Source organism: Cannabis sativa, chromosome 9 (assembly GCF_029168945.1).
Source record: "Cannabis sativa cultivar Pink pepper isolate KNU-18-1 chromosome 9, ASM2916894v1, whole genome shotgun sequence".
In the NCBI taxonomy this organism is placed as follows: domain Eukaryota; kingdom Viridiplantae; phylum Streptophyta; class Magnoliopsida; order Rosales; family Cannabaceae; genus Cannabis; species Cannabis sativa.
In genome coordinates, this window is record NC_083609.1 from 11497471 (window position 1) to 11569559 (window position 72089).

The 72089-nt window shown below is 34.4% G+C and overlaps 3 protein-coding genes and 1 long non-coding RNA gene across 4 annotated transcripts; 2 read left to right on the forward strand and 2 right to left on the reverse strand.

Annotated features, from left to right (window-relative positions):
- The first annotated feature begins 7288 nt into the window (after positions 1–7288).
- On the forward strand, positions 7289–8241 carry LOC133030940 (uncharacterized). Its single transcript, XR_009684478.1, has 2 exons — positions 7289–7534; positions 8011–8241. It is a non-coding gene; the product is annotated as an uncharacterized LOC133030940 (long non-coding RNA).
- A 9081-nt stretch (positions 8242–17322) lies between these two features.
- Positions 17323–20830, forward strand: LOC115722511 (meiotic recombination protein DMC1 homolog). The gene is made up of 15 exons (XM_030651735.2): positions 17323–17469; positions 17568–17650; positions 18041–18132; positions 18234–18305; positions 18413–18451; positions 18577–18634; positions 18750–18795; positions 18932–18977; positions 19284–19345; positions 19452–19518; positions 19611–19703; positions 19789–19857; positions 19943–20021; positions 20205–20371; positions 20486–20830. The coding sequence occupies exons 1-15, from the start codon at positions 17453–17455 to the stop codon at positions 20528–20530; spliced, it is 1035 nt and encodes a 344-aa protein (XP_030507595.1). The 5' UTR covers positions 17323–17452; the 3' UTR covers positions 20531–20830.
- A 98-nt stretch (positions 20831–20928) lies between these two features.
- LOC115722512 (stem-specific protein TSJT1) lies at positions 20929–23341 on the reverse strand. The gene is made up of 4 exons (XM_030651736.2): positions 22811–23341; positions 21657–21897; positions 21413–21533; positions 20929–21330 (listed from the first exon to the last, which is right to left on the reverse strand). Exons 1-4 carry the CDS (start codon positions 23008–23010, stop codon positions 21140–21142), a joined length of 753 nt encoding a protein of 250 aa, XP_030507596.1. The 5' UTR covers positions 23011–23341; the 3' UTR covers positions 20929–21139.
- Positions 23342–69189: 45848 nt separating this feature from the next.
- LOC115723185 (transmembrane emp24 domain-containing protein p24beta3) lies at positions 69190–71553 on the reverse strand. The gene is made up of 4 exons (XM_030652621.2): positions 71170–71553; positions 70147–70333; positions 69942–70049; positions 69190–69476 (listed from the first exon to the last, which is right to left on the reverse strand). The coding sequence occupies exons 1-4, from the start codon at positions 71398–71400 to the stop codon at positions 69343–69345; spliced, it is 660 nt and encodes a 219-aa protein (XP_030508481.2). The 5' UTR covers positions 71401–71553; the 3' UTR covers positions 69190–69342.
- Positions 71554–72089: the final 536 nt, after the last annotated feature.

The window sequence follows — 72089 nt, forward strand, 5'->3', positions numbered from 1 at the left end:
AAAGTAAAGCTCAGGTTGGATGCATGGAGTATGCATCGGAAGGGACCGATATTGAACTTTGACTTAGATTTATTAAACTTACCGTAATATCTATTCAAGTCAATATCGCCTAGTTGATCCTAGATCAAATGATCTTAATCCTTTTATGATTAGGCTCGATCTCGAGAGGCTATTCGTGTTCTTTGATTTGTTAGTTAAGCCTACTTTTAGGTCAGGGTGATACGTACATTTTGGGAACACGGTAGTGCAATTGAGTGGGAGCGCTATCATAAACATGGAATCTATAGCTTCTATCTGGCAAATAGTAAGTAAAGGATGATCTCCTTCGAGCTTGACCAAACGAACATAAATAGTGGAGTACTCATTTCACATAAGCTGAAATATCATTTATACGGGGTCAAGTGTTTTAAGGATAAAATACATTGTAGGGTGTAACGGTAATCTAATCCCTTTACAGTGTAGATCATTCATATAGAGGATCATTGATCACATTAGGATTATAACAATGGATAACTAATGATGCATCTATATGGTGGAACATATCTATATACTGAGAGTGCAATTCTGAGTTCTATGCGTGGATTCAACGAAGAATTAATAAGTTAGTGAATTTTAGTGCTAAATTCTTGATCTACTTATTGGAAGCTCGGTTATATAGACCCATGGTCCCCTCACTAGTTGAGATAATATTGCTTGTAAGACTCATGTAATTGGTTTTGATTAATCAATTATAATTCTCAAATTATACTATGTCTATTTGTGAATTTTTCACTAAGTAAGGGCGAAATTGTAAAGAAAGAGTTTTAGGGGCATATTTGTTAATTATGATACTTTGTATGGTTCAATTAATAAATATGATAAATGACAATATTATTTAATAATTATTTATAGTTATTAAATAGTTAGAATTGGCATTTAAATGGTTGAATTAAAAAATTGGCGTTTTTGAGAAAATCAGATGCAGAAAAGATAAAACTGCAAAATTGCAAAAAGTGAGGCCCAAATCCACTAAGCATGGCCGGCCACTTTTGTAGGCAATTTAAATTGATATTTTCATTATTTTAATGCCAAATAATTCAAACCTAACCCTAGTGGAATGCTATAAATAGATAGTGAAGGCTTCAGGAAATTTACACTTTTCTTCTGACACTTCTGATTCAGAAAAAACTGAGCCTTCTCTCTCCATATCTGGCCGACCACTCCCTCTCTCTTTCTTCCCTCTCTAATTTCAAAATCCTTAGTGTATGAGTAGTGCCCACACACAGCAAGTGATACCTCAATCATAGTGAGGAAGATCGTGAAGAAAGACATTCAGCAAAAGGAGTTTCAGCATCAAAGATTCAGAGAAAGAGATCCAGGTTCAGATATTGATAATGCTCTGCTACAGAAAGGAATCAAGGGCTAGATATCTGAACGGAAGGAGTCATATTATTCCGCTGCACCCAATGTAAGGTTTCCTAAACTTTATATGTGTTTATTTCATCGTTTTAGAAAGTTCATATTTAGGGTGTTAATTAACATACTTGTGAGTAGATCTAAGATCCTGGTAAAATAAATTCCAATAACTGGCCTCAGAGCCATGGTAATTGATTTACTTGCAAGAAATTTGGACTTTAAAACGATTGTTTGTTTTGTTTTTGGATGGTATCATGTTGTATTGAGTGTTATTTGATGATTGATTGATGTTTGTGAATTTTCGTAAAAAATAATTGAATATCTGTTTCTGGAATTATTTTTATTGGATAGTATGGAAAAAATTAAGCAATTTACTTTTTTTATAAAACTCAATTTCGATTTAATTTGAATTAGTTATGATTTTTTGAAGTTTCGAAAAATATCGGGATGGTGTCACTGTCCCACGCGCGCGAAAACTGTCCGTACAACTCGCAATTTTTTCGTTTTTCTTCGATTTTTCATGCTTTTTCATGGATTTAATTTCCGTTTTTTTGTGTAGTTCTGTATTTATACTATTACTATTCCTAATTCAATTCTAATTATCATTTTGAATTAATTTAATATTTTTTAAATTTAATTCAAGATATTAGTGTAATTTGAATTTAAAAATAGTTAGTATCTATCTTTTTTTGCTTAATAATCTATCTTATTTTTAAATTTGATTATATCTTATCTTATTTTTAAATTTAAGGTCAGATTTTAAATTTTTAAATTAATTTTTTTTTTAAATAATTTGACCTTATTTAAATTTAAAATAAGATAACTATAATCATGTAATTTTAAAAAAAAAGATGTAAGATATTTTGCTAACTTTTAAATTTTGTTATTTTATTTATTTAAATTACATTTAAAATCTGAAAAAGATATTCATTTATCTTTTCTAATTTTTTATTTAATTTTTATTTATAAAATAACATTTAAATTTTAAAAGTAGTTAGCAAATTTTGAAATGATATTTAGGTTGGTTGAAACCTAATTTTTCAAAATTGTAGGTTTAATTTTAAATTTAAATTATTTTTTAAATTTTTTCGAATTTTTCAAATATTTTTTTAAAATTTTCGAAAATTATTTTTTTATTTAATTAATTATTTTCGAAATTAATTATTTAACTTAAAATTAAATAAATCCTACATCCAACTATCCAGCTAACCTTGTTGTAGGCGTTTGTGTTTTAACTTATGTGTAAGTTTTCAAAACCTATTATTGCTTGATTGCAAATAGCCATGGTTAACTTGTTGACAGATCCAATGATCTGATTTTAACTCATGGCTCCCTTGGTCAAGTAAATAATTTGTAACAGGTAATTTTCACAATCTTCTTTCATCTGTGTATGACCTAGCAACATGATAGGACCCATCCAAAGTGTGCATGTGTGAGCCTATGTGTTTAATTTCATTATAGATGCATATAGGTTGTTGTTGCTAAATAAAATATCATAGTTCTTGATAGATTTTATTTAGGCCCATTTAGTTTTTGGGCTTATTCAATTAATAACAGTTGTTCATTTTAAGGTTAAATTCCTCTCTTTTGGGCCTTGTGTGAGAGTTGGGAGCCATAGTAGTAGGTACGACATACTTAACCCAGCACCCCCTCACATGAACCACCCCAATTGTGAAGGCCCATTTGCCTGATTTGAATAACTGTACTAGGCTAATTAAACTAGTTTAACCTAATAAAATTGATTAGCAACATAATTAATTTCATTTATTTTGAAATTAATTTAAGAAAATCATAGTTTAAAGAATTTTATTCTAAGCTAAACTATGTGTATTTTCTTGTATTTAATTAAATATAGAATTATAACCATCTAGATTCTTTCTAGAGCTTAATTTAAATTTTTCATTAAATATTCCTATTTAAGTTGATATTTAGTAATCTACAACTAACCAACTTAAATCTGAATATCTTTTGGATTTAAAATTTCAAAATTAAGTTGAGGAATTTTAGGCATTGGTTATTAAGATTCTTTAGATATTTTTTAAGTTAATATCTTTTCGAATATTAACTTAAAATGGAATATTTTAGATATTTTTTTAAGTTAATATCTTTTCGAATATTAACTTAAAATGGAATATTTTTAAATTAAGTGGTTACAACTTAATTTTTTCATATTTAATTAAATTTAAATTTGAAAAATATTTAGGTTCTAGATTTTTTCTAATACAACCTAAATTGGATATTTTTTCAAATTTTGTGGAAAAGATACTTAGTCAAATAAGATATTTTCTCAAATAGTTATTTCTAATATTAAATAGCAAAATATTATACATTGTGAAATTAATTATTTAAATAATTAATTTTGGTACAATTTATTTCAAGTATATTTTTCCTAGTATTAAACAAGAGATTAATAATTAAGCCTTCTCTACACTTAATTATCTATTTCTTGAATTTAATACATTTAATTAATTTGAAAATTAAATATCTAAGTTGATTTTCATCATGATACTTAAATATTTCTTTTTCATGACACTTAATTAAATAGAAAATTATTTTTAGTTGAAATTTATTTTTTCAACTAAATTTAAATAATTTTCAAAATATATTTTTTCTTTATTTTATTAATCAAATTTCGAAATTGCATTTCTTAAATGCTGGAATTTCGAATTTTATTTGAAAAATAGATTAAAGTTGTAAATTATTTATTTTAATTTTGGACCAACTTAAATCAATAATTTTTTCATTTAATGATTAATTAAAATAAATGAAGTAAAATATATTTTTCTTTATTTTATTAATCAATTTTCGAAATTACATTTCATAATGCAAGATGATTTTGAATCTATCTTGAAAAATAGATTAAGTTGTAAATTAATTATTTATTTTAATTAATTCTTGGATCAACTTAAATCAATGATTTTTTCATTTATTGATTAATTTAAAATAAATTGAATTAAAGTATATTATTAGAAATTGAATTAATTAGTCAAAGGAAAATCTAGATAAATGATATTTTTACTTGAAGTATTTTTTCTAGTGTATTTAATTAAATAGAAAATTAATATTTAAGTTGATTTTCATCATCATACTTAAATATTTGAAATTTTTCTTATATATTTAATTAAATAGAAAAATTATATTTTTTGTTGTAAATTAATTTTATTAATTAATTTTGGGCCAACATTAAATTAGAATAATTTTTCTAGGATTAATTTTTTATTTTAACATGCATTTTCGAAAATTGTGTCCTAGAATATTTTAATTTTTCGAAATGCAATATATATTTATAGAAAATTAAATTTAAGTTGTAAATTAATTTAAATTAATTTTGTAACAACTTAAATTGAATATTTTTCTAAATATTTATTGGAAATTATTACTAAGATGGAAATAATTCATGTTATTTTCATATCCATCTAAGTAAAATTTATAAATATTAAATTAAAATTTATATTTAGAATTTTTCATTCTAAATTGGAAATTTTAAATAAATATATATTTAAAATAAATAGATTAAATAAAGAGAATAAAAAAAAATACAATTCACTTTAAATAATGAGCTTGATTATTATTAAGATATTCGATCTCCAATGTTGGTCTTACAAAAGTTAAATGTTTTCAATATAACCTCGAGACGCTAGACTTCGTCCCCCTATGGATGGTTATTCGTTGAACGCATTTAACACCGTAAAATCTCATTTGATAAGTGTTTTGTAAGTTTTTGTCTCTATTAGACTCTCCCCTATGGTGACTACTTAGAGATAAACTTATGAAACATGAAACAATGGTGGAAGCTCATAAAATGAGAATAACCTTGACTCTCGCCTACCGGGACAACGTTGGATTCTTATTTTGATCGAATAAAAGGTTGCTAAAATGGTTTCTATTTTAGATGAGCGGACAACTCTATTCAATGAATGATACTTTGACTCTCGCCTACCGGACACTGTATCAGTTTGTTGAAAACCTTGGAAATTATTTAGGATTGTATGTTTTAGTATTTTCACTGGTCATTCCTACTTGCTATATGTTTAATAATTTCTGAATTGTGTATGAATTTATATTAAACCATGTTAATTTCTGTTATTAAATTGTAGTTTAATTTCGAATCTTCATTGTTGGTCTAACATGTTTGTTTATCAAATGAGATAAATCCCTAATGGATTTTCACCATTAGACATACATAATAGTGTAAGATCTCGAAAGATAAATATTGTATATGCGACATCTAGCTGTTCATCAATTGATGACACCTTAGACTAGTATTTTTACGATATGAAACAAGAAGATTGTATAAATAAGATTACTTTGACATTCGCTAATCGAAGCATCATTGGATTCTTATTTATAAACGAAATTACCCTAATTCCTCTTAGCTTATTCATTGCGAATTAGCTCAATAACATATCATTGGATGAATGGTCTATAAATCATTTCATGTCATTCTATATTTTCTCTTAAGAAATTAAATGACGCATATGATTATAATCCTGAAATTCTATTCCCAATTGATATAAATCCTCAATCTTAGAAATCTCCTACTTGTATGGGCAAATCTGACTTAGAGTTTGTATTAGTAGTGCTGGTCCAAGATAGAATTACTCATTCCAGGAAGCAATACAGTTACACTTTCCAAGTGTTCAATATTCATCTTCTATTAATGGATTCAAACTGTATGGAATATAAGTTTGGTATTCTGTGACCAGGATTGTAATACCCGGAATTAAAAATGGATTAGCAAAACCCTAACTAGATAATTATGAGTTAATTGAGAAATTATATTATTATATAGTTCAACATATGTGAAATTATATGAATTTAACATGTTAAGACCCCGTTGGTGAGCCAGGGGCATTTTTGTAATTATGACCCGAGAAGGGTAAATTGTTGAGATTAATTTAATTACGTGCTTAATAGAACTATATTATTATATAGTATGCATGTGTTGTCTTTTCAGGTGTGTTCTGACAGGTTAGCACGGTATAGTCACACTGAATTTCGGCGAACCTGTTCGGCCCGAAATGTAAATTGAATTGATTATTTGGCATTTTATTTGACATGTGATAATCTGGAATTTATTTGGCAATATTTGAGTGTGATTTGGCATTTATGCCCTTGAAAATGAATATGTTGGTTTTATAGCCTTAGGGGCAAAATGGTCATTTGACCATAAATGATTTACATTGGATTAATTGGATTTTTTTTGGGAAAATGAATTTATTTCTGGTTTCTCTTTTCTCTCACCCTCTCCCTCTCCCTCTCTTACTATATTGAATTTTTGCAACTTGGAAATTGAGGAAAAGCTTGGGGATTTTGGGCTTGAAACTTGGAATTTCTTGAATTGGCTTGGAATTGGAAGTGAGGTAGATTCTTTACTGAGTTTTAATTGATTTGCTTGCTGAAAATTCTTTTGAGATGAGCATGAATTAATTTGATAAGCTTGTTATGCATGTATGAGGATTTATAGCTAATTTTGATGAATTTGAGTATGTCTATGCTTGAAACTTTGATGTGGTGATTACTTGAGCTATAGATGGGATTTTAGGGTTCCTCTTTACCTTAAATTCAAAATATGTGTGATTAGTTGTTGCTGAAATTGTTTGGGTAGGCTGAAGTTAAGCTCAAGCTTGAAAGCTTGAATGTTGTGGATTTGAGCATGATTTTTAGGTCAAGTTTGGAGCTTGAAAGTTGTATATGGTTAAATCTGATTTTGGTTGTGGATTTATGCATGAATTTTGTGTTTTTATCCTCTGTTTTGGTTGAGGTTCGAAGTTATGGAAAATTAGCATGTTTAAGACCTTAAAAATGGAGTTTTGGGGTGTTCTAAACCCAGTCGTCATGACGGGATTTTCGGCCGTCATGACCGGATCCGGCGGTGAGAAATTCTGTTTTTCTCAATTTTGTTTTGGCCATAACTTTTGACTCGGGACTCCGTTTGGGACGTTCTTTATACCGTTGGAAAGCTCTTTTCGAGCTCTATGTGATTATCTGTATTTGAAATGCCATGAATTTATTTTATGAATGTGAAATCAGGGGTTAACCCTATTTGTGAAAATCCCGGATTGTGTGTGACTAGGATTACCGGCACCTGGTCAGGAGCACCCGGGGATTTGGAATCTCTACTATTGCGGGACAACAGGTAAGACAGTGATTAGCACGTAGAGTATGCGCAGTGGCGCTTATGTTGAGAATGATATGCATGAATGTTAAGTAACCGGGATTAGGGTTATTACCCTAATAGGAACGGTTTAATAGCCTAGGGTTATTACCCTAGTGATATATGTGTATAAATGCCATGCCATGTTAATTGAAATGAGATTTAAGGATTATGTGCTCAAGGCATAATCAGGTTGCACTCGGTACTCATAACCGAGATGAACCGCTTCTAAGGCCTTAATGTATTTAGACGTGTGAGAGTAACACGTGGGTCTACGTCACGTAGATTTAATTAGATGTGTGAGCGCAACACATAGGTCTACGCCACGTAGACATAAATGGGCATGATGAAATAATGATCAGGTCTGTGCTATACAGACATACGTGAATGAGCATAATATATTTGTTATGATTTATACTGTCTTGCTGGGCTTGGCTCACGGGTGCTCTACTGTGCAGGAAAGGGTAAGGCATTAGCTGATCAGCCATGAGTTTCAGGAGCAGGGCGAAGAATGTACATGTTCATGCCACTTCAGACCAAGCGGGTTATGGGTCTAACAGTGTTGACTTTTGTATTCTGTTTTGCCGCTTAGGTCGGCTAGTAAGAAAGAACTTGTAATAATTTTGTAAATATTTTTGGGATCCCAACTATGTTTGAAAAAGTTTAAATATATTACAAGTTTATTTTCAGTCTGTTTAATATAAAAGTTTAAATTCTGCGTTGTTTTTAATTAGTAATCCCGGTTAGGGGATTAGGGTTTCATAAGTATTTTGGGTAGCGTGCCTAATTATTTAGGGCGTTACAAGGATCCACTTGCACTATTCTAAGAACTCTTTGATGTAACTATACCTAAATCATCAAAAGACTCAACCACATTTTTCATTAATCTATGGCATTTGTATCTTGTTCATAGTGGATTTGACAAGATCAATCTCTGCAAAGAGTTAATATGCCTATATCCACTGAAAGTAGTTCATCTCATTCGCGGATGGATGTACATTTAGGGGTGGATATGAGTTTTTCGTTGTATTCTTAAAACGATCACTCTAGATTATACCTTATGCAAAGAAATTTGAAATGTTTGAAAAATTTCATTAATTTCTAGCAATGGTTAAAACCATTAAAGTAAGTGGTTAAAGATCTTGCGAACTGATAGGGGTGGAGAAATAGTTAGTAGATATGCAGTTCATAGATCATTAATTTGATTTTTGAATTATATCCAAACTTACCTCCCTAGAAATTTCGAGTTGCATGTTGATGATTAGTTACTAGTCGTTGCCTAATTCCTTCTATGGTAATACAATTTCAGAATGATGTAATGGTTGTATACTTAATGTAAATCATTACTAGATTCATGGATGACCTAATCAAAATCTTAAGAAAAGCTAGAACTATTAACCATGGTTTGTTAGCTATTCTAAGTGATTAGGGGTGGACCATCCCATAGTCAATAGATAAGAAAGTATTTGTTCAAACAAATACTACTTTTCTAAGATAATGACTAAGTCTGAAAATAAAGTAGCAAATAAAGGAGATATTTAATTCTTGATCCAAAAGTGTTCTATCATCTTATTTGACATATGATGATCCCACTGCCTCTGTTGTCTTGTCACAACCAAAGAGGTTAATACCATTTTCTTAGACATAATTCACGGTACCTTGTCGTAGTGGGAGAGTTTCTAGAAACTCGCCTTCTTATGACTTGGGAGACACTAGTGATTAAAATCCATTGTGAGTTTAAACAAGTAATGGATTGTCAAGATAAGAAACTAAGAAGAAAGCCAAAAGAACTATGGTTTAATCCATTCACATGGAATAACCTAAAGTTTTCTATTACAAGGACATAAAAGGAAATTTTCGTTTATAAGTCCATTCAATAGACTTAACAAAACTTCCTGTTCCTAGTATTATAGGTTTGAGTTTATCTAAACCTATGGCTTGTGGTATACCTGGTAATTACTTACTCTAATGCAAGCAACTTACTTTAGTGAGATGCTGAAGCATTTTCTTTCTAATGGCAATCTATAGAAGCTTCACAACTTCTTAGGTATAGATTTTATTTATCTAAGGAAAAGTTTCAACTATTCCAGAAAAGATAAAGCCATGAAAGAATTTCTTAAATCAACAGTGAGAGGTCTTAGATATGCTTTTGTATGCCTTAGACCAGACACCTGCTGTTGAGTGGGAGTAATGAGTAGGTATCATATTAATCCAGGAGAAGAACATTGGAACACAATCAAGTAAATCCTAAGATTAAGAAGATGAACTATATGTTAGTCTATAAGGGTGTGTTTAAAACTCTTAGACTACACCATATCAGATTTCGAAATTTGCCTTTGTGCTAGTAAATCTTTCTGATAAGATGGTGGTTACTCTGGGGTGGAATAGTGATTTTGGAGAAGTGTAAAAACCTATCTGAAGTCTCTAGGTCTACCAGAGAGAGACTGAATGTTAAAGCTGCAGGAAAGGTACTTATTCAGTCTAAGGAAAGTTTTATACATTTTTGGCATCATTCCAAATTGCCTTAAACTACTAGTGTTAATTTCCTGATTAACCAAAAGTACTTGCCAAAGATATAGAATCCAGTATCCCAAGAGAGTAGACATATAGAGAGGAATTTCACATTATCAATGATTTTGTGATTAAAGGAAGAGTAATGGTGGAGAAAAGGTTGTGTTTAATTCAACCTTTCAGATCCTATTACGAGGAGTTTACTACTACTACACTTGATTTGTATATCAAGGTGTTGAGATTATTTGAAACGCACTTTTTGTTTTATGTTAGTGCAAGTGGGAGTTTGTTGGCTTTTAAGCCCTAAATAAAACTCATTTCAATATAATCAGATTTACTTATTAGTATAGATCAGAAATAACATTTAATGTTGCATGGTTAACATGATTTATTTCATGATTATATGTACATAATGTATAAATTCATCTGAAACCCTTTTCACATACTTGATCCTGTTTATTATGCTGTCAACACATTGGAAAGTAAACATGACTATGTGAATAAAGTTTCCTAGATTTATCAGACATAGGGTTTTACTGATATGATAATCTACAACAGAGTTTACTTGCATTTGGAGAAGTGCTATGTTCTTTCCAGAGCATTGGTTAAAGTAAAGCTCAGGTTGGATGCATGGAGTATGCATCGGAAGGGACCGATATTAAACTTTGACTTAGATTTATTAAACTTACCGTAATATCTATTCAAGTCAATATCGCCTAGTTGATCCTAGATCAAATGATCTTAATCTTTTTATGATTAGGCTCGATCTCGAGAGGCTATTCGTGTTCTTTGATTTGCTAGTTAAGCCTACTTTTAGGTCAGGGTGATACGTACATTTTGGGAACACGGTAGTGCAATTGAGTGGGAGCGCTATCATAAACATGGAATCTATAGCTTCTATCTGGCAAATAGTAAGTAAAGGATGATCTCCTTCGAGCTTGACCAAACGAACATAAATAGTGGAGTACTCATTTCACATAAGCTGAAATATCATTTATACGGGGTCAAGTGTTTTAAGGATAAAATACATTGTAGGGTGTAACGGTAATCTAATCCCTTTACAGTGTAGATCATTCATATAGAGGATCATTGATCACATTAGGATTATAACAACGGATAACTAATGATGCATCTATATGGTGGAACATATAGAGCATTCTATATACTGAGAGTGCAATTCTGAGTTCTATGCGTGGATTCAACGAAGAATTAATAAGTTAGTGAATTTTAGTGCTAAATTCTTGATCTACTTATTGGAAGCTCGGTTATATAGACCCATGGTCCCCTCACTAGTTGAGATAATATTGCTTGTAAGACTCATGTAATTGGTTTTGATTAATCAATTATAATTCTCAAATTAGACTATGTCTATTTGTGAATTTTTCACTAAGTAAGGGCGAAATTGTAAAAAAAGAGTTTTAGGGGTATATTTGTTAATTATGATACTTTGTATGGTTCAATTAATAAATATGATAAATTACAATATTATTTAATAATTATTTATAGTTATTAAATAGTTAGAATTGGCATTTAAATGGTTGAATTAGAAAATTGGCGTTTTTGAGAAAATCAGATGCAGAAAAGATAAAACTGCAAAATTGCAAAAAGTGAGGCCCAAATCCACTAAGCATGGCCGACCACTTTTGTAGGCAATTTAAATTGATATTTTCATTATTTTAATGCCAAATAATTCAAACCTAACCCTAGTGGAATGCTATAAATAGATAGTGAAGGCTTCAGGAAATTTACACTTTTCTTCTGACACTTCTGATTCAGAAAAAACTGAGTCTTCTCTCTCCATATCTGGCCGACCACTCCCTCTCTCTTTCTTCCCTCTCAAATTTCGAAATCCTTAGTGTATGAGTAGTGCCCACACACAGCAAGTGATACCTCAATCATAGTGAGGAAGATCGTGAAGAAAGACATTCAACAAAAGGAGTTTCAGCATCAAAGATTCAGAGAAAGAGATCCAGGTTCAGATATTGATAATGCTCTGCTACAGAAAGGAATCAATGGCTAGATATCTGAACGGAAGGAGTCATATTATTCCGCTGCACCCAATGTAAGGTTTCCTAAACTTTATATGTGTTTATTTCATCGTTTTAGAAAGTTCATATTTAGGGTGTTAATCAACATACTTGTGAGTAGATCAAAGATCTTGGTAAAATAAATTCCAACACCTTGTCCTTCCCATAACCCTTCGTTATTACCCACTCCACCATTCCCCACTGTTGTTACTAACCCTGCTTGGTACATGGACTCAAGCGCTTCACACCACTTCACACCCGATTTTAATCTTTTGAAGTCTGCAGCACTATATCATGGTAATGACCAAATTACTATGGGCAATAGTAAGTTTGCTTCTATCTCTCATGTGGGCTCTACATATTTGCCATCTTCTTCAATTAAACTCTGTCGTGTTTATCATTCACCTAGTCTTTCTAAAAATCTTCTTAGTGTTTCTCAGCTTTGTTTGGATAATAATGCATTTGTGGAATTTCATCCTACTCCAGGTGAGTCATCAAATTCTTCTCAAAGGACTTCTTGATCAAGGCATTTATAAAGTTTCTACTTAACCCGAGCCATCAACCCTTGCATGTCCTTATCTCCTCTACTCCTCCAAGACCTTTTTTGATCTGTGGCATTCTCAGTTGGGTCACCCTTCACTGGATGTTACTTCTCATGTTTCATGTACTTGTAATTATTCTTTTCCAAGAAGAGATTGTCTAACATTTTGTACTTCTTGTTAATTAGGCAAATCTCATAAGTTAAGTTTTCCCAATTTTGTATCTCGGGCTTCTAAGCCTTTTAAATTAATACATTCTAAAATTTGGGGGCGTGCCTGGTTTCTTCTATTACTGGTGTCAAATATTTTCTTTTGTTCATTGATGACTTCACTCGTTTTTCTTGGTTTTATTTACTTAATACTAAAGGCAAAGCATTCAATACTTTTCTTATTTTCAAAAATCTAGTTTCCACACAATTTAACAGCACTATTCAATTTGTTCGCACTGATTGGGGTGGCGAATACCGCTCTCTTTCTCATTTTTTCACCAACCACAGCATCCGCCACGACATTTTTTGCCCACATACTCCCCAGCAAAATGGTCGTGTTGAGCACAAAAATTGACATATCATAGAAACTGACTTAACTTTGTTAGCCCATGCTCATTTACTGCTCTCATATTGGCCATACGCTTTCTCCACAGCCATTTATCTGATCAATCGCCTATCAACTCGTGTTCTTCGTTATTCAAGTCCCTACCAACTTCTTTATCACAAAGTCCCAAATTACTCTTTACTTTGAGTCTTTGGATGTCAGTGCTTTCCATGCATTCGTCCTTATAACAACCACAAAGTTGAGTTTTGCTCCTCCCCTTGCAATTTTCTTGGCTATAGTAGTAAGCACAAAGGTTACTTATGCCTCCATCCTACCTCGGGCCGAATTTTTGTCACTCGTCATGTAATTTTCAATGAGTTTTTTTTAGTTTGTTGCTACCCCCGTTTGGTCTACTCCTCCACACAAGCCTCACTCTGTTTTAACCTCCCTTCCCTTCTCTGTTCTTTCTCCTGCCCGAGCCATTACTGTGTCACCATCTACCTTTCCCATTGTTCCTCCTTCCCCAATCACTGCTCCTGTTGCCACTCCTCCTTCCCCCTCACCCTCGCCTATACACCATCTACAAATGCATCACATACATCCTCGTCTACAACTTCCCCACCCACTATTCCTTTGGTGGTAGATCATCATGGTTCACATGAGCTTCCCATTGCCCCTACTAATTTGCATCCTATGATTACAAAAGCTAAATTGGGCATTCACAAGCCCCGTTTGTTTTTAGTGTTGCTGCATGTACTCCAATTGAACCATCTAGTTTTCGTGAAGCTAGTACTAATCATCTTTGGAATGCTGCCATGGATACCAAAATTGTTGCCTTAAAATCTTAACGGGCTTGAATTCTTGTTCTTCCACCTCTTGGATATCACATTATTGGCTGCAAATGGGTGTACCGCATTAAACCTAATGCGAGTGGTTCGGTCGAACGATACAAAGCAAGTTTGGTGGCCAAGGGGTTTTATCAAACCTACCGCTTGGATTACCATGAAACTTGCAGCCCTATTGTCAAGCCAAACTCCATACGCCTTGTTCTTTCTCTGGCAGTGTCCTTCAATTGGGTTATCAAACAGCTTGATGTTTAGAATGCATTTATCCACAGTGATCTTAATGAAATAGTGTACATGACCCAACTTGAAGGTTTTGTTGACCCCGACCACCCTCACCATGTGTGTAAACTGTCCAAGTCTCTTTATGGATTGAAAAAATCTCCACGTGCTTGGTTTCTCAAGTTGAGTTTTGCTATTGTTGAATGGGAATTTCTTGCTTCACAGGCCGATACATCACTTTTCATTTACAGATCGGTCACTGTAGTGATTATCTTGCTTATATATGTCAACGACATCATTGTTACCGGGTTTTCGAACTCCAACATTGTTGCCTTGTTGTCTTTTCTCAACACCAAGTTTGTAGTTAAGGACCTTGGTTCTCTCTATTTCTTCCTTGGTATTCAAGTTCATCGCTCTACTTCTGGTCTCCATCTATCACAAACAAATATGTTCTTGACCTTCTTACTAAAACCCAGCTCCTTAATTTGAAACTGGTAACTACACCTATGGCTCTCACCCATTTATCTCTTTATGATGGAGAACCTCTTACCGATGTGATTTCCTATCGAAGCCTTGTTGGCGCACTACAGTATTACACTTTAACTAGGCCTGATATATCGTTTCTTGTGAACAAATTATGTCAGTTTCTTCATGTCCCCACCAGTGTTCATTATCAAGGAGCAAAGAGGGTCATTCACTATCTTAAAGGTATGGCACATCTTGACATTCTTCTTCAACCTGATCCCACTCATGAACTTCATTGCTTTACTAATGTTGATTGGGCATCGTGTCTCGATGATCGACGGAGTACTAGTGCCTACTGTGTTTATTTGGGTCATAACCTCATTTCATGGTCTTCAACAAAATAGAAAGTTATTTCTCGTTCTAGTGCCGAGTCAGAATACTACGCTCTTGCCAATGTCGCAAATGAAATTTTGTGGCTGTAAAATCTTCTTGGGGAACTTGGCTTTCCTCTTCAGGTTCTTCCAACTCTTCATTGTGATAACATGAACACTCTTAATCTTGCTTCAAACCCAGTCATTCATGCTCGCACAAAGCATGTCGAAATTGATTATCACTTTGTTCAGGAACGGTTCAAGCGTGGGCTGCTCCAACTCTGCTTCGCTCCTTTTGAAGACCAAGTTGTTGACCGCTTGACGAAGCCTCTTGCTACACCTCAGTTTTAGACTCTTCGCACCAAACTTGCGGTCTTTCCCAGTCCCGTTCGTTTGCGGGGGGATGTTAAACAATAGAAATAACATTTACTATTCTCTTTTATTCTTGTACTAAGTCTCCTAAATATGTTATTTGCTCTCTCTATTAGGTAATATAAATACCCCTGTACTGTGTACATCTTTCTTTGAGGAATATCATATACAATTTCAATTTCTTCTGACAATGGGAAACTAGCAACCGCCTCCCATTTGTAAGTTTTAATCACTGCCCCAATTCCAACCTTACTTTTTTGACATGCATAGCTGCATCAATATTTAATTTAATTAAATCCGGTGGTAGTAGACTTCAACTGCCTTTGGCTCCTGCCACTACTACTACTATGCTCTACTCATGTAAGTACCACTGCAATTCACAATCATTGCACATTGCTCATTTATATAATCCTGCAAATAAGATCTTATCCATAACTCAACATTTGAATCATTAGGAACCAACTTGCCAAGCAATTTTTCATTTTTAATAGGGAAATTTGAATTTCTATGCTTACATTAGGGAATAATTTTTTCCCTAAACTTAAAATAGGGAATATTGTTAAAATGGGATAACATTTTCTTAATTCCCACAATACCCCCCCATTTGAAACCATCAGCCCTCTCTCTCTTTCGCCTCTCTTTCTCTCTTTCTCTCTTTCTCTCTCGCTCGGTGCCGCACCCACACACCCACGGCAGACCACCCACGGCAGACCACCCACGCCGTCGACGCTCAACCCCGACCAACCAGAACCGGCGACCCCGAACCCCACGAAAATGCCCCCTCTCACTCTATTCGTCTCTCTCTCGGACCGAGCAGAAAAAAAAGGCATATAGTCCGATGGTCGGACCACATGGTCCGATGGGGTCCGACCAATCGGACCCATCGGACCATGTGGTCCGACCATCGGACCATATGCCTTTTTTTTTCAATTTGAGGAAAACGAAGAGAGAGAGGCACATGGTCCGATGGTCGGACCACATGGTCCGATGGGGTCCGATTGGTCGGACCCCATCGGACCATGTGGTCCGACCATCGGACCATATATTTTTTTTTTTGTTCGGTCCGAGAGAGTGAGACAAAGTAGATAGAGGGGGGTATTTTTGGAGTTTTGAAAAAAGAGTCATATTTTTCATAGTGTAAAATGTATTGGTTCAAAAAAATTTTTTTTGAACATTTTTAAGTATAGAAAATCAAATTTCCCTTTTTAATATTCCAAATCGCCCAAATAATTCCAAAAAGAAAACAAGCAAGTCATCTTTACAAAAAGTATCAAAACCAATTAACATATATTCTCTAATAGCACAGCCATGATAGGGTTGAATGGAGATTTATCAAAACCGTGATGTTAAAATTGAGTATAGTTCACAATGGATGGACAAGATCATGTTGTGTCTTACTTTGGTGCAATTTTCTTTTTTGATTATGGAGAAATTTAAGGGCATGTTATTCCACAACGAGAACTTTGGCAAGGTGATCTGTTCTCAAAATTTTTATTCTTATTTTGCACTAAAGAGTTTTCTAACCTTATTCAACATGTTAAAATGAATGGTTGGTTGAGAGGTATTAAGTTTGGAAGACGAGGCTTTGTAGTGTCTCATTTATTCTTTGTAGACGACAGATTTATTATTTTTTTTATTTTCTCTCTCATTCACATTCACTTAAAATTTGTCATCCTTTTATAAATAAAAAATACTCTAATAATTAAACTCTAAAATTTACTACCTCAAACCACATTGATTTATTGACTTTTTAAGTAAAAAATAATTTCTTTCTAATAAAAAAAATAAAAAAATAAAAAATGTCATGTAGGCTTTGAGTGACAACGCAAAAAAGGGCCCTCGGTCTCAGCTTAACAAACTCCGTTTCTTTGTTATTCAGCAAAAAAAACCGTTTCTCCGTTTCCCGCCCAATAAATACCGCGATGCTCTCTCAATTTCATATTACACTTACTCTGAAATCTGATACGCCCTTCACGCCCATTTCAAATTTCCAAATATTTCTTACACGAAGAAGAAGATGATCTCCTCTCTCAAGTAAGACTCCTCTGTTTTCTTCAGAAACCTTTCAGTTTCGATCTTATGGCGACGATCTATAATTCTCTAACGTAATTATTTTTACTGATGACGATCAGATCCGAAGAACAGAGCCAGCTACAGCTCGTGGAACGAGAAGATATTGATGATGAAGAAGACCTCTTCGAAGCGATTGACAAGCGTAAGCTTCTGAGCACTTAATTAAGCTATCTCGAGACTCTAGTTCAATTTTTTTTTACTTCATCTTTGTTCGAAGTAAGTGTTATCTGTAGGTGATCAATTATGTCTGCTTAAATTAGTAGGAATTCGATTTTTGGTTTGAGCTAATGAGCAATTTCTTATTTCTCCAACGATGACCAAGCTTACGCTTCTGTAGTTCTACGGAGAGTGATTGAGTCGGATCCAAATCAGTCTAACTCTGTTGTCATTAATTTTAAATTATGTCGTATTTGTGTGTGTATTAATTTTAAGTTTTTTGAGCGTGCAATATTTACTTATTCAGCAATTTAGTTTTTATAACTTAATCGGCAAGAAATGTTGCTTTCAATTCATAGATCGTGTTTCTGTGCAGTAATCGCTCAAGGAATCAATGCCGGAGACATTAAGAAGCTTCAAGATGCAGGGATTTACTCATGCAATGGCTTGATGATGCATACGAAGAAGGTACAGTTATTTGAAATTCGGAACAACTATCGTTTGAATGGTCAGTGTTTTGGCACGTTTTATTTCTTCCTCTTTTTCGTTTCTGATGATCTTTGCTGCAGCATTTAACGGGAATAAAAGGCTTATCTGAGGCTAAAGTCGATAAGATCTGCGAAGCTGCAGAGAAGATAGTGGTTAGTGTTCTTAGAAATCTTGAACTACATAATTTCGACCGTCTATAGTTTATTTGGCATAGCTCAGGAATCAATTTATTCACTTATGCTTGTTTTTCCCTTTGCAGAATTTCGGTTACATTACAGGAAGTGATGCTCTGCTCAGGGTAAGTATGCTGTGTCTTTTCATCCTAAATTGCTCTGAAGCTGAAAAAATTCTTCGTGAAGACGAGTTAGAACGTATGCTCAACTGAGATTCCAATTGATCTTTGGTTATTGTTTTTCCTTGCAGAGAAAGTTAGTTATTCGCATAACAACTGGAAGCCAAGCCCTTGATGAGCTGTTAGGGGGTAATTTCGCCCTACTATTTCCTTGACTGTCTATGAGTTTTGATTTTTGACGAGTTTTAGCTTGTGTTAGCAAAAGAAAATATTAATTAATATATATGATGGAAATTTTGAGCAGGTGGGATCGAAACGAGATCAATAACAGAATCCTTTGGGGAATTTCGGTCAGAACATGACACATTGTTCTTTCATTGATAAAATGCTATTTTTTCTTCTTCTTTCATTTGCCTATAAATGAATCACTCTTTGTTGTTGATACGAAAATTGATAGTTTAGCTTGCATCTTTAACATTAACTCAGGTCTGGAAAAACACAGCTTGCGCATACTCTGTGTGTTTCGACTCAGGTACTTTTTTTTTCTGTTTAATGGAACTCAGGTACCTCCATCACCCTATTATTCATGTCAGTACAAAGATTGAAATCATTTAACATTTGCCAATCTTACATTTATGGTGAAACAATGTTCTTAACTCTTCAGAAAATAACAATTGGAGTCTTGTGTTTAAATATTAAAGTTGATCACGGGGTTGATTAGTGCTATTGCTATACACCATATATAAAACTTGGTGTGGGTTTATTAACCAATTAGATTGTAAAAGCACGAAACTAATTATGCTTGCTATATTTATTATCCTTCCTATAATCCCTGCAGCTTCCTACTAACATGCATGGAGGAAATGGAAAGGTTGCCTACATTGACACTGAAGGAACTTTGTATCCTTTTTAGTTGTTCTTACCAGTTAGCAAATTGACTTTAAAAATTATTTAAGTAAGGCCTCTTGTGTTTGTATGTTTTCTTCTTAACAACGTGCACCTTCAGCCGACCCGACAGGATTATTCCCATTGCTGAAAGATTTGGTATGGACCCCGGAGCTGTCCTTGATAACGTAAGCCTCAATTTCACTATGATTATAGTATCTAGGAATACAGACAGTAGTATATGAAACTAATCGTGTGTGAATCCTTCTCTATGACAAAGATAATCTATGCTCGTGCATATACGTACGAGCATCAGTATAACTTGCTTCTGGGTCTGGCTGCTAAAATGTCTGAAGAACCGTTCAGACTTCTGGTAAGAGTATTAACTAAAGTTTTGCCTAGTGGAAAGTTCATGGTGCCTGGAAGACTAAAACTTTTCGTTCATTTATGCTTTGCAGATCGTTGACTCTGTTATTGCTCTCTTCCGGGTAGATTTTACTGGAAGGGGTGAACTTGCAGATCGCCAGGTCCAGTCCCAACGTTTCAGTTTTTTTTAATGAGAATTTATTGTCTTCCGCATCATTATAACATGTGAATCGGCTTTGTTTACAGCAAAAACTGGCGCAAATGCTCTCCCGATTAACAAAGATAGCTGAAGAGTACAATGTTGCAGTATACATGACCAACCAAGGTTTGTGTATAAGTTTCAGCTTTCCTAAGCATAAGAAAATGAAACTGCTTGAATCGAGGCATTCACTCACTCACTGATCAGCAATTAATGTTCTTGATTTTTCCTTATAGTTCGTGCAACTTGGATGCACGGGCTTTAGAACCTTATAGCTTAATGTCATTATTATGGTATGTCTGGTTGCAGTTATAGCTGACCCAGGGGGAGGAGTATTCATATCAGATCCAAAGAAGCCAGCAGGTGGTCACGTTCTTGCTCATGCCGCCACAATAAGACTGATGTTCAGGAAAGGAAAAGGAGAACAGCGTGTCTGCAAGGTTTTTGACGCCCCAAACCTACCTGAGGCTGAAGCAATATCCTTTTATGCTTAATTATGATTATTTCACTTGATCATTTCTAAGAATCATCCAAAACTTCTAGAAAACTCACATTTCACTGGTTACAGTTTCTTCTTGACAAAAAAATACGTATTTCAGATTACACCAGGTGGTATTGCAGATGCAAAGGATTGAAGCAGCAAGCTCCTTTGTTTCTTATGCACATTAATAAGGAGAGGCTGCTAGTTAGCAAATGTTTTATTCAAATGTTTACTGCAGTTTAGATCAAGTACGCCATATCTCTTTTGGATTTGAATATTGTTAGTGTAGAAGGGCTTCAGCTGTTCTGGCTTAAGTACCTCATATCCTATGTATAGCAAATATCAACACTAGTCACTTGTGTGCGCTCTGCATTTAAAATAGGTTTTCAAGTGTTTGCCATATTTTTTAAAAGATATATAATCAACTTCCAGATAGTGAAATTTACATGCAAAACAAGCCGAGTCTAAGACTAAATCAGCATCAATCCTTTAAGCAAGGTGATATTATTTGAAATTACACGCCAGAAGGTCCTCCTCTGGTTCTGGCTATGATTTTGACAGTAAGTAGAACATATATGGAACCAAGTCTTGATTTTAATACTAAAACGAAAATGAAAAATAAAAGAGTAAAAAGTAAAACTACTCTCTAAAGAAGCAGCATAGTCATCAACAAGGAAAGCCAAGCGAAGAGAAAGATTGCTGAAAAACGAAGCAAGGCCCCAAAAATAACAAAAACCTTGCTATAAGCAATTAAGGTACCAGCTCAAAAGTTGGAAGACCAATTCGCAGCACTTCCAACTCTTGGCATGCCACTGGACTCCTTGCGAGACCCTTCATCCACCTTGAAATTTGCACCGCACACATCACCCGAACTGTCCACCCTTGGCACTGCCTTCAACTGGTGAAGTGGGTGCTCATAACTCTTCAAGCCTCCAGAAGTTGTGAAGAAACAGCCTAATATAAAACAAATGTAAACAGAGTTAGCTTTAAAGGTAACAGAATTGTACAGATGATTCGAAGGCATAGTTGTTTTTACCCTTAGGAAATGGTGCAAAAGATTTGCCACAGCCTGTCTTCACGATTTCTGGATCATCTGAAGCAACAAGATGGCCTTCGGAGTCCGTTCCCCAGAAGAATGGAACACTTCCATCAGCATCCTAGATTGATAAAAAACCAAGATTAGGCAATCAGTAAAAAATGGAAGCTCAAAATAAATGGAAAAAGGAAATTAGATCTAACAGAATGAGTAGAAATTGGAGAACCATGGAAATTTTACTCACAACAGCAATGAAGGTGGTTTTTGAAGAACTGTCATAGACGATAAACGTATACTTCCCTTGGATGTCTCTGACAACCTGATCCGCGGGATAAGGACCTCGGTCCCTCAAAGTCCTGTAGGCTTCTATGACAATGCTTGACTCGTTTGCTGTTTTGTTTAAACCATATTGTTGCTTAAGAGCAGCAACATTGTTTATGTGACCGTTAAACATGCAAAAAATGTCATCCACAACCGCAAAAAGCCTAACAACAAACGAGAATAACACAAAATTTTAGTTTATACCAAAGTATGTGTAAAAAGAAAAAGAAAAAAGAGTTGTGAACAATAACTAATATCTGTTAAGGGACAGTGATAATTCTTTCATTTTACTTTGCATAAAGACATTCTCACAGAATCCCATATTCTTCCTTATCCATAGCACGAAAATAAAGTTCACTAAAACATTTTAAACAAAGGGTATGAATTTTGACATTGAACAAGTTTATCTGCAAGGGGCATTTTTTATAATTATCAGTTTTTTGCATTGAACATAAAATCTCATGTAAACAACACACATAATAATATTACTTGAAAGAAAATTGTGGCCAACAAACAGAATCTTTACTTGCTAGTTGCCACATAAAAAATCATGTATTTTGTCTTGTATCATAAGTATCCAAATTAACAATATAGACAGAAAGTAACGACAAGAAGCTCCACATTCAAAGTTTTGATAAAAAAAAATCTGCAAAAATATTACTTTTTTTTTTTCCTTTTACACAATAATAGAGACAAATGAACTACATTGATAGGTAAGAAAAAGACAGCTACTGAATTAATATGTTTGTCCGAAAGAGTTTATTAAATTTATAACCCCTTACATATAGGCGATGAACTATAATAGCGATCTCATGATATTGGTTCTTCAAACAAGCACAAATAAAAATACTGAAATATCTAATTTGTTTACGAGCACCCATATAAATAAATCTATCAGTATTAGAAATCAAATCATCAAAAGTCCCAGATCATCACATATCATCAAGATCAGTTCAATCAGTCAAGAATAAAAAGTAAATTAATCGAAGAAATACACAAAAGGGTATCACTAATTTTTTGATGACTTTTCTGGGTCTTCTTCAATTTAATTTTGGTCGTATGCAATAGAAACCATACCTTGGTAGAAGAGGGTTCTGTCTATCAAGAGAGTAAGCCATGAACCCAGAAGAGCCAAGGTTGATGGTGACCGCAGAAGGATGAACCGATGTGAAGTGACGAGCGAGGAAGCCATCTTTGAGAGCCGAAACCGATTCAGAGTGAGGGCTCTGAAGAGCATCGGGGCTCTGTGCCACCGATTTGTCGAAAACTGCCAACATTTTCAGGATCCTTGATCGGAAGACGAAGAAAAAATGAATGAGGGAAACGAAAAATGGATGATGATGATGATGATGATGATGATGATGATGAATGAAGATGTGTAGATTTTGCTCAGTTGAATGGAGATTATATAAGGTAGGAGAGTTGGACAAGATTTTTTTTATTTTTATTTTTATTTTTATTTTTAATGGACCAATACGAGTCTAATTTATTGTTCCAATATTACCCCTGCTTTGACAAAAAACGTTCCTGGTTGAGCTGGCATCTTATCCGCGATGTCTTACTTCTTTCTATTCTTTTCCTTTTCCAAATCTAAAAAGGAAAATCAAAAAGACAGAAAATAGGTTCTATATTATTCCAGCATATTTAATAATTAGTCCCACCCAAAAATATTTAGCCCACCACCACTCATTACCCTATTAAATATGTTATTATTATTTAGTATTACATAGTTAGTATATTTTTTTTTTTTTTGATTCAAGCATTTATATATTACATCATGTTTTACCTGGGACTCGAACCCAGGACCTCCAACACTCACACACCCACCTATGGCCACTTGAGCTAGCCCCAAGTGGTTATTACATAGTATATATATATTATGAGCAAGAGATATGGTAAAGATTAACAAAGAATTGACTTATTTGTAAAGTTTTTTTTGAAGGGACTTATTTGGAAATTTTGTACTCATTTTCTAGTTATTCTGGATTTTGTCTATATTTTTTGTTTATTTAATTTTTCAAATTAATGTTCATACCCATTTTTATTCGATTGTTTTGGGATTAAGTCGAATATTCTCTGTTCATTTTTTTGTTTTTATTATATTTTGTTGGTTGAATCTAAAAATTATGTACATATACATGATAATTTATATCCATTTCGATTAATTATCAACATTCTGTATTTTGTGGTTTTTAAAGTTTGTTATTATTTATAGAATCAAACATAAATTTTGCCAAAATTAAAAAGAAAACCACACTTTCAAAAAAAAAAAAAATAGTATATAATATATTTTTAAGTGGGATGCTATTTATAAAATTAAAATATGAAGAAAATAATGTGTAGTGGTTTTAAGTATTTTACAATTTCTCATGTAGAATTTTTTACATTATTTCATTGCACATTAAATTGGTGTGCACTAAAGTTTACACCATTAATAATATTAGATTTTAAATCTACACTAATTTAATGTTAAACTCTTTTTTTTTTTTTGCATTTTAACTGTTATTTTATTTTATTTTATTTTAAACAAATAACCTTATATTTTAGTCATCAAATTAAAATTTATCACAAAAATAGTAATTAATTTAAAACAGTGACACATTTAAAAACACAAAATAACAATAACAAAAATATTAATATTAAATAAAATAAAAACAACATAACAATAAATTATAAAACTAAAAAGAAAAACATAAATAAAAATAAACATTAAGTAAAATAATAATTTAATAATCAAATTGATCACTTGAGGATCATAGTCTTGAAGAATATCAAAATATTTGTTGTATGGACTTGAAGTATTTTGAGAATCTTGATATTTACACCAAAACTAGCCCTAGTGACGTAGACATCAATGTTTGACACGTGGCTAGAAAGAAAACATCCCAAAGTTGAATAGTTACGAATCATAGCAGTTGACTTAAAAGGGGTCCCTAGCCCTACACAGTTGGCTTCGGGAACTCCGGATAGGTGTTTGGATCATGCCAAGTTATTTCCAACTCACCATCTTTTAGTATTCTGAATTAAGAAGACAAGAAGAATCCAAGTCCAAGACTTGGAAGCTGAAAATACACGAAATAGCACCCTAGAAGTCAACCTGAGCGCCTAGGGTTTTCACCCAGTGACAACACCCAAGTTGACATTCTAACTGGGGTTTAAGTTTTCGGGATTTGCCTTAGTACAAATGGCTCAAACTTTGTACTTGGACACGAATAAGACATTTCATGAACATATTTGAGGTAACAAAATCAGAATCGAAGCAGTTTCAATTCTGAGCACCCGGAGCACCAGGTGCCCCAAGCACCCATAGCCCAAGTTGACATATTGTCAACCTATGGCACTTTCAACCACAATACTAAAGAACTATCCTGAGCATTTTCTTCGTCTTCATCCAAAACATAGAAATAAGTACTTTTTGGGGAGAAACAGATCAACTTGAGGGCCAAAATGGGGACCCAACGCCCAGGTTGACATGGGAGCTGGGCATAGCGCCCACGTTGACACTTTGACTACCCAGGCCACTTCCATCAGTATTTCAGATGAAATTTTCTTGGCATATTCTCCGTTTTCGTCAATAATTAAGATTTGAGTGCTTTCGAGAAACAAATGGATGCCCAAGTTGACCTGGTGTTGGGCCCAACATCCAGGTTAATACTTTGTCAACCTAGACCATTTTTAAGGAGTTTTTCTGAGAAGTCTTATGGGCATATTCTCTATTTTCATTAAAGATTAAGATAAAAATGTTTCCAAGAATCAAACGGAGTCATCTGGTGGCCAGAAACTGGATCCATCGCCCAAGTTGACACATGGCACTAGGCTATGTCAACCTAGGCTATTTTTAATTATTTTCCCAAAAAATGTTCCGGTCATTTTTTCCATCATAAAAAATAACGAAGATACAAGTGATCTCGGGGAGAAAACGAGATTTCTAGGGAGCCTAAACAAGGCCCCAGTGCGCAAGTTAACATGGCACTGGGCTTTGCGCCCAGGTTAACATGCAACCTGGTTCACATGTTTCTGTTCCTCAAACACAAATTCTCCTCCGAGCATTCTTCTTAAAATTGTAAAAAATGGGGTAGGAGACCTTGTTTGCAATCTTGAATTCCATAGAAGTATTAAAACAAGCCCTGAGAAGCACCTAGGGCCAAGGTTGACACCTGGCTTGGTGTGCTGGGTTCTACTTATCAGAATTCGATTCCGTTTCGAGCACTTAACTATTTTTTCATAGTAAACGAGAGCTATAACTTGTGACATGTCAAATTCATATGTTGATATTTTACCCTTTCAACAAGGTGGGATATTGGCGAAATCAGGGAGTTTCGAGTCTTCCCAATTTTACAAAATAGCAACATCTCCAAGAACTAGTGAACAACTTCATCAAAGCATTGAATCTGATGTGTCAACACATCCCTTAAGCATAACAAAAATACAAGTGTGGAACATTTTGGCGTCACCCAGCATCCAGGTTGACGTCAAGATGTCAACCTAGGCGTTGGGTGTCAACCTTTGTGTTGGATTGTCAACCTGGTCGCAGGGTGCTAAATAACCTTCAATGAATCAGTCATAACTCACTCAATATGAATCCGATTGACGCAATTCAACTTGCATTTTGAAAATATTTCAAATTTCTATAAAGTCATGTCTCACACCTACATTGTAATTTTGAAGATTCATATCTTACACCTACATCGTAATTCTGAAAATTTTGGGTCCAAAAATTGATGATTTTTACCAAGCGTTAATTTTCACCATTGGATCATCATTAATGGCCAAGATCAACCCAAAATAATTTTTTTTCTTCATATTTTTGTATTTTTAATTATTATTTTAATAGGATCACCTTCCCTATAAAAGGAGAGCTCATCTAGGTTATTTTTCACATTCTTCTAAGTCCCCACAAGGTCAGAGCATCTTTCTATACTTTCTCTCTCTAGAAATTTGAGCCCCACACTTAGCCAGTTTTCTTGTAATTCTCGTGAGAAATAAAAACTCAAAGTAGACGTAACTTCATTATCATCGCAATATGAGAAGTGAACTACTATAAATTTTGTGTGTCTCTATATTATTTACTTAAATTCATTATTCATCTTGCCAATCTAACAAGCTGGTGTTGTCCACTTTTCAGAGTCAATATTTTGGTACTTTAATTAAGAGTCAGAATTCGAGTCCCCAATTACAGTTTGATTTCTCTGCCAGGAACTGTTGGAAATTATTTTACCAGGATCTTAGATCTACTCACAAGTATGTTGATTAACACCCTAAATATGAACTTTCTAAAACGATGAAATAAACACATATAAAGTTTAGGAAACCTTACATTGGGTGCAGCGGAATATAATGACTCCTTTCGTTCAGATATCTAGCCCTTGATTCCTTTCTGTAGCAGAGCATTATCAATATCTGAACCTCGATCTCTTTCTCTGAATCTTTGATGCTGAAACTCCTTCTTGCTGAAAGTCTTTCTTCACGATCTTCCTCACTATGATTGAGGTATCACTTGCTGTGTGTGGGCACTACTCTTACACTAAGAATTTCAAAATTCAAGAGGGAAGAAAGAGAGAGGGAGTGGTCGGCCAGATAGAGAGAGAGAAGGCTCAGTTTTTTCTGAATCAGAAGTGTAATTTTCCTGAAGCCTTCACTATCTATTTATAGCATTCCACTAGGGTTAGGTTTGAATTATTTGGCATTAAAATAATGAAAATATCAGTTTAAATTTCCTACAAAAGTGGCCGACCATGCTTAGTGGATTTGGGCCTCACTTTTTGTAATTTTTGCAGTTTTATCTTTTCTGCATCTGATTTTCTCAAAAACACCAATTTTCAAATTCAACCATTTAAATGCCAATTCTAACTATTTAATAACTATAAATAATTATTAAATAATATTTTCATTTATCATATTTATTAATTGAACCATACAAAGTATCATAATTAATAAATATGCCCCTAAAACTCTTTCTTTACAATTTCGCCCTTACTTAGTGAAAATTTCACAAATAGACATAGTCTAATTTGAGAATTATAATTGATTAATCAAAACCAATTATATGAGTCTTACAAGCAATATTATCTCAACTAGTGCGGGGACCATGGGTCTATATAACCGAGCTTCCAATAAGTAGATCAAGAATTTATTACTAAAATTCACTAACTTATTAATTCTTCGTTGAATCCACGCATAGAACTTAGAATTGCACTCTCAGTTATATAGAATGCTCTATATGTTCCACCATATAGACACATCATTAGTTATCCATTCTTATAATCCTAATTTGATCAATGATCCTCTATATGAATGATCTACACTGTAAAGGGATTAGATTACCGTTACACCCTACAATGTATTTTATCCTTAAAACACTTGACCCCGTATAAATGATATTTCAGCTTATGTGAAATGAGTACTCCACCATTTATGTTCGTTTGGTCAAGCTCGAAGGAGATCATCCTTTGCTTACTATTCGCCAGATAGAAGCTATAGATTCCATGTTTATGCTAGCGCTCCCACTCAATTGCACTACCGTGTTCCCAAAATGTACGTATCACCCTGACCTAAAAGTAGGCTTAACTAACAAATCAAAGAACACGAATAGCCTTTCAAGATTGAGCCTAATCATAACAGGATTAAGAACATTTGATCTAGGATCAACTAAGCGATATTGACTTGAATAGATATTACGGTAAGTTTAATAAATCTAAGTCAAAGTTCAATATCGGTCCCTTCCGATGCATACTCCATGCATCCAACCTGAGCTTTACTTTAACCAATGCTCTGGAAAGAACATAGCACTTCTCCAAATGCAAGTAAACTCTGTTGTAGATTATCATATCAGTAAAACCCTTTGTCTGATAAATCTAGGAAACTTTATTCACATAGTCATGTTTACTTTCCAATGTGTTGACGGCACAATAAACAGGATCAAGTATGTGAAAAGGGTTTCAGATGAATTTATACATTATGTACATATAATCATGAAATAAATCATGTGAACCATGCAACATTAAATGTTATTTCTGATCTATATTAATAAGTAAATCTGATTATATTGAAATGAGTTTTATTTAGGGCATAAAACCCAACAGGAACTTTGTTCCGAAAGGAACTCATAAGTTCAAGTAAGAAATCATCCATGAACATGCAAAGCCACACTACCACTCCTAGTAGTCATGCCACTACTCAGCGAGCAACATGCACTGAGGTTCCCTTATAGGGATGTAAACTACGATCGAGTGTCTGAAAGGACTCAAACTCAGGAATGTGGATCTATGGGTCCTTTGCCTGATGTAGAGCGGTCACATGTTAGGGAAACGAGCTGCAAGTAAGCGTTCGAATGGAATCATACTCGGGGTCGCAAACCTACAAGGCCACCACATGCAACTGAAAGGACCAACCACAATTTTTCTCGAAGTAATTTGAACAATGCGGGAAATCAATCTCCTTCATGTGATTCTCTTCACAGGTCTAATGACTCTAGGCCACCCATGATCTAGCAAAAGGAAAATGACCTGTAGTCAACCTTAGGAGAAGGACTTGAAAGCTCTACCATAAAAGTGAAGAGTATGAGATTTAGAGGGTGAAGACCAGCGAACTACTCCACATTCAATTATATTTCTATGATGAACAAGGTGCTTGGTGTAGGTACTTCGTCCAAGGTCCTGATGGCCAGCATTATGAATACTTCCCATGGGTGTATGGAGACATGTTGAACTTGAGTAATCAATTCAATTCCCTCCACACATATCACTCTAAGGAAGACTATTTCGAAGGAAATATTTAGTATAGTACCACGAGCAGCCGCTTACGGAGCAAACGCTCGAGAGACAACTCTATTGTCATACATGATAAATCCCCCCAGTTTCTAGCAAGGCCACACAACCAGGCAACAACCACAAGGCTCGAATCAATCAACGTCTTTGATTGAGTCGAAAGACAAAGGAAGCTACAAAGAGACACCAACAAGAAATGGCCAACTGATACGCACATCACCACACGTAATTCGATACTCTTGTCGCCTTGGTAAAAATATCACATCTTTAAAGCCAATTGAGTTTGAGCTAGAACTGGAGCGTTGTTCACCTTTCTCAGATCGAATCAAGGCTTTAGAGATCCCCTCAAAGTTTAGAAATCTAGCGTGGCACCCATACACTGGAAAAGAAGACCCTCTCTCTCGCATACACAATTTGGAAGTAAAAACTAACTTGCAAGGCATTCGAGATGATTCTCGGTGTCGAATCTTTCCAGACACGCTATCAGAAATATCACAACAGTGGTATCTCAAATTTTCTCTAGGATTTATAAATTCTTGGGAAACACTTAAACAAGCATTCTATAATCAATTCTCTCCATCAAGCCCAAAGATTTGGTCTGCATCAAGAAACAAGAAGACAAACCTCTAAAAGATTACCTACAACGATTCTTAGAGGCGACCACGCGGACGAAGATACTCAGTGAAGAGGCCAAGGTCATGGAAATGACTGCTGGACTAACTGTTATGAGTCCATTATGGAAATAATTGAAACTCAAATCATTGCACGCCATTTAAGAGTTGCTAGATAGAGCTGATGGTTTCATCAAGCTCAAAGAAGCCATTATGAAGGTCAGATGAGTTTCTCAACCAGAAGCAACCAATTACACTGCTTACCTATTTCATGAGTCTCTAATAGACATTGACCAGGAAAGGGAAGAAGAATCAACACTGAATGCTTCCACTGAAACACACTCCTCTTTTGTTTCCCAAGATGAACTCGGGCAGGGAAATAGTGATGACGAGTCCCCTACTATTTCTCAAGAAGATCTCAAGCAGGATAGCATTGACAAAGAATCTCCCCTTACATCCTAAGACAACTTGGGACAAGAGCAGTGATGAAGATTCTCCCTCTATTTCCAACAATGATCAAGAACATGGCAGCAACAATAAAGATGTGTCCTATGAGTCTTTTAAAGATATTGACCAAGAAAGCAACACTGAAGACTCCCAATGAGAGAGGGAGGGACCTTATATCATCACTGAAGCATTAGAACCCATGACAAACAAGATGGAGCCAACTATGACTTCTACTTAAATCCAATTTCGGTACTAGTGTGCTTGATAGGAAGTACCTGAGATGATATTACTAATAAAGTGACTGTTCCCTAGACAGTTCGCTTCCTAGTGAGATTCACTTTACCTTGTGCAAGTGAATCGATTGCCTCTTGAGCTGAAAAGATACATCAAAGCCATCTGCAAGCCAAGGGGTCCATCACCAAGTTATGGCCCCTATACTTAAACCGAGCATCAGTGTAATGGGGATCAACTTAGCTTCTTTGATTAAATTGTAAACCTACAAGTGTTGTTTTAATTTTATCCAAACTAGCTAGAGTTGTGCAACCCCCCTCAACCTATGTAATTACACCAAAACTAAACCTGGTGACATGAACATAAATGTTTGATACGTGGTAAAAAAGAAAACATCTCGAAGTTGAGTAGTCTCAATTCATAACATTCGACTTAGGATGGGTCCTTAGCCCTAGGCCCAATTTGGCTTTGAGAACTCTGAAATGGGTGTTTGGATCCCTCCATATTGTTTCCAACTCACAATATTTCAATATTCTGAACCAAGAAGACAAGAAGAATCCAAGTCCAAGGCCTGGAAGCTGAAAATACACGAAACAACACCCCGAAAGTCAACTCGGGCACCTAGGGTTTTCACCCAGTGCCTAGGTTGACATTCTAACTAGGGTTTCAGATTCTGGGTTAGTCTAAGTGAAAATGGCTCAAAATTTGTACTTGGACATGAATAAGACCTATCACGAACATATTTGAGAAAACATAATCAGAATTAAAGCACTTTCAGTTTTGAGCACCAGGTACCCCAGGCACCCAGTGCCCAGGTTAACATATTGTCAACCTGGGGTACTTCCAACCACAATACTAAAGAACTATCCCAAGAATTTTCTTTGTCTTCATTCAAAATGAGGAAACAAGTGCTTTTTAGGGAGAAACAGATCAACTTGGAGGCCAGAACAGAGACCTAGCGCCCAGGTTAACACTTTGTCAACCTGGGCCACTTCCATCATCAGTTTAGATGAAATTTTAGGGCATATTCTTCGCTTTCATCAACAATTAAGATTTGAGTGCTTTCAAGAAACAAACAGAGCCATCTGGGGGTCAGACCTAGGACCTAACGCCCATGTTAACCTGGTGCTAGGCTCAGCGCCCAGGTTGACACTTTTTCAACCTAGACCAATTCCAAGGAGTTTTTTTTTGGGAAGTATTCTAGGAATATTCTCTATTTTCGTCAAATATTAAGATACAAGTGTTTCCAAGAATCAAACGGAGTCATTTGGTGGCCAGAAACTGGACCCAACTCCCAGATTGACATTTTGTCAACATGAGCTATTTCCAATAATTTTCCCAAAAGATTATTCTGGACATTTTTTTTGTCAACAAAAATAAGGAAGAAACAAGTGATTTCAAGGAGAAAACGATATTTCTATAGAGCCTGAACGGGATCCCAGTACCTAGGTTTACATGGCCTTGCGCCCACGTTGACACAAATTCTACTTTGGGTATTCTTCCTAGAATGGTCAAAAATGGGGTAGGATACCTTGTTCGCAATCTTGAATGCCATAAAAGTATCAAAACAAGCTTCAGGAAGGAGTCCGGGAAGCACCCAACGCCCAGGTTGACAACTGGGTTCCTTTGCTGGGTTATACTTATCAGAATTCAATTTTGTTTCGAGCATTCAACTATGTTCTTTGTAGTAAACGAGAGCTACAAATTGTGACAGGTCAAATTCACATTTTGATATTTCATTCTTTCAGCAAGGTGGGATATCGATAAGATCGGGGAGTATCTAGTTTTTCTGATTTTACAAAATAGCGACATCTCTGAGAACTGGTGAACAACTTCACCAGAGCATTGAATCTGACTAAGTGGTGTCAACACATAACTTGAGCATCAAAAAATACAATTCTGGGATGTTTTGGCACCCACCCAGTGTCCAGGTTGATGTCATCTCAGCGCTAGGTTGTCAACTTGGTCGTAGGGTGCTGCATAGCCTTCAGTAAAATGACAATAACTCACTCAATATTGATTCGATTGATGCTATTCAACTTGAGTTTTGAAGATATTTCAACGATCTACCAAGTCATGTCTCACACCTACATCACAATTCTAAAGATTTCGGATCCAAAATTCGTCCTCAACAAAATTATGATTTTTCTAATAAATAACCCAAAAACAATTCGACAGATGGGATTCAAAGTCTGAAAATCGACGATTTTCACCAAGAGTCGATCTTCACCATTGGATTATCATGAATAATAATCAATGGTCAAGACCAACCCAAAATAATTTTTCATATTTTTTTTTTGTATTTTTTAAATATTATTTTAATAAGATCTCCTTTCCTATAAAAGGAAAGTTCCTCTAGCTCATATTTTTCACATTCTTCTAAATTCCCACAAGGTCAAAGTATCTCTCTCTACTTTTTCTCTCCAGAAATTCTAGCCTCACACTTAGCCAGTTTTTTGTAATTCTTGTGAGAAATAAAAACTTGAAGTAGATGTAACTCCATTACCATCGCGACATGGGGAGTGAACTATTATAAATTTTGTGTGGCTCTCTATATTATTAACTTAAATTTATTATTCATCTCGTCAATCTAGCGAGCTGGTGTTTGCCATTTTTTAGCGTCAACACTTGATATTTTTGAGAAGCTTGATACTGTCGACGAGCACTTTTTTGCATAATCCTTGTTTGCTCATTTTGAAAATAGTTGTGTATATTAGGATCAACTATAAAATTTTAATAAGTTTTTTCTTTTAAAAAAATTATAATGTTTAATTGATTAATTAAATATTTTATTTTACCAAATTATTTTAGATTTTAAATTTTTTTAGTAACCATGATATAATTATATCATAAATTAGTTATTTTGGGTTATTAATATAAATAATATAAAGTATGATATATTTTATGTAAATTATATTTATTTAGTGTGAATCGAATCTGTTGCACCAAAAATAAAAAATCTACACTAAATTGGTATAGATTATACACCAAATTAATGTAACTATTGAAGATGGTCTTAAAATGACATTAAACGTTGTCCTTAAAAAAAAGTCACTAAAATTTCTTTTTGTAATATCTAGTTGTGATTATTCTTCACAATAATGTTATTTGTAATATTATTAAATTATGCTCATTTGTCTTCCTTCTTACTTATATTTATGTGAAATTTGTTCCGACATGAGATAATAGTTAGCTCTATGACATTAGAGTTAGACAATGAGTTATTTGAAATGAGAGTTCCCATTCCAATATTTTCTTGAGATTATTTATTACTTTAATTTATTTAAAAGTAACATTATATTAAAGTAACGCATTTTGAATAATTAACTGTTCCTTAAATTTTATTAAAAAATATAAAAAATTTAATATTAAATTACATCAATGCTTGACTACTTAAATATTCATTAATAGTTTTTGTACTTATTTATTGATCTTGGCTTAAATAGTATCTATTTTATTATTATTACTTTCTTTCAAACTATTTTTTTACCTGAATTCTTTCAAACTATTATATTTCTTAGAATGAGTGATATATTTTCGATCGAGATGCACAGAACATAGAATTTTGTGAATCGGCTACATATTATAAATTGTGTGTGTGTTAGTGACTCATTTGTGTAAGAGAATCAATATATTATTCCACAAAAACATGTGCAATCTTTAATTATTTCAATTAACTTTTTATCATATTTTGTACCATCATTTTAGTTCGTGTGGGTACAATATATTTAAAGATAACTTTTCAAGTGGTAGTAGGCATAGTATGACACGTTTATTCACAAAAAATAAAAAGAAAAATCTCTAAGTTCTAATTCTCCCACCCGAATGTTAAATAATAATAATAATAATAATAATAATAATAAGTATTAGAATATTAACAGTATATATTTTTTTTGAGATGAAATATCAACTTCATTGAATAAGTTAGCATTATGAATACAAAAAATATAAGAGTTCACCAGAAATAGAAATATCAAAAATACTACAATCAGATTGATACCGAGAATGTCTAGCAACATAATGTGCTACTCGGTTTGCTGATCGTCTAATGAAAAATAAATTAACATTTGGGAGGATAGATAACAAAAGTTGGCAGTCTTTGATTAAAAGGCCGAAAGTGGACTTCATTGCTTGGTTGCTTCGAATAGCTTGTACTGAAACAAGACTGTCCGTCTTGATCTAAACATGTTGCCAATTATTGGTCTTTACCCAACTGAGAGCTTCTTTAATCCCCATGGCTTCAATGACTCCAGCTGCATATCTTCCACCATAGCAACTGGCCCGTGCTGCAACTTGTAAAAATTAAGGTAACTTGTATTTAATAGTTTCCTATTTTGTATTTAGTAGTTTCCCATTTAGTCTCATAGATTTGTATATAAATATATACTATTTTATGGAATACAACACACAATTTTTTTCACCATTCTCTACATGGTATCAGAGCATTAGAGTTAGAATTATAATTTGTAATTCGAAATTAGAGTTCATAAGAAAAAAAAAAGGGAGATTAGGGTTTCAGCTTACCGTTATTTTTCGAAAACCTTATTTAAAGTGAAAGTTTTTTCTCACCGCCCACATCGAAGGACTGCCCTGCTGCTGAACTACAAAACCCCAAATTTCGGTGTCCAGATTCACCGCGTGTGGGCCCCACACAACGCCGTTTGTCGCTGCACAGAATCCCACGTGCCAGCGCGTGAGGGCGCGTCCAACATCTTCTTCAGTGACAGTCGACGCCCGTCACACTCCTGGCCTTTCTCCGTCTCCTTGTTTCTAACTTAAAATCACCTCAGTTTCAATAAGAAAACATCAGAACTAGCCCCATGACTATCCGAGAATAATCCTATAAGGACAGAACCTTCATGACTATTCTAATTTATAAAATCCATATATGAAACCAATTGTTTTTAAACTTAAAACGATACCTTAAGCTCTCACTCTTCAAGGATTTGCTATCCAGCTGCTACCAGAGCTTAGATCGCTAGGTTTCGGGTTGAAAATAAAAAAAAATAGATATAGATGAGAAGGTTTTGTCGAAGGAGGGAGAACGATAATTTTATTCGTTTGTTTTCGTTTATATTTACTGTAATTTATAATATATATTAACTTATATGTATAAAATAATATTATAATAATATATTAATAATAATATAATAATAACATTAATAAAAACTATATTATTAATAGTTATTTTATTATTTCTTAGCCACTAAAAAAAATTCTATTTTTAGGGTATTTGGCTAATTTCGAGTACTCCAAAATACTCTGGTATTTCTAAAATCAACTTATTCCAATAATCTTATCAATATTTATAATTAAAACTGTTGTGACAATTTTAGCCTCCAATCGGGTCTCCAGGGTCACTGAACCTAAAAATATTTTTATTTCACAAATAACTCATATTATATCCACGTATTTCAAATAAATCTCCGTCATTAATAAATTACGCTTATATATCCACTTATCAAGTCTTTAGGGTCGCCAAACCTGAAAATATTTTTATTCCACATATAGCTCATATTACATTCACACATGCTATATAGATCTCCACAATTAACAAATTACGCTTATTTACTCACTTATAGAAAGCTTTAAATTTTATCATGAAATAAATTAGTAGGATCAAATTCCACTTATTACCTGATTAACCCATAATATTAATATAAACTCTAATTATTTACCATTAGGCTTATCGGGATATTACAACCTTCCCTTCCTTGTAGAAGTTTCGTCCTCAAAATTTATTTAAACAATTTGGGATATTATCCCCGTATTTATGATTCTAACTCTCAAATTGTTGTTTCTATTTTGCTGTTTTTTTTTCCTGGAATTGTCTCATTTCATAGTACTTTCTTTTTCTGGATAAGATATTTTCCCATATAATAAATTTGTTTGATGTTTAACATCGTCACAACTCAGAAGATGGGTCAAGTTTGATACATATTTTCTTAGCATGGAGACATGAAACACATTATATACTCCAGACAACGCAGGAGTTAAGGCTAGCTAATAGGCTACCTAGCATATTTAATCCAGTGAACAAGTATCTAATATTTCTCTCATACCACACTTATTAAGGTACCTAACTAGTAGTACATTTAATTATCACGTTTAAATAAACATCTCGTCAGGGAAAAGATTATTCTAAGATAATCTAACCTTTATCAAATACGCTCACAACATGTTTTTAATATTCCATTGATTTTCTTAGGTTACCCACCTTTCAAGAATAAAACATCATACTATTTTTGCTTTAATCTCCATGGTTCTCAATAACCTTTTTTAATTCTTAATATCATAGCCAAATATATCAACCTTAGAATTTCACAAGATTAGATTATTCCTTCGTATGAATTCCATATCCTTATTTATTGTATAAATTGTCTATCTTGATAGACATCATATTAACTCGGTATGTCCATCCATTACTATTTGGTCAAAATTATAAGATCCCACAATACATAATTCATAATTATATCTTTCCATTCCTTATATGGGACCTCCTAGGCTGACCTACTGACTTAGCTTAATAACAAGTTAAGTATTCATTTCTAATAGGTATTCAATTAGAGCATTTCTTATTTCCAGCCACTAACATGAACTCATCTTGATACCTTGTAAATCTTTACTTGTTAACACATTCTTTCCTCTTAGAAATCTCTGGAACGATTATCGATTCTGCATCCTAATATGAATCTTTCTAGCGTACTTTGTCTTCACTCATACGCTTTCCGGGATGACTACCTGAAAGATTTCCCCTCTTGAGATTACCCAAGTTAAGTATGCTTAACTCCAAGGTAAGCTCATGGTGGGTTATCAAAAAGTAGATGCTTCTTTGTCGTTCCTAATTATTTTTCTTGCTTTTGTCCTTTTGTTATTTAAATCCAATTTTCATTACTCCCTTCATTGTTCTCTTACAATTCCTCGTCGATTATGTTCACTTATGCTTGAGAAATTTCCATCTTATTGTAAACTTGAATCTTATCCATCTCCATTTATTTTAACTTGCATCCATTTCCTGAGTTCTTAGCTAATAACAATTGATCAAGATCCTTCCTTGATCTCAAAGCTTCGTATCTGTGTTAGGTGGAAATCTTAAAATTCCATTTTTAACACACCCAGAAATATACATATCTCAAGTATATTCTCTGTTTTATTGAAAACCCCTTAGTATGAAATAACATTCCAACTTTTAGTCAGTCTCTCATCGATGGTGTTGATTCATCAACATCTAAGACTCTTATATTCTTTTCCCCTTATTACCACTAAGGTTTTACTTCATGATTCATATGCTACTATTGCTTCCTTGCAATCATCATTATCTTCATACTTAGTTAATCACTCTAAAACTCATTTTACCCTCAATTATGTAGTCCATAGTTTAATAAACAACCTACTTTGTGATCCAAAAATAATCAATCACTCAGATACATGTCCATTAGATTACATCTCAATTTATAAGTCTTTTCTCAATCTAGTCGAGTATGCCTTTCCATCATTGCTTAATAAGATAATATTTTCCTAGAATTTCTATAGTTTCCTTATATACTAGATTGAACACCCGCTCAAATATAAAAGTATTTTCTATCATTACCATATCACTATATGTAATCCAGGTAATCTTCTTTACCTTAATGATATTGTTACTCCCTCTGACGTTCTTTTATACGTTACCCTCACAACGTCCCCGTTTCAAGCCTCCATTGGGCCCTTATAATCAAAGAGTGATGGCTCTCATACACAAGTGCGTCACTGTAACTGCTTCCTGGACTAACGATTGGCCCCCAAGACAACTCCAAGTGTTTCTAATGTGCTTTGTTCTAGCTCACACGCTTCATGGGGAAACTTTCTAAATGAAATCACCCTAGGTCATGGACACTTAGCTATGGAGTTCCTTCATGGTGGGCTACCAAAACAAGATACACCTTGCTATTATTGTTGGGTTTTATGCCCTAAATAAAACTCATTTCATATAATCAGATTTACTTATTAATAAAGATCAGAAATAACATTTTTATGTTGCATGGTTCACTTAATCAATTGCTTGTCTATTTGATTTATAAATTCATCCAAACCCCTTTTTGTTGGGTTTTATGCCCTAAATAAAACTCATTTCAATATAATCAGATTTACTTATTAATATAGATCAGAAATAACATTTAATGTTGCATGGTTCACATGATTTATTTCATGATTATATGTACATAATGTATAAATTCATCTGAAACCCTTTTCACATACTTGATCCTGTTTATTGTGCCGTCAACACATTGGAAAGTAAACATGACTATGTGAATAAAGTTTCCTAGATTTATCAGACACAGGGTTTTACTGATATGATAATCTACAACAAGAGTTTACTTGCATTTGGAGAAGTGCTATGTTCTTTCCAGAGCATTGGTTAAAGTAAAGCTCAGGTTGGATGCATGGAGTATGCATCGGAAGGGACTGATATTGAACTTTGACTTAGATTTATTAAACTTACCGTAAAATATATTCAAGTCAATATCGCCTAGTTGATCCTAGATCAAATGATCTTAATCCTGTTATGATTAGGCTCAATCTTGAAAGGCTATTCGTGTTCTTTGATTTGTTAGTTAAGCCTACTTTTAGGTCAGGGTGATACGTACATTTTGGGAACACGGTAGTGCAATTGAGTGGGAGCGCTATCATAAACATGGAATCTATAGCTTCTATCTGGCGAATAGTAAGCAAAGGATGATCTCCTTCGAGCTTGACCAAACGAACATAAATGGTGGAGTACTCATTTCACATAAGCTGAAATATCATTTATACGGGGTCAAGTGTTTTAAGGATAAAATACATAGTAGGGTGTTACGGTAATCTAATCCCTTTACAGTGTAGATCATTCATATAGAGGATCATTGATCAAATTAGGATTATAACAATGGATAACTAATGATGTGTCTATATGGTGGAACATATAGAGCATTCTATATACTGAGAGTGCAATTCTAAGTTCTATGCGTGGATTCAACGAAGAATTAATAAGTTAGTGAATTTTAGTGCTAAATTCTTGATCTACTTATTGGAAGCTCGGTTATATAGACCCATGGTCCCCCCACTAGTTGAGATAATATTGCTTGTAAGACTCATGTAATTGGTTTTGATTAATCAATTATAATTCTCAAATTAGACTATGTCTATTTGTGAATTTTTCACTAAGTAAGGGCGAAATTGTAAAGAAAGAGTTTATAGGGGCATATTTGTTAATTATGATACTTTGTATGGTTCAATTAATAAATATGATAAATGACAATATTATTTAATAATTATTTATAGTTATTAAATAGTTAGAATTGCCATTTAAATGGTTGAATTTGAAAATTGGCGTTTTTGAGAAAATCAGGTGCAGAAAAGGTAAAACTGCAAAATTGCAAAAAGTGAGGCCCAAATCCACTAGTATAGGGCCTGCCACTTTTGTAGGAAATTTAAACTGATATTTTCATTATTTTAATGCCAAATAATTCAAACCTAACCCTAGTGGAATGCTATAAATAGATAGTGAAGGCTTCAGGAAAATCACACTTAAATTTTCTATTTTTCCTTCAGAGAAAACTGAGCTTTCTCTCTCCCTATCTTTAGCTACCACTTCTTCTTTCTTCTTCCTTTGAATTTCGAAATCCTTAGTGATTAGAGTAGTGCCCACACACATCAAGTGATACCTCAATCATAGTGAAGAAGATCGTGAAGAAAGATCATCAGCAAAGGAGATTCAACATCAAAGATTCAGAGAAAGAGATCCAGGTTCAGATATTGATAATGCTCTGCTACAGAAAGGAATCAAGGGCTAGATATCTGAACGGAAGGAGTCATTATGTTCCGCTGCACCCAATGTAAGGTTTCCTAAACTTTATATGTGTTTATTTCATCGTTTTAGAAAGTTCTTATTTAGGATGTTAATAAACATACTTGTGAGTAGATCTAAGATCCTGGTAAAATAATTTCCAACACTTTTCACATACTTGATCATGTTTATTGTGTTGTCAACACAGTGGAAAATAAACATGACTATGTGAATAAAGTATTCCTAGATTTATTAGAACACTGGGTTTTACTGATATGACAATCTACAACAGAGTTTACTTACATTTGGAGAAATGTTATGTTCTTTCCAGAACATAGGTTAAAGTAAAGCTCAGGTTGGATGCATGGAGTATGCATTGGAATGGACCGATATTGAACTTTGAATTAGATTTTGAAACTTACCGTAAATATCTATTCAATTCAATATCATAAGTTGATCCTAGATCACATGATCGAAATCCTGATATGGTTAGGCTCAATTTCAAGAGTATTATTCGTGTTCTTTGATTTGTTAGTTAAGCCTAATTTTTAGTCTGGGTAATACGTACATTTTGGGAACACGGTAATACAATTGAGTGGGGGAGCACTAACATAAATATGGAATCTATAGCTTCTATTTGGCAAATAGAAGTAAAGGATGATTTCCTTCGAGCTTAACCAAACGAAGATAAATGGTGGAGATCTCATTTCACTTAGGTGAAATATCATTTATACAGGGTTAAGTGTTTTAAGGATAAAATACATTGTAGGGTGTTACGGTAATTTAATTCCTGTACAGTGTAAATCATCTATATAGAGGATCATTGATCACATTAGGGTTATAACAATGGATAACTAATGACGTGTCTATATCGTGGAACATATAGAGCGTTTCTATATGACTGAGAGTGCAATTCCAAGTTCTAAGTGTGGATTCAATGAGGAATTAATAAGTTAGGGAATTTACTTGGTAAATTCGGTTCGACTTATTGGAAGCTCGGTTATATAGACCCATGGTCCCCATACTAGTTGAGGCCATACTGCTTGTAAGACTCAGTTAATTGATTTTAATTAATCAATTATAATTCTAAAAGTTAGACTATGTCTACTTTATGAATTCTCACAGTTTAAGGATGAAATCGTAAATAAAATGGTTTCTAGGTTTAATTATTAATTGAGAGACTTTGCATGTCTAATTAATAATTATTTTAAATGACAATATTATTTAATAATCTATTTTAGTTATTAAATAATTAGTTTTTGGCATTTAAATGATTAGAATTGGAAAAATGGCATTTTTGGAGAAATAGAAATAAAATTGAGGAAACTGCAAAATCCAAGTGAGGCCCATTTCCCTCTATGGCCGAGCACTCCCTTTGTGTTTCCCAATTATTATTTTTATTTTTTAATTGCCATGTAATTGCTAATCAAAGCCTAGCTATAATAGGAAAGTGGTGGATCACACTAAATAAGGCAGTTAATTGATTACACAGTAATTAAGGAAACTGTTTTATTTGGAAAGTTGTGCTCTCCCTTTTCCCTATATAAAGCAACCTTGCTCTCTTCTCTTGTATGCATGAAAAGCCACGAAATTGAGAGAGAAAAATAGAGAGAAATTTCGAAATCCTTGTGAGATGAGTAGTGCCCACACACATCAAGTGGTATCTCAATCATAGTATGGAAGACTATGGAATTTCTGCATCAAAGAAGGAGAAAAGAAGATCCAGGTTCAGATCTTGGTGATGCTCGCTTTAGCGAGAAAGGAATCAAGGGCTAGAGATCTGAACGGAAGGAGTCATATTATTCCGCTGCACCCACTGTAAGGTTTTCTAACTTTATATGTGTTTATTTTCATTGTTTTAGAATTCATATTAGGTTGTTAATCCAACATACTTGTTAGTAAATCTAGATCCTGGTAAAATAATTTCCAACAACTGGCACCAGAGCCATGGTAATGATTTACTTTCATGTAATATGAATTAAAACGATGATTGCATGTTTCTGTGTTGATTTGGATGGTTTCATGTTGGTTTATGTGTTAGTTGATGAATGTATATGTTGTACAGTTTCGTTTTCCATGAAAAAGATTTTTTCAATTTTTGAAAATATTTTATTTTGATTCCTTGTGAAAAATTAAGCAATTTTAGTTTTTACGGAACTTGATTCCGATAAAAATTGAGAAAGTTATGAATTTTGGAAAATCGGGATTCAAGGCTGTCAAGGGTGGTGCTCATGCGCACCAGACCCTCGAATCAGCCTCCCCATCCGCGCGCGTCCCTCGGTCCATCACCCTGCAGCTGACCGAGTTTTCTCGGTCAGGCACCCTGCAGGCGCCGAGCTTCCTCGGCGTGAGCACCCCATCCGCGCGCGTGACAGGCTGCTAGCAGCCTCTCCTGGGCTGCAGATGCAGCCTACTGGGCTGCTTTCCCAAATTGCGAATTTTTGGGGGTTTTTTCCCCAAAAATCCAATTTTTTTTTTTTCATGGGATTGTTTCCCAAAATTCATTTTTCCTATTTTAAATATTTCTAAATTGAAATGTTTCCAATTTTAAATATTTTCAATTTGGAATTTTTCCAATTTTAAATATTTCTATTTTGGATTGTTTCCAATTTTTAAATATTTCCTATTATGGTCAGATTTAAAAATTTGTTAAGTTCTTTAATATTTATTTATTATTTAATTATAAGATTAGATATTTTGATATTTAAGATATTTTAAATTAAAAGATAACTTTGTCTTTTTATTTAAAATATTATATTAAAATTATCTTATATGGTAAATTAAATAATTAATAAATTTGAAATTAACATAGATATTTTTATAGATATACTTACCATAATGTTTTTCAAATTCAAAAATTTGTTATTTTGTTAAATATTTAATTATTTATAAATTATAAGTATAAAAATGATATTTTTTCTATATATATCATTTTTTTCTTATTAGAAATTTATAAATCATATTTTAAATATTTAAATAACATAGATATTTTTGTAGAGATTTGAATATTGCTTAATTTGAGATATTTTGACATATAATTATGGTAATTATTATTTAACCAAATCTATTTTAAAATTGGTTTATTTTATTAAATTATAAGATCTGAAAGTGATATTGGAGATTCTTTCCTTTTAAATCATTGATCTTATTAGATATTTAATTTAATTTGATTCAAATAAACCTAGATATTTTAAAATTAGTTTCCTTTATTTGGTTAGTTTAAGAATAATAATTTAATTATATTAATATCTTGATTCACATCTGTTACATGGACAATGTTTGTTTATTTATATTGTTTATTCAAACTTTTTAACAAACCTATTATTTATCTGATCTAAATTGCTATGATTAACTTGTTGACAGATCATGATCCAATGATCTGATTTTAATCATAGTCCAATTGACGATAGATCTTATAAATAATTTGTAACAGGTAAATTTTGTACTTCTTTCATCTGTGTAAACCTAGTAACATGATAGGGCCCATCCAAATCATTTGACCTGTGTGAGCCTATATGTTTGCTTTTGGGCTTAGATACATATAGGGAGCCCATTTAAGTTTTTACTAAGTAAATGGACTAGGTTGCTAAAATAAATTTTGACATAAAGAAATTTATTTAGGCCTAATTAGATTTGGGCTTATTCAATGAATAACAATTATTTATTTTAAGGTTAAATTCCTCTCTTTTGGGCCTTGTGTGAGAGTTGGGGGCCATAGAAGTGGGTACGACATACTGAACCCAGCTCCCCCTCACATGAACTACCCCAATTGTGAAGGCCCATTTGCCTTATTTAAATAATTGAATTAGGTTAATTATATTAGTCTAACCTAATTAAAATTGAATTAGCAACATAATTAACTTTTAAAATATATGAAATTTATTTTTCATTGTAATATTTTAAAGTTAATTTTAGAAAAACACTTAGTCAATGATATATTCTAGATAGTTATTTCTAGTACTAGTTATTATTTCTAATATTAAATAGGAAAATATCATTGATTGTGAAATTAATTGTTTCCTAATTAATTTTGGTACAATCTAAGTTTAGTATATTTTTCTGGTATTAAACTAGAATTAATAATTAAGTTTCCTCTTTACTTAATTATTTATTTCTTGAATTTAATACATTTAATTAAATTAAAAAATTCAATATCTAAGTTGATTTTCATCATGATACTTTAATATTGTTATTTTCATGTTACTTAATTAAAGTTGAAAATTATTTTAAGTTTGGAATCTTATTTCAGAATAACTTAAGTTTGAATAATTTTCAAAATATATTTTATTTTATTTTATTAATCATTTCCCAAAATTTTGAAATTGCATTTCTTTAATGCAGAAATTTCAAATTTTATTTGAAAAATAGATTAAAGTTGAAAATTATTTATTTAATTTTGGACCAACTTAAATCATTGATTTTTTCATTTAATGATTAACTAAAATAAATGAACTAAAATATATTATAATTAGAAATTGGATTAATTAGTCTATGAAAGTCTAGATAGATATTATCTGTTTTGCTTGAAGTATTTTTCTAGTCTATTTAATTAAATAGAAAATTAATATTTAAGTTGATTTTTTAATCATGATACTTAAATATTTGAAATTTTTCTTAGATATTTAATTAAATAGGGAAATTATATTTTTTGTTGAAAATTAATTTTTATTAATTTTGGGCCAACATAAAATTAGAGTAATTTTCCAGGATTTATTTTTATTTTATTTTAAAGCATTTTCGAAATGCAATATATATTTATAGAAAATTAAATTTGAGTTGTAAATTAATTTAAATTAATTTTGAAACAACTTAAATTGAATAATTTTCTAAATATTTATGGAAATTATGACTAAGATGGAAATAATTCACGTTATTTTTTATCCATCTAAGTATAATTTATAAATATTACATTAAAATTTATATTTAGAATTTTTCATTCTAAATTGGAAATTTTAATTAAATAAATATATATTTAAAATAAATGGATTAAAATAAATATTAGAAGAAAATACAACCCTTCATTAAATAATGAGCTTTATTGTTATAAGGATATTCGATCTCCATTGTTGGTTTTACATAGCTATTGCTTTAGTGAGTAATCCTCCCTAATACAGGAACGTTCATTAGCAAGTTAGCACCGTTTAATCTCGAAAGTTAAATAATCTTGTAATTTTTTTTATATAGTTTATGATCACCCTAATGGTGGCGACTATATAAGACTTGCAAGAATATGAAACAATGGTGGAAGCTCATAAGATAGAATAGCCTTGACTCTCGCCTAAACGGGACAACGCGGATTCACATCTTGATCGAATAAAAGGTTGCTAGAGTGTTTGACATTTAAGATGAGCTGACAACTCTATTCAATGAATGATAGCTTTGACTCTCGCCTAAACGGGACACTGATATCAGTTTGTTGAAAACCTTGGAAATTATTTAGGATTGTATGTTTTAGTATTTTCACTTGTCATTCCTACTTGCTATGTGCTTCATAATTTCTGAATTGTGTATGAATTTGTATTGAACAATGTTATTTTCTGTTATTAAATTGTAGTTTAATTTCGAATCTTCATTGTTGGTCTAACTTGATTTGTTTTTCTAATGAGATAAATCCCTAATAGATTTTTACCATTAGACTAACATAATAGTGTTAGATCTCGAAAGATAAATATTGTATATGCAACATCTAGCTGTTCATCAATTGATGACACCTTAGATGTAACGCCCTGTCCAACAGGGACGCCACGTGTGTGCACTTTATTTAAAATACCAATAATTATATAAGATGTAATTATACTAAAAGTGTGGGTAATTAAATTTTTGATAGTTAAAACTCAACCTTTAAATTGTTTAACAAAAGATAAGTAACATGATTTATGGGGTCCCCCTGTTTTCAAAATATTTACAAACTGGTTTCAAAGTACTTTACAACATAAGCTTTATATTTTCCAAAATACAATCAAAATAGAGCATCCTGTGAACTGGGCTGCCTACGGCTGGTATGTACATTGCTGCTGCGACCATAAACTCATGGTTACTCGACTTTAGCCTTTCCTTTACCTGCACCATAAAGCACCAGTGAGTCACAGAGACTCAGCAAGAAAGTGATCAAAACAATAATCGAAAGAAAATGATTATCAACTTATTCTCATGCCATTATATTTGCTCACTATTCGATAATAATAAGCATTCCGTTAAACATCACACATTCCTGGTACTTAATAAAGTACCACTTTTTACCACTCGTCACATACGAGCTGAGTATGTCACTATCGTTGCCTGATAAAGCAAACGATAAGTAAGAAACCTAACCGCGGTTTCAAGAGTAATTACTCATAACGGTAATAACCGTTTCCAACCCTAGGTCATAACCTAGGCTTAATAAACTTTTAATCAGCATTATGATAGTAATTTAAGGCCACTTCCATTCATCCATTAATCTTTAACCACATACGGTGCTTACCACTTTTCTTACCTTAATTCAGAAGTCAAAAGTATGGCCGACCTGAGTGGAAGAACAAGCTAAGCTATCCCGGTCCTATGTCACGACAATTGAAACACAATAAATACCTTTAAACTCAAAGTTTCGGATTAAAACCCTAGTTTAGAAATTAAACATAACTTAACTCCCAACAACCCCAAATTAGGTCAAGCATCCTACATTTAATTTAAAACAGATAGTACACAATTTCCCCGGGTCAAAACTGAACATGAGGCAAACTCGGAAAATTCCCCTGCAAGCAACCGGTCGACCGGTTCTGGTACACCAGAACCCATCCGGTCGACCGGTTCTGGCAGACCAGGAACTTAAGGTTCTCTTCTCCAATTTCGACCCAAAACTCCTCCAAACCTAACCAAACTTTCCAGAACAGTGTAATAACTATAAAACAACATATCTCAAGCTTCAAAACACAACAACTCATTCATTTAATCAAATTCACATACTCAAGTGAAGAAAAACTCTACTTTAGCCTCATCTAGCTTATTCACTCCAAACCAGCCCTTACATCCAACAATTATGAATTCAAACAATCTCAAAACTACCCCAAGATCATACTCCATCATCCATATAACTCACAGCCCCTTGAAACTTTAAAACCCTAACCAAAACTAACCCAAAACCATAGGAAATCAAGGAGAAAAAGAAAAGAAAACATAACAAGGATTACCTCAAACTTCTATGGTGTTTTATGAATTGATTCAACAAGAAAGAGATGATTTTCAGCAAAGTTTTTCAAAAATTTTGGCTGGCTTCATGGCTTGCACGAGAGAAAGAGAAAGAGAAGGAGAAGGAAAGCTTTCTTGCCTTGGAAGGTTCTTTCCAACTTAAGTGAAGTGTTGTTGTTTTTTTTTTTTAAATTTCATTCCTTAAATAAACAATAGGCAGCAGCAAAGAAAAAGAAGAAAAGCCAAAAAAGTTTTCTTGAATTTCCTAATTTACCCCTCTCACAATTTATTTTTTTTTAAAAAAAAACCCTAGGGGCATTTTGGTAATTTTTACTAATTTCCCAATCCGACATTCTAATAAAATTCTAACTTAATCCGGGACATTCTCAAAATAATTCTTTCATTTAATGTCGTGACATTGCTAACCACATAGCTAAATTTCCACAATTACCGGACCCAAAATAACGTATTTCATTAAATAATTTCCCAACAATTTACCTAAGTAAGATCATAATCCTACTTCATTTTCCAAGTAATTACATATTTAATAAAATATGTCCATTTAAATATTATTTATTTTCTGGGATATTACAACTATCCCCCACTTATAGGAATTTCGTCCTCGAAATTTACCTGAAAAGCTCGGGATACAACTCCCGCATCTGCGACTCTAATTCCCAAGTCGCTTCTTCAACTTTGCTGTTCCGCCACAACACTTTGACTAGTGAAATAGTCTTGTTTCGTAACACCTTTTCTTTCCTGTCTAAGATCTGTACTGGTTGTTCTTCATACGACAGGTCGGTTTGAAGCTCAATGTCTTCATAACTTAAAATATGAGTTATATCAGATACATATTTCCGGAGCATCGAAACATGAAACACGTTATGAACCCCAGATAAAGCAGGAGGTAGAGCCAACCGATAAGCTACCTGACCTACTTTCTCAAGAATCTCAAATGGACCAATAAATCTGGGACTCAACTTTCCTTTCTTCCCGAACCTTCGAATTCCCTTCATTGGGGACACCCGAAGAAAAACAAAATCCCCAACTTGGAATTCAACATCTCTACGCTTTGGATCTGCGTAGCTTTTCTGTCTACTTTGGGAAGCAAGCATACGAGCTCGAATCTTTTCAATAGCCTCGCTCGTTCTTTGGACAGCTTCAGGTCCAAGGTACCTACGTTCACCAGCCTCATCCCAGTGAATAGGTGATCGACATTTCCTTCCATAAAGCATCTCATACGGAGCCATGCCAACAGTACTCTGATAACTATTGTTATAAGAAAACTCAATCAGAGGTAGGTACTTGTTCCAAGAACCTTCAAAGTCCATTATACATGCCCTCAACATATCCTCAAGTATCTGGATAGTTCTTTCAGATTGACCATCAGTTTGAGGATGAAAAGGCCGTCTTGAATTTCAACTTAGTACCCATTGCTTGCTGTAAACTTCCCCAGAATTTGGATGTAAATTTTGGATCTCTATCTGAAACTATCGACTTTGGGGCACCATGAAGTCGAACTATCTCCTTAATATACAAATCAACATATTGATCCACTGTATACGTTGTCCTCACCGGGAGAAAGTGAGCAGACTTCGTATATCGATCCACTATCACCCAAATAGAATCATAATACCCTACTGTTCTGGGCAATCCTACCACAAAATCCATGGTGATGTCTTCCCATTTCCATTCAGGAATCTTCAGAGGTTGAAGCAAACCTGCCGGCCTTTGATGTTCTGCTTTAATTTGTTGACAGGTTAAGCATTTTGACACATATTCAACAATATCCCTCTTCATACCCAACCACCAGTATAAAGCTTTCACATCATGATACATCTTGGTTGTTCCCGGGTGTAAGGAGTACGGTGTAGTATGAGATTCATCAAGAATCTCTTGTCTGATTTCTTTATCAACCGGTACACAGATTCTGTTTTTGTATCGCAACAACCCATCAGATAAGCATGAAAAGTCTCTTGCGAATCCAGCCCCTAACTTCTCCTTATGTCCCTGTAGCTCAAGATCACCTTGTTGGGCTACTCTAATTCTTTCCAATAGATTAGATTGTATGGTGATATTAGCAAGTTTTCCAATTACAAATTCAATTCCCGCTCTCGTCATATCCTCAGCCAACTTGGCTGAGATTTCCTTTAGTTCACAAACTTGCCCTGGTCCTTTTCGACTTAGAGCATCCGCTACCACATTTGCTTTACCAGGGTGGTAGAGAATCTCGCAGTCATAATCTTTGACCAGTTCTAACCATCGTCGTTGCCTCATATTTAAATCCTTCTGAGTGAAAAAGTACTTGAGGCTTTTGTGATCTGTATAAATTTCACACTTCTCACCGTATAGATAGTGACGCCAAACTTTTAGTGCAAAAACAACCGCTGCTAATTCAATATCATGGGTAGGATATCGCTGTTCATACTCCTTCAATTGCCTGGATGCATAAGCAATCACTTTCCCTGACTGCATAAGAACACAACCTAACCCTTGTTTGGATGCATCACAATAAATCACAAACTTTTCATCACCTTTTGGTAAGGTTAGCACAGGAGCGGTAATCAACCTTTGCTTCAATTCCTGGAAACTACCTTCACACTTGTCAGTCCAAACAAACTTACAATTCTTTCGGGTCAACTCAGTTAAAGGCGTAGAAATCTTTGGAAAGCCCTCAACAAATCTCCGGTAATACCCTGCTAACCCCAGGAAACTTCTAACTTCAGTTGCTGACTTAGGTCGAGGCCAGTCACGCACTGCTTCAACCTTTACTGGATCCACTAAAATACCATCTTTACTCACCACATGCCCCAAGAAACTCACCTGAGGTAACCAAAATTCACATTTCTTAAATTTGGCATACAACTTATGCTCCCTGAGACGTTGTAATACCATTCGAAGATGTCTTTCGTGAGTCTCTTCCGAGTCTGAATAAATTAGAATATCATCGATAAAGACAATAACAAAATCATCCAGAAAATCTTTGAACACTCGGTTCATCAAGTCCATAAATGCTGCCGGGGCATTTGTTAATCCGAAGGACATTACCAGGAATTCATAATGACCATACCGGGTCCGAAAAGCTGTCTTGGGAATATCCTCCTCTCGAATCCTCAGTTGGTGATAACCAGATCGAAGATCAATTTTAGAAAAGACAGTTTTTTACCCCCGCAACCGATCAAATAAATCATCTATTCTTGGCAGAGGGTACTTGTTCTTCACTGTTAATTTGTTTAACTCCCGATAATCTATACACATTCGTAATGTTCCATCTTTCTTTTTCACAAACAAAACTGGTGCACCCCATGGTGAAGTACTAGGTCTAGTAAATTTTAAATCCATCATCCCCTATAATTGAACTTTTAACTCTTTCAGCTCTGCAGGTGCCATCCTGTAGGGAGCTTTCGATACAGGCTCAGCTCCTGGTATTAAATCAATTTCACGCTTTGGTGGCAACCCTGGTAACTCTTCTGGGAACACATCCAGAAATTCTCGAACCACTGGGACATGCTCCGGTCCCGCTAGTGGTTCCCTGGAAATATCCACAACACTTGCCAAGAAACCAATGCACCCTTCACACAACAAATCCCTTGCCTTAAGGGCTGAAATTAAGGGAATCCGAGATCCTTGCATCTTACCCACAAATACAAAAGGGTCCTCGCCCTCAGGCTGAAAAGTTACCATCTTTCTTTTACAATCAATGGTGGCGTTGTATTTAGCAAGCCAATCCATCCCCAAAATAACATCAAAATCCTCCAGATTTAATTCTATCAGATCAACTGATAACTCTCTTCCTTCCACAAACACTGGAAGGGATCGAACCCACCTGCTGGAGATAACCAACTCCCCAGTAGGCAACAAGGTTCCAAAACCTCTAGAAAGCACATCACTAGGTTTATTCGAGTTTGCTCAATTATTCTACTTGAAATATAAGAATGCGTCGCACCAGAATCAATTAACACAGTCAATAAAGTACCGCAACGAAAGTCGACTGTCACAGTAGAAGGACCAGCATCAGCCTCAGCTTGAGTCAGGGCAAACACTCGGGCAGGAGCGGGTGTATCATCCTTCTTTTGCTCTAACCGTAGCAATTGTGGACAATTTCTCTTCATATGACCCACCATTCCACAGTGGAAACAGGCCCTAGCCTGACACTCGCCCAGGTGATGCCTTTTACACCTCGGACATTCAGGAAAAGTCCGCCAGTTTTCATTCCCACTACGACGGAAACCTTGGTTACCCTGGAATCTTTTGTTTGGGCCTGCTGCTGATGTTTCACTAGGTCTTTTCCTGCGGTCACCAAGATCAGTACCCCTACCCGAACCAGCACCTGCTGTTTGCTTCCATGAATCTCTTCTGGCAATATTTTTCTTTCGTATCTGAGCCTCTGCACCCTCAGAAACTAAAGCCAACTCAACTATCTGAGCATAAGTTCGGGCAACCCCCGGTTGTTTAGAAGCAACAATCACATCCCGGGCGATGTGTTCATCCAGCCCCCGAATAAACTTTGCTTTTCTAGCAGCTTCAGTAGCCACCTCATCTGAGGCAAACTTTGCCAGTCGATCAAACTTAGTAGCATACTCCGTCACAGTCATACTACCCTGAGTTAACCGTATAAACTCTTCTGCCTTTGCCGCCTTAATAGATTCATTATAATACTTCTCATAAAATAAGGCCCGAAAAGTTTCCCAGGTCATATTATTCAGATCATGGCCCTGAGATACAATCTCCCACCAAATACGGGCATCATCCCGTAGCATATAGGTAGCACACCTGACTCGGTCATTATCTTCAACTCGCATAAAATCAAAAATGGATGTTATCATACTCATCCATTGCTCCGCCTTGAGTGGATCAGCACCACCCTCAAACACTGGAGGATTCTGCTTCCTGAACCGTTCATACAATGGTTCTAAGCGATTCCCTGCATCCGGTGGCACTACAAGAGGTGCCGGAGGATCAGGATTAAGATTTAGAGCAGGCTGAGCTCGCTGCTCTCTTAATTCTCTGATTTGTTCACCCTGCTGCCGAATAGTTTCTTGCATAGCAGCATATAACTGTTCCCAATTAGGTGGTGGTAAAGGGTTCTCACCTTCACCGGCAGCCCCGAGCCCAGCTAGCTCGCGGGCACCCCTACCAGTCCGCCTTGGGTGCATAACTATACACCTGCGATCACATTCCAAGTAATAACAATACTGATAAGTATTTCCATATATTATAATCCTTCCCACAACATTCTGATATCGACATAATTCAAATAATCAGGTAATCAGAAAATTAACAAGCTATCTTTTAACTTAAAGCTTACTAAACCATGAGTCAATCAGGTCCTTGCAGCCAATGTACATATCAAACCAGTCTTCAGGATCTAAAAACCTTGGCGCTCTGATACCATGTTGTAACGCCCTGTCCAACAGGGACGCCACGTGTGTGCACTTTATTTAAAATACCAATAATTATATAAGATGTAATTATACTAAAAGTGTGGGTAATTAAATTTTTGACAGTTAAAACTCAACCTTTAAATTGTTTAACAAAAGATAAGTAACATGATTTATGGGGTCCCCCTGTTTTCAAAATATTTACAAACTGGTTTCAAAGTACTTTACAACATAAGCTTTATATTTTCCAAAATACAATCAAAATAGAGCATCCTGTGAACTGGGCTGCCTACGGCTGGTATGTACATTGCTGCTGCGACCATAAACTCATGGTTGCTCGACTTTAGCCTTTCCTTTACCTGCACCATAAAGCACCAGTGAGTCACAGAGACTCAGCAAGAAAGTGATCAAAACAATAATCGAAAGAAAATGATTATCAACTTATTCTCATGCCATTATATTTGCTCACTATTCGATAATAATAAGCATTCCGTTAAACATCACACATTCCTGGTACTTAATAAAGTACCACTTTTTACCACTCGTCACATACGAGCTGAGTATGTCACTATCGTTGCCCGATAAAGCAAACGATAAGTAAGAAACCTAACCGCGGTTTCAAGAGTAATTACTCATAACGGTAATAACCGTTTCCAACCCTAGGTCATAACCTAGGCTTAATAAACTTTTAATCAGCATTATGATAGTAATTTAAGGCCACTTCCATTCATCCATTAATCTTTAACCACATACGGTGCTTACCACTTTTCTTACCTTAATTCAGAAGTCAAAAGTATGGCCGACCTGAGTGGAAGAACAAGCTAAGCTATCCCGGTCCTATGTCACGACAATTGAAACACAATAAATACCTTTAAACTCAAAGTTTCGGATTAAAACCCTAGTTTAGAAATTAAACATAACTTAACTCCCAACAACCCCAAATTAGGTCAAGCATCCCACATTTAATTTAAAACAGATAGTACACAATTTCCCCGGGTCAAAACTGAACATGAGGCAAACTCGGAAAATTCCCCTGCAAGCAACCGGTCGACCGGTTCTGGTACACCAGAACCCATCCGGTCGACCGGTTCGCGAACCAGGAACTTAAGGTTCTCTTCTCCAATTTCGACCCAAAACTCCTCCAAACCTAACCAAACTTTCCAGAACAGTGTAATAACTATAAAACAACATATCTCAAGCTTCAAAACACAACAACTCATTCATTTAATCAAATTCACATACTCAAGTGAAGAAAAACTCTACTTTAGCCTCATCTAGCTTATTCACTCCAAACCAGCCCTTACATCCAACAATTATGAATTCAAACAATCTCAAAACTACCCCAAGATCATACTCCATCATCCATATAACTCACAGCCCCTTGAAACTTTAAAACCCTAACCAAAACTAACCCAAAACCATAGGAAATCAAGGAGAAAAAGAAAAGAAAACATAACAAGGATTACCTCAAACTTCTATGGTGTTTTATGAATTGATTCAACAAGAAAGAGATGATTTTCAGCAAAGTTTTTCAAAAATTTTGGCTGGCTTCATGGCTTGCACGAGAGAAAGAGAAAGAGAAGGAGAAGGAAAGCTTTCTTGCCTTGGAAGGTTCTTTCCAACTTAAGTGAAGTGTTGTTGTTTTTTTTTTTAAATTTCATTCCTTAAATAAACAATAGGCAGCAGCAAAGAAAAAGAAGAAAAGCCAAAAAAGTTTTCTTGAATTTCCTAATTTACCCCTCTCACAATTTATTTATTTTTTTTTTAAAAAAAAACCCTAGGGGCATTTTGGTAATTTTTACTAATTTGCCAATCCGACATTCTAATAAAATTCTAACTTAATCCGGGACATTCTCAAAATAATTCTTTCATTTAATGTCGTGACATTGCTAACCACATAGCTAAATTTCCACAATTACCGGGCCCAAAATAACGTATTTCATTAAATAATTTCCCAACAATTTACCTAAGTAAGATCATAATCCTACTTCATTTTCCAAGTAATTACATATTTAATAAAATATGTCCGTTTAAATATTATTTATTTTCTGGGATATTACATTAGACTAGTGTTTTACAATATGAAACAAGAAGATTGAATAAATAAGATTACTTTGACTCTCGCTAATCGGAGCATCGTTGGATTCTTATTTAAAACGAAATTATCCTAATTCCTCTTAGCTTATTCATTTCGAATTAGCTTAATAACATATCATTGGATGAATGGTCTATAAATCATATAAAGTCTTATTTTCTCTTAAGAAATTAGATGACGCATATGATTATATTCCCGGAATTCTATCCCTAAATGATATAAATCCTCAATCTTAGATATCTCCTACTTGTATAGGCAAATCATAGAGTTAGATTAGTAGTGGTGGTCCAAGAAAGAATTACTAATTATACAGTTACACTTTCACAAGTGTTTCATAACCATTTTCTATCAATGGATTTAAACTGTATGAGTTTAGTATTCTGTGACCAGAATCCACTTGCACTATTCTAAGAACTCTTTGATGTAACTAAACTTAAGTCATCAAAAGATACAACCACATATTTTTATAAATCTAAGGTATTTGTATCTTGTTCATAGTGGTTTTGACAAGATCATTCTCTGCAAAGAGTTAATATGCCTATATCTACTGAAAGTAATTTCATCTCATTCGCAGATGGATGTACATTCAGGGGTGGATATGAGTTTTCGTTGTATTCTTAAAACGATCACTCTAGATTTTACCTTATGCAAAAGAAATTTGAAATGTTTGAAAAATTTCATGAATTTCTAGCAATGGTGAAGGTAAATGGTTAAAGATCTTGCGAACTGATAGGGGTGGAGAAAAAGTTAGTAGATTTGCAGTTCAAAGATCATTAATTTGATTTTGAATTATATCCAAACTTACCTCCCCAGAAATTCGAGTTGCATATTGATGATTAGTTACTAGTCGTTGCCTAAATCCTTCTATGGAAATAAAATTTCAGAATGATGCAATGGTTGTATACTTAATGTAAATCATTACTAGATTCATGGATGACCTAATCGAAATCTTAAGAAAAGCTAGAACTGCTAACCCTGGTTTGCATGTTTGTTAGCTATTCTAAGTGATTAGGGGTGGAGCATCCCATAGTCATTAGATAAGAAAGTGTTTATTTAAACAAATACTGCTTTTCTAAGAAAATGACTAAGTCTGAAAATAAAGTAGCAAATAAAGGAGATATTATTATTTTTTCTTGATTCCAAAAGTGTTCTATCATCTTATTTTACAAGATGATCCCACTGCCTCTGTTGTCTTAGCACAACTGAAGAGGTCTATACCATTTAGTTTTCTTTGACATAGTTCACGGTACCTTGTTGTAGTGGGAGAGTTTCTAGGAACTCACCTTCTTATAACTTGGAAGACACTAGTGATTAAAATCCATTGTGAGTTTAAACAAGTAATGGATTGTCAAGATAAGAAACTAAGAAGAAAGCCAAGAGAACTATAGTTTGATCCATTCACATGGAGTAACCTAAAGTTTTCTGTTACAAGGACATGAAAGGAAATTTTTGTTCATAAGTCTATTCAATGGACTTAACAAAACTTCCTGTTCCTAGTATTATAGGTTTGAGTTTATCTAAACCTATGGCTTGTGGTATACCTGGAAATTACTTACTCTAATGCAAGCATGAGATGCTGATGCATTTTCTTTCCAATGGAAATCTATAGAAGCTTCACAACTTCTTAGACATAGATTTTATTTATCTAAGGAAAAGTCTCAACTATTCCAGAGAAGATAAAGCCATGAAAGAATTTCTTAAATCAACAGTGAGAGGTCTCAGATATGCTTTAGTATGCCTTAAACCAGACACCTGCTGTTGAGTGGGAGTAATGAGTAGGTATCAGATTAATCCAGGGGAAGAACATTGGAAGACAATCAAGTAAATTTTTAAGATTAAGTAGATGAACTATATGTTAGTCAATAAGGGTGGTTTTGAAACTCTTAGACTACACCACATCAGATTTTGAGACTTGCCTGTGTGCTAGAAAGTCTGCTGATGAGATGGTGATTACTTTGGGGGTGGAGTAGCGATTTCGGAGAAGTGTAAAAATCTATCTGAAATCTCTTGGTCTACCAGAGAGAGACTGAATGTTAAAAGTTGCAGGAAAGATACTTATTCAGTCTAAGGAAAGTTCTATACATTTGTGGCAGTGTTCCAACTTGCCTTAACTACTAGGGTTACTTCCTGAATAATGAAAGAGTAGTTGCCCAAAAGTATAGAATCCAGTATCCCAAAAGAGTAGACATATAGAGAGGAATTTCACATTATCAAGGATTTTGTGATTAAGGAAGAGTAATGGTGGAGAAGAGGTTGTGTTTAATTCAACCTGTCAGATCCCATTACGAGGAGTTTACTACTATTACACTTGATTGGTATATCAAGGTGTTAATGATTATTTGAAATGCACTTTTTGTTTTTTATTAGTGCAAGTGGGAGTTTGTTGAGTTTTATGCCCTAAATAAAACTCATTTCATATAATCAGATTTACTTATTAATAAAGATCAGAAATAACATTTTTATGTTGCATGGTTCACTTAATCAATTGCTTGTCTATTTGATTTATAAATTCATCCAAACCCCTTTTCACATACTTGATCATGTTTATTGTGTTGTCAACACAGTGGAAAATAAACATGACTATGTGAATAAAGTATTCCTAGATTTATCAGAACACTGGGTTTTACTGATATGACAATCTACAACAGAGTTTACTTACATTTGGAGAAATGTTATGTTCTTTCCAGAACATAGGTTAAAGTAAAGCTCAGGTTGGATGCATGGAGTATGCATTGGAATGGACCGATATTGAACTTTGAATTAGATTTTGAAACTTACCGTAAATATCTATTCAATTCAATATCATAAGTTGATCCTAGATCACATGATCGAAATCCTGATATGGTTAGGCTCAATTTCAAGAGTATTATTCGTGTTCTTTGATTTGTTAGTTAAGCCTAATTTTTAGTCTGGGTAATACGTACATTTTGGGAACACGGTAATACAATTGAGTGGGGGAGCGCTAACATAAATATGGAATCTATAGCTTCTATTTGGCAAATAGAAGTAAAGGATGATTTCCTTCGAGCTTAACCAAACGAAGATAAATGGTGGAGATCTCATTTCACTTAGGTGAAATATCATTTATACAGGGTTAAGTGTTTTAAGGATAAAATACATTGTAGGGTGTTACGGTAATTTAATCCCTGTACAGTGTAAATCATCTATATAGAGGATCATTGATCACATTAGGGTTATAACAATGGATAACTAATGACGTGTCTATATCGTGGAACATATAGAGCGTTTCTATATGACTGAGAGTGCAATTCCAAGTTCTAAGTGTGGATTCAATGAGGAATTAATAAGTTAGGGAATTTACTTGGTAAATCTCGGTTCGACTTATTGGAAGCTCGGTTATATAGACCCATGGTCCCCATACTAGTTGAGGCCATACTGCTTGTAAGACTCAGTTAATTGATTTTAATTAATCAATTATAATTCTAAAAGTTAGACTATGTCTACTTTATGAATTCTCACAGTTTAAGGATGAAATCGTAAATAAAAGGGTTTCTAGGTTTAATTATTAATTGAGAGACTTTGCATGTCTAATTAATAATTATTTTAAATGACAATATTATTTAATAATCTATTTTAGTTATTAAATAATTAGTTTTTGGCATTTAAATGATTAGAATTGGAAAAATGGCATTTTTGGAGAAATAGAAATAAAATTGAGGAAACTGCAAAATCCAAGTGAGGCCCATTTCCCTCTATGGCCGAGCACTCCCTTTGTGTTTCCCAATTATTATTTTTATTTTTTAATTGCCATGTAATTGCTAATCAAAGCCTAGCTATAATAGGAAAGTGGTGGATCACACTAAATAAGGCAGTTAATTGATTACACAGTAATTAAGGAAACTGTTTTATTTGGAAAGTTGTGCTCTCCCTTTTCCCTATATAAAGCAACCTTGCTCTCTTCTCTTGTATGCATGAAAAGCCACGAAATTGAGAGAGAAAAATAGAGAGAAATTTCGAAATCCTTGTGAGATGAGTAGTGCCCACACACATCAAGTGGTATCTCAATCATAGTATGGAAGACTATGGAATTTCTGCATCAAAGAAGGAGAAAAGAAGATCCAGGTTCAGATCTTGGTGATGCTCTACTACAGAAAGGAATCAAGGGCTAGAGATCTGAACGGAAGGAGTCATATTATTCCGCTGCACCCACTGTAAGGTTTTCTAACTTTATATGTGTTTATTTTCATTGTTTTAGAATTCATATTAGGTTGTTAATCCAACATACTTGTTAGTAAATCTAGATCCTGGTAAAATAATTTCCAACAATTATAGGTAGTCCCAATCCACCCATTCAAGTCCCTTATAACTATGTAGTCCCATATATACCTACATAGTCTCAGAATCATCACACATGACTTTTCCCGCAGGCGATGTGGGATTGTACAACTACCAATCTTTTCCTTGCAGATCACGTGGCTCTAACTGTTGCAGTTTGACTCATGTCCCCCTTTTATCTCATTTTTTCCCTTGTCATGAATAAATCAACCCACATAATCATCACTTTCAATTCACCTAAAATTTCGGACAATACTCACAAATTGTCCCCCCATTGAGCGTACAATGTTTAATACCAATATACATCAAAATAGCAATTATAATATTGCCCATAGCCAAAGAACCGATACTTGAGTCCCCTTGAATCATAACTGACACTTGGGACCCGTGCACTGTTCTTCTTTAATATCTGTCTCTCTTACTGTGGGCAAGTTCTTCTCAGATGACCCACTACCCCACAATAATAAGATATGGCTCTACATTAGCCCAAATGGTGTCTTTTTACATCTTGAACACTCAGGAAAGCCATTTCTTATTCTCACTTTGACTGCTATCCTGGTGGCCCTCGAACCTTTCGTTTTATCCCATAATTGGTGGTTCATATATTTCACCACATCTAGTGGTACAACAGGAAGTGTCGGTAGTACAAGAGCAGACACAAGATGAGCATGTTGTTCATTCAGATCTCATATTTGTTTTCCCTTGTTGTCTAGTCATATCCTGCATAGTAGAATTTATATGTTCCCATCATTACGATAATAAAGGATCCCTTTCCTTACCGTTTGCTCTGAGCCCAAACAGCTTGCTAATCAGGCAATTCGATTGCCCTTACAGTATAACTTGTCACACACTTAATCCACATCTTCCAAATTTTTAAAACTCAGACAGATTTCAGTATCAATATGCGTATACTATATACATATTCTTATTAAAGATAATTAGTACGCTACTTCTTCCCATCATACACTATAATTATCTAAGCAGGAAAGGCAATAGCAAATAGCATAAACACTTACGATACCATGAGTCGACCTGTCTTCGCAGCAAATGTACATATTCGACCTATCTTTGCAGTAAATGTACATATTCGACCTATCTTCAGGACCTTTATAACCATGGCTACTCTGATACCAAGTTGTAACGCCCTATTTCATTGGGAGGCCACGTGTGTAATTTTATAAACTAGTTTAATACTAATAGATGAATTAAATATTAAAAATCGTGATAATGTTAAAAACTTGACTAAAATAAAACACTAAAAACAGACATTATAACGACATAAAAAGTGTGTTCTGAGGATCCCTATTATAAAAGTTTTACAAAAGAACTATATATGACGATGCCTCAAAATATATAAACCAAAATACACAATAGATACAGTCCAAAACAACTCTCGGCAACCCAGTACGCAAGCCGGGGAGGTCAATATTTATATTGCAGGAGAAGATTGTCACCTCATGGTTAATCTAGCTTTTCTTTGCCTTATCCTGCACCACATAGCACCCGTGAGTCATAAGGACTCAACAAGAAAAGTAATAATAATCATATAGTTTATTATTCAAATACTATCATTTATACATAATCAGAATCAAACCATCACGCATTGTTCATAAGATGAAATCCAAATCACTATTGGTATCTGCCACGAATAAACATCAGTATAAAATATTTGGTAATACAAATCATTATACCAATAATAGAATTAATATTCATTTAATAATATAAATTATATATATGTATGTGTTACCTCATAAAGTATTACATAATGTTGCCTAATCAGGCAAGTCGATGCTTTAAACTGATAATCATGTATTGTATTGACTAATCAGACAAGCCCGTGCCATAGCTTGACACCCATATATCACATAACTACATCACTTAATTAGGTGAGCCCGTGCCAAAAACTTGCACCCATATATCACATAATTGCATCACCTAATCAGGTGAGCCCGTGCCACAACATAGCACTAATATATCACATCGTCGAACCAGACGAGCTTGTACCTACGCCCGGTACTTATCATATGTCACTGACGCCCATACTTACGCCTGATACGTTGCCAGGAAGAAACCCAACAATCGTTTTGATCTATGCCATAACCAGGCATTTTCATATCACTGACGCATGTACCTACACTCGATACGTCGCCAGGAAAATCTCATCACCTGATCAGGTGAGCTCGTACCTACGCCCGATACTCATCATATATCACTGACGCCCATACCTATGCTTGATACGTCACCAGGAAAATCGCATCACCTAATCAGGTGAGCCCGTACCTACGCTCGGTACTCATCATATATCACTGACGCCCGTACCTATGCCCGATACGTCATCAGGTATATCATATCACTTAATCAGGTGAGCCCATATATCACATGCATAATATCATCACCTTATATAATACCCAACCAATCTTTTCATTATATAATAATCTTAACTATATCTCAATATTAATCAATTCATAACAATACTAATTGTATTACATACAATGTACTATGCAGTATAATATATGTAACGTCCCCGCTTCAAGCTTCCATTGGGTCCTTACACCCACGGAATGAATGACTCTTATACACGAGTACGCCACTCTGGCTGCTTCCTGGACTGATGACTGACCCTACAGACCAACACGAGTGTTTCCAGCGTGCTTTGTCCTCACTCGTACGCTTCTTGGGAAAACTTCCTAGGAGGTCACCCATCCTTAAATTGCCCCAAGTCAAGCACGCTTAACTGTGGAGTTCTTTTGAGATGGGCTACTGAAACACAATATGCACCTTGTTGATATAGGTAGTACCAATCAATCCATTTATGCTCTCTTCAACTGTGTAGTCCCATACCTACACAGTCTCAGAATCATCCCACTTGACCTTCCCAGGCGATGTGGGATTGCACAGCTTACCCGGTATTTCCCCTTACGGATCACGGGACTACTGACTATCACAATCAGCCCCCTTACGGGGTCCGACGTCCTCGTCGACCACACTTCCGGCTGGGTCAAGGTTCTGATACCATTTGTAACGTCCTCGCTTCAAGCCTCCATTGGGCCCTTACACCCACAGACTGAATGGCTCTTATACACGAGTACGTCACTCTGGCTGCTTCATGGATTGATGACTGACCCTATAGACCAATACGAGTGTTTCCAGCGTGCTTTGTCCTCACTCACACGCATCTTGGGAAAAATTCCTAGGAGGTCACCCATCCTAAAATTGCTCCAGGTCAAGCACGCTTAACTGTGGAGTTCTTTCGTGATGGGCTACCGAAAAACAAAATGCACCTTGTTGACATAGGTAGTACCAATCAATCCATTTAAGCTCTCTTCAACTATGTAGTCCCATACCTACATAGTCTCAGAATCATCCCACTTGACCTTCCCCAGGCGGTGTGGGATTGCACAGCTTACCCAGTGTTTCCCCTTACGGATCACGGGACTACTGACTGTCACAATATGCACCTTGTTGATATAGGTAGTACCAATCAATCCATTTATTCTCTCTTCAACTGTGTAGTCCCATACCTACACAGTCTCAGAATCATCCCACTTGACCTTCCCAGGCGATGTAGGATTGCACAGATTACCCGGTATTTCCCCTTACGGATCACGGGACTACTGACTGTCACAATCACCCCCCCTTATGGGGTCCGACGTCCTAGTCGACCACACTTCTGGCTGGGTCAAGGCTCTGATACCATTTGTAACGTCCTTCCTTCAAGCCTCCATTGGGCCCTGACACCCACGGATTGACTGGCTCTTATACACGAGTACGTCACTCTGGCTGCTTCCTGGATTGATGACTGATCCTACAGATTAACATGAGTGTTTCCAGCGTGCTTTGTCATCACTCACACGCATCATGGGAAAACTTCCCAGGAGGTCACCCATCTTAAAATTGCTCCAGGTCAAGCACACTTAACTGTGGAGTTCTTTCGTGATGGGCTACCGAAAAACAAGATGCACCATGTTGACATAGGTAGTACCAATCAATCCATTTAAGCTCTCTTCAACTATGTAGTCCCATACCTACATAGTCTCAGAATCATCCTACTTAACCTTCCCCAGGCGGTGTGGGATTGCACAGCTTACCCAGTGTTTCCCCTTACGGATCACGGGACTACTGACTGTCACAATCACTCCCCCTTACGTGGTTCGACGTCCTCGTCGACCACATTTCCGGCTGGGTCAAGGCTCTGATACCATTTTGTAACGTCCCTACTTCAAGCCTCCATTGGGCCTTTACACCCACGGACTGATGGCTCTTATACACGAGTACGCCACTCTGGTTGCTTCCTGGATTGATGACTGACCCTACAGACCAACACGAGTGTTTTCAGCGTGCTTTGTCCTCACTCGCACGCTTCCTGGGAAAACTTCCAAGGAGGTCACCCATCCTTAAAATTGCTCAAGGCCAAGCACGCTTAACTGTGGGGTTCTTTCGAGATGGGCTACCGAAAAACAAGATGCACCTTGTTGACATAGGTAGTACCAATCAATCCATTTAAGCTCTCTTCAACTATGTAGTCCCATACCTACATAGTCTCAGAATCATTCCACTTGACCTTCCCCAGGCGGTGTGGGATTGCACAGCTTACCCAGTGTTTCCCCTTACGGATCACGGGACTACTGACTGTCACAATCACCCCCCCTTATGGGGTCCAACGTCCTCGTCGACCACACTTCCGGCTAGGTCAAGGCTCTGATACCATTTGTAACATCCCCGCTTCAAGCCTCTATTGGGTCCTTACACCCACGGAATGAATGGCTCTTGTACACGAGTACGCCACTCTGGCTGCTTCCTGGACTGATGACTGACCCTACAGACCAACACGAGTGTTTCCAGCGTGCTTTGTCCTCACTCGCACGCTTCCTGGGAAAACTTCCTAGGAGGTCACCCATCCTTAAATTGCCCCAAGTCAAGCACGCTTAACTGTGGAGTTCTTTCGAGATGGGCTACCGAAAAACAAGATGCACCTTGTTGATATAGGTAGTACCAATCAATCCATTTATGCTCTCTTCAACTGTGTAGTCCCATACCTACACAGTCTCAGAATCATCCCACTTGACCTTCCCAGGCGATGTGGGATTGCACAGCTTACCCGGTATTTCCCCTTACGGATCATGGGACTACTGACTGTCACAATATACTTTTCTTACCTTTAATCCAGGTTCATACATGTCAACCAACCCAAGTGGAGAACTATCCCCGATGATCTCGGCCCTATGTCACAACAACGGTAAACCAATAAGTATTTATCCCAAAACACTGCTTAATATTCACATAAGACAATCTAGGGTTTTTTACCAAATCCTACGGTATAAATACACTAAAATAAAACTTATATTTTGGCTCTAAAACATACACCATATTGTAGAGCTTATTGCAAGCTTCAAAACGGCATATAGAACGTTCAAAACGAATACCCGAGTAAAACGTTATGGCAAAGATACAATTTTTGATCTCTTGGAATTTCTAAAAACTATGAAAATCTCAATTTTTGCACTCACCGTAACACTACCAAAACTTATCCAAATCACTCCAAACTTTATAGGGTACATATATACCATAAATATTACTATCCCTACATAACAGAAATTAAAATCGAGCCCTTAAACGAAAAACGTCATAAATGTTCGGACTAAGCTTTAAAAATTGACCATAGCGGCATAAGTACCCAAAGTTTTAAGTTTGTAAGTGGCATAATGTTACGAAAAATATAAACAATACGCAAGTGCACATAATCAAGTAGTAAACTCACACAGGTGAGGTCGAACCACAGGGAATTGGACTGAATACCACTAGATTAAATTTATGATTCTATTTGGCAAACCAATAATTTTTATGATTGAAGCACAAAACAAAGAGTATCAAGAAACCAAAATTAACAGCAAAAGATTTAATCAAGATGTTAAAATAGGAAAGAGAATCTTGTTGATTTATTTACCCAATTGTTAATGATAATTACTATCTTTTTTCTTGATGTGAATGACAGATTAAACAAATTAACCTAACTCTTTTCAGATCTTTTAAGCCATAAATCACCTGCTATATAATCAATCTCTGAATTAGATTAACATGTGATCAACTTTAAGCAATAATCTAAACGTCACACAGGTTACGCAAATACTTTCGTTTCACATAAAACCTAGATTATCTAATTTTAGCATTCTCAATTCTCACTTTTCAGATTTTGAATTGAGATCATAGAACATGTAGAAGGTGATCAATCTTAAACATGGAATTACACGTAAATATAGATAATTTCACAAACAAGACAAAAGGAATAGCAATTGTCATTAACTAAGCAAAACGTCAATCAACATTCATCGTCATCCCCAATTGGGAGTTTAGTTCATAAAAACCATATTAACATCCATAATCAAATCTAGAACTGAAATTAACATAAAAAAAAAATCAAGAGTTAAGAAAGAATTAGTTGGTGATTGCGCTCCGGATCGTCACAATAGCTTCCTCTCCTCCTTCATTCACTTTTTGGGGCTAATCTTTGATGATTTTTGTCATAAAACTCGAGTCCCTTATATAGGAATTAGGGTTGCTACCTCTGAATGAAAAAATTTCAAAACTGGCCAAAAATCCCGTGTTTCGCTCATGGTCGCAACTACATAAAGCCCTAGTCGCGACCATAGGCCAATTGGAAAATACACCCTTTCTGCCAAGCCTCCTAATCGCGACCCAGGTCGCGACCATGGGTCAGTTTGGTCGCGACTACTGATGCTAATCTGACAGCTTCAGCAGATTTTTCTCCAGAATGCCCCGTCTTTTCACCAATTGATACATTTTGAACTGCAATACATCGAGAACCCGAAAGAAGAAAAATCAAGCGTAAAACCATTTCAAAAGACAACATTAACTGAGAAAACACTTATGAAATTGACCTTGAACTTAGGCATAAAATAGCCTAACACATAATCCCAATGTTTATTTTGTTTATTTTTAGTGGCATAAGTACCCAATGTTTGTAAAATTGCAATTATCTATAATTTCGTCAGTACAAGCTCTGTTATTTTCTTAAACTACCCACATATAAGGTCTAGATTCTTGATCATTGGGTCTAAACAGAAATATGTCGTATCAGTTACTTCTAAATGTTCCTTTAATAAATTCAAAACAGAGTTTGTACTGACAAAACTGGAAGAAAATTACAGTTTTACAAATATTGGGTACTTATGCTGCTAAAAATAAACATTAGGTTTATGCCGCTTACAAACTTAAAACTTTAGGTACTTATGCCGCTATTTACTTTTTTTTTAAATGGTAAATACCATTTTGGACCTTGTGTTTTAGGAAACTGATTGTACTCTCTATTTCGTTAAATGAAAAAATAGACCCTGTATTTTCCAAATTAGTATAAATAGGATCATGAGCTCAATTTTCGACAATTTTTTTAATACAACCAACTTGAAGAAAATTCCTAACATGAACAGATGTAGAAAATGTATCCAGTTTTTTCATAACACATCTAGACCGGGTTATTACTAAGTTTTATTTTAATAATAAAAAAAATCAATTCAGGGTCTTATTTGTACCATTTTGTAAAATACAGGGTCTATTTTATCATTTAAAAAAATAGAAGGTTCAATCGACAACTTTTGCATAACACATAGTCCAAATAGTATTTACCAAAAAAAAAACTATCATATTTGGTGCATTAATTTTGCATGCCATATTATTAAAACTTGGATAATTAGGATTTTTACCCCTAAACTTTAAAATGTACCAAATCATGCCCCTTGAACTTTTCTGGCAGTTAAAAATTCTCCCTGAACTATTGAGATTGTTAGATTTAAGGAGTTTTGTTTAATTTCATTCAATTTTACTATTTCAGTGATTGTTTATGTACTAAACTATGCTCCCCAGACTTTGATATCTACCAAATCACGCCCCTCAAACTTTGACATATACTAAATCACGCCCCCTAAACTTTTATCCATGTTAGACTTTTTTTTACTAAAATTAGACAAAAGTCCTTAAATCCAAACATCTTAATAGTTCAGGAGGCATTTTTAACAACCTTAAAAGTTTAGGGGGCATGCTTTGGTACATGTCAAAGTTCAGGAGGTAAAAATCATAATTAGCCTTAGAACTTTTATTTTTTTTCTCATATTTTTGTAAATAGCCATTTTTCCAAAGCATGATATTCAGTTTTTGTTTTTTTTTTTGATAAGATTAGAAAATTTTATTTACACCCCATAAAATTATAAATACACCCCAATATTTAAAAAAAATATATCAACTTATATTAATTTTCAAAAATTACTTCTAAATATTTTTTAAAAATTTTATTTTTCACATTATTTCCTCTTAATATCAATAATTATTTTAATTTTATATTCACATTTTTTTCAAAAAAAAATTATGTATTATTTTTTTATATTTTTTTTATGATAAAGTTTCATATAATTTTTTATTTCAATTTTTTTAATCTTAATATTAAAAATAGATTTTATTTTTATTTTAAGAATATGAGAATGAAGAAAAAAAAATTAAAATATTAGTATAAATTAAATATTTATATTATATTTTATATTGATGGTGTTTCAACGAGGAGGGAAGGCATGGGTTTGGTTGGATTGTTCGGGATCATTAGGGTCGGGTCGTGGCTGGGATTACAGGACTGTAGATTGAACAAGTTCTTTCAAAGATTGCTAAAGTTGTAGCTCTCAAGAAAGTACTTTTGTGGTTGAAGTGCAATTTCTTGAGTGTTAGTATTATCGAATCTCATTGTCTAGTATTGGTACAAGCGGTTAGAAATTTGAATATTTAGCCATCCACTTTTAGTAGTGTCGTTGAAGATTGTAAACAACTTGTATATTCTTTTAGGAATTTTTTTTACGTTTTATCAAACGATCTGTTAATCGAACTGCTCACCTTATAACTAGAACTATGAGATCGTACTTTTCTGAAGTTTAATCTCTCTTTTGATGTTGCTGATATTGTTATAGCGAAGTTGGTCTATTTAAATAAAATTTTCAGTTCAAAAAATTCATATTTTAATATAAAATAAAAATTATCAAAATATAGTATACTTATAACTTGATGATGTGAAAATAACTCCCAAAAAAGATTTTCAATATTTCTTACTAATGCTTTTTATTATTTTAATATCATAAAAGTAATTTAAAAAAAACTTACAAATTAAAATGATCTTAATAAATAAAGTATTTTAAAAGTATAGCTTACTTATCGATTTTTCTGAGGCGTCCCTAATTTATGTTCGGGGTGGATAGTGAATAGTTTAGATAGATTCTCCATCTATTATTCATGACGCACAACTCTCTAATTGTTTTTCAATGAAATGTTTGTTCATTGTTAAAAAATAAATAAATAAATAAATAAATAAAGGATCAAATTTTCCTTAAAATCCTTATATTTAACCTAGCAACTTTGTTCAAAAAAAAAAAAAAACATAACATACTCCAAATTCAGCACTAAAAACAGTAATTATAAGCACATTGTTTGTTAAGAATTTTATCCAATCGTACTACTACCTTATTTTTCCCTTTTTCTTTTCACCTTCTCTCAGTTTTTTTGTTTGTTTGTTTTTTACTTTCTTCCATAAGTATCTATACCTTGTCAAGTTCGTCTGGATATAGGAGACACAAGTAAAGGTGGAAACTGTAAAACAACAATTATAGCTGTGTTTGGAAGTTTCAAAGTTGTTAGCAATAAAATAATAAATCATCTTTGATACATGTATGCAAATGATGTGAAAGTAAATCGTCCAAAACCACCTACAAGCCTCATCCTGTTTTACTAAACCGACACAGACTAACACTGTTAATGCATAGCTCAAACCCGGTTGTAGGCGACCGACTTGCTGAAAAGACGGCGAATGTATAAAACCTGAAGTGAGCTTACAGCAGCCAGCAAAAGATACTCGCCAACTGTGTAGAATACAACACGCTTCCTCGTGCTCTCATTTGCTGCAGCACAAGGAAAACATGTGGTTAGTAAAGGATTAATAGCCTCCTTTTATTTTCGGATTCTAATGAGGTTCCAAAGAATGTAGTTGCGAAAAAAATCCTGGAAGACTCAGCTTGCCAGGTTGAATGGAATAAGTTAGCATAAAGTCAATAATGATTGCCTAATTGGACCTCAAGTTTCATTTAACACTTTTTTACAATCCATGCATAGAGAATCGCTATATACTAGAGAATATAGGAGACACTAGATCAGAACCAAATTATGTGATCATCGTATTTGTGGAAGTTGCATCTTTCTTGTGAACATGTGCAACTTCAAACTATATGCAAACACAAACATAAGTTCTATTGAATCAGATGTAGAAAATCCAATTCTAATCCTAAAATTCTAAAATCAAAGCTGTACACGTTCTATTGAAACTTCAAAGTTCAAACTATATTCATTACTATTGATTTAAAACTTACTATGACGATGACGAGCATCACGTGCTTTCAGATACTTCTGCTCAGCAGTGACAGACTCCAATGCCTCCCTCAACTCAGCAATTTTAACATTAATGGGGTTCAAATGTTCTGCAATAATAAAATGGGGAAAGTGAATACGGCAAGCATTAACAGAAAAAAAGGAAAGGAAGAAAAAAAGAAAGACAATGACGAATATTTCACGAACCATCTTTAGCAAGGTCATGCTCATTAGGGATATGACCAACATGTATGTAGAATGAAACAGTCTCTGGGGTTGAGTAAGGATTGTGAAAACAGAATTTGTACATTCCATTTCGAGGAGCCTTAAACTCAAACTTGTCTCCAGATGTTCCCTTCAATGTGTGCACGGTGTTACCACCAGGAGCACTTACCTGTAGAAAATGGCAACACTTGTGAAATGCAAAACTTGTACGTAAACACAAGTTATTAGCTATATATTATATTGACTAATAATTCTGAAGACTAAACCTTTGTTCATGTAGACATCAACAGAAAGACAGAAAGGGGTTCCTAAAACATCCAATCATCATCAAGCAAAACGAAAACATCATATCAGAAACCTCCTACTGGAAAAACTAACAGAAAAATTGGCTCCCAAGAAAAAGAAAAGGGTTATCTAGACTTTTAGCACAGAGAGGAGAGTGAAAACTGAAAAGAAAAAGAGGTGCATAGGTTGTATTGACAGACAACACACACACATATATTTATATTGAAGGAAGGGGATTTGACATTGACAGAAAACATGAACACTTGCTTCTCAGTTCTCCATAGCGAAATCCCTACTAGCTTTAGATTCATTCCTTGATGAAGTTTTCCATTAAGAAATGCATCAAATGTCCACATATATCTTGTATAAAACAAAACGAAGAATATAACTTAGTCATAATCATTTAAAGCATCACATCACAGATTTGGGTTCCACAACATCCCAATTTATATTTAGATTAATGGGGCTGAAAGAAAGGGAGGAAAATTCAAATTCTCGCCAAATAATTAAGGTTCCCACATAATCCGTTGAAACCAAAGTAGCAATCCCAGGTCAAATTACAAAACTTTAGCCAAAAAAAAAAAAAAAGAAGGATCAAATTACAAAACTTTGTAATTCAACACAACTCCAAAATAAAATATTTAAATTGAATCCATTGAAGAAAAAAAAATAAGAGAGAGGGATGCAATAACTAAAAGAAGAGAAAAGGGAGAGACTTACGGTGAAATCGATGCCAGGGTGATCGGCGTTCCAGAAAATATCATGGTCGACAACAACAAAATTGCCAGAAACGGTGTCACCCTCGTAAAGAACGTACTCATAGACACATTCAACATCGTTGACCGTGACCGAGAGGGAAGCTATTCGTCCAACGAAGCTCGTCAGAAGAAGAAAGCACAATAGCAATTGGGCCATCGAGGACCCATTCCCATTTCTCAATTTTCTGTCCATTGATTCTCTTTTCTCTGTTCTGAATCTTATTTTTAGGGCTGACAAAACTGGTTGTAGAAATCTTATTTAGGGAGCTGAAGGAAGGATGAAGAGGAGGACAACGTGAAGATTCAGTACTCGTCTCGTCTTTATGAGATTTGATCGAACACTTGCTAGATGATTGATGACGGAGCTCAAGTTTGGGCTTCAGCTTTCTGTTGGGCCTGGCCTAAGTTGATCAACAATGAATTTCTATTGGGCCTACTCTGATTACACATGGGAAAATTGATAAGAATTTATTTTTTAGAATAATTACAAGGCACCATTTTTTTTGTAAAATATTTATATTTTTACGTTCAAAAAATGTTTTTTTTTACATTTTTACGGTTTTCGAAAAAATAACATGAAAACAACATAAAATCAACAAGAAAACAACATAAAATCAACAAGAAAACAACATAAAAGTAACATGAAAATAACATCAAAATAACAATAAAAAAAAAAAATAACATACATATGACAAAAAATTAACAATAAACGAACAAAATTTCAACATAAAAGACCGTATTTTATGTAAATAAAATCAAAAAAATCGTAAAAATGTTTAAAATTCCGTGAAACCGTATTTTTGTCGTTTTTTTTTTTTTGTTGTTTTTGTGCATTTGTGAAATTAACCCTTATTTTTTTATGGTATAAATAATAATACCATG

What these genes read in the sequence shown, in the direction of transcription:
- LOC115722511 (XM_030651735.2), top strand. An exon ending in TGATGATGCATACGAAGAAG is followed by an intron (nt 18,133 to 18,233) that starts GTACAGTTATTT and finishes TCTTTGCTGCAG; the next exon opens with CATTTAACGGGAATAAAAGG. An exon ending in AGTATACATGACCAACCAAG is followed by an intron (nt 20,022 to 20,204) that starts GTTTGTGTATAA and finishes GTCTGGTTGCAG; the next exon opens with TTATAGCTGACCCAGGGGGA.
- LOC115722512 (XM_030651736.2), bottom strand. Translation starts at nt 23,010, where the DNA reads ATGTTGGCAGTTTTCGACAAATCGGTGGCACAGAGCCCCGATGCTCTT. An exon ending in AAACCACCTTCATTGCTGTT is followed by an intron (nt 21,534 to 21,656) that starts GTGAGTAAAATT and finishes TTATCAATCTAG; the next exon opens with GATGCTGATGGAAGTGTTCC. An exon ending in TTTTGCACCATTTCCTAAGG is followed by an intron (nt 21,331 to 21,412) that starts GTAAAAACAACT and finishes GTTTTATATTAG; the next exon opens with GCTGTTTCTTCACAACTTCT.
- LOC115723185 (XM_030652621.2), bottom strand. Translation starts at nt 71,400, where the DNA reads ATGGACAGAAAATTGAGAAATGGGAATGGGTCCTCGATGGCCCAATTG. An exon ending in ACCCTGGCATCGATTTCACC is followed by an intron (nt 70,334 to 71,169) that starts GTAAGTCTCTCC and finishes CATTTTCTACAG; the next exon opens with GTAAGTGCTCCTGGTGGTAA. An exon ending in GCATGACCTTGCTAAAGATG is followed by an intron (nt 70,050 to 70,146) that starts GTTCGTGAAATA and finishes TTATTATTGCAG; the next exon opens with AACATTTGAACCCCATTAAT.